The sequence below is a fragment of the Panthera onca genome, chromosome C1 (assembly GCF_046562875.1).
Source record: "Panthera onca isolate mPanOnc1 chromosome C1, mPanOnc1 haplotype 2, whole genome shotgun sequence".
Taxonomy (NCBI): Eukaryota; Metazoa; Chordata; class Mammalia; order Carnivora; family Felidae; genus Panthera; species Panthera onca.
The window spans coordinates 53687481-53759569 of NC_138346.1; the positions used below are offsets into that span (position 1 = coordinate 53687481).

The 72089-nt window shown below is 37.0% G+C and overlaps 1 long non-coding RNA gene across 1 annotated transcript; it reads right to left on the minus strand.

The window, feature by feature from the left end:
- Nucleotides 1-10281: 10281 nt before the first annotated feature.
- Nucleotides 10282-54581, minus strand: LOC144617052 (uncharacterized). Its single transcript, XR_013557048.1, has 3 exons — nucleotides 54473-54581; nucleotides 44739-44799; nucleotides 10282-10425 (listed from the first exon to the last, which is right to left on the minus strand). It is a non-coding gene; the product is annotated as an uncharacterized LOC144617052 (long non-coding RNA).
- Nucleotides 54582-72089: the final 17508 nt, after the last annotated feature.

Below are 72089 nucleotides of genomic sequence, written 5' to 3' on the forward strand. Positions count from 1 at the left end.
TATCCTACACAAAGATGACTTTTCTCTTATAAAGCCTTTTTATTGGGAAGAAAAAGTCTCCCCCAAACTCTCTGATGGAAATCTTCCCCTTGGGCCTCATTGGCCACATCTTGGTCACATGTATGTGTGTAATGTGATCACTGGAAAGATGAATGGGATTAAATGGTTTGTGAGACCAATGATGATTTATGCCTTGAGATTTATGCATTAAGAGTTGCATCTTTCCTGAGCAGAGCAGAAGGTGGATGCTAGAGTAAAACTGGAAATCTCCTTGAAGAGTAGAAAAAGAGAAAGACAAGAAAGGGCAGGAAAAGGTGTAGAGAATGAATAATTCTGAAATTAGAGGGCCTGTTTAAAGAACTGAGAGCAGTACTTTAAGAAAACCAATGGCAGTGTGCTCTACATTGTTGGCCTGAAGGGGCAGAGCGGTTACCCAGACCCAGAAGGAGAAGGTTATGTTTTAAAGGCTTCTATAAAGCCAGCCAGAGGCAAACTCACAATGAAGAAGCCCAGGAGACCATCTGGACTCTCCTCATCTCTTGTTGAGGTTCCCCATTGGCCAATCTTGCCTGGAAGCCAGAAGGCAAGTAGTTCATCTAGCACCGTCTCTTGTGGCAGGATGAGGGGAAGAGTGGAGAGCTGATATGCAGGTGCAAATATATAGCACAATCGAAGTAGCCATTCATTAACTCCATCCTCACTGTCATTGCAAATAGAAACCATACTGCACAAGCCTTTTCAAACAAAAATTAAGTTACTTTTAATTAAGTAACATAAAGAGTTGTTCTCTTTTCCTTCCTTATCCTATTCCTTTCAAAGTATGCCTACAACATTGTTTCCTTTAGTTAGTAACAGATTTTTTTTCCTTTAGCCTGATCATTTAGCAACATGTTAACAATCACTCAAAATGATTATACATACAGGCGCAGTCTAAGGAAAGGGAAATCAATACCTCCATTGTACCTGTTGGACAGAAGACCCCCAAGGAGTAGAGTCTTGGGAGACAAGGCAGGCAAGGAGTAGTTTAAGTTGTTTTAGCATTTACATTTTCAAATGTTTTTTCAAAGCTCTTTTAAAAATTCAAATAATCCCTGGGGAGCCTAGGTGGTTTAGTCGGTTAAGCATCGACTTCAGCTCAGGTCATGATCTCACGGTTTGTGAGTTTGAGCCCCACGTCAGGCTCTGTGCTGTCAGCTCAGAGCCTGGAGACTGCTTCAGATTCTGTGTCTCCCTCTCTCTCTGCCTTTCCCCTGCTCGCACACTGTCTCTCTCGCTCTCAAAAATAAATAAAAAACATTAAAAAAAAAAAACCCTTTTTTTAATCAAATAACTCAAACCTACACAGAACAATGTTATCTTATTTTGCCTCCCTAGATTTCTTCCCAAAATTCCTTACAAGAACCTCTAATATGGGGTGCCTGGGGGGCTCAGTCAGTTGAGCCTCCAACTTCGGCTCAGGTCATGATCTCACAGTTTGTGGGTTCGAGCCCCGCATCAGGCTCTGTTCTGACCGCTTGCTCAGAGCCTGGAGCCTGCTTTGGATTCTGTCTCCTTCTCTCTCTGCCCCTCCCCCGCTCACACTTTATCTCACTCTGTTTCTCAAAAATAAATAAATGTAAAAAAAAAAAAAGGAACCCCTAATATTTTTCAGAGTGATTCAAATTTTTCCTATCCTCCAAGTCATGCAGCACCGGGAGAAAGAAAAAGACAGAAGGGCATAAAGAAACCACAGGAAGAACAAGTAAAACTTGAAGGTGTTAACCCTCAAATTCTGTCTCTTACTCTAATCTCTACCCATCCACTTCTTCCTTCTGCCCTCTGCTGCTCTGATAATAGGACAATAAACTCCAAACGCATGACATGCCACCTCCATCTGGGGTCTATCAGCTACTGCGCTTGGCTTTCAAGACTCTCATTTTGTCTTGCTCCTGGCTGAACCACGAGATCACATTCCAGTGTGCTGCTAATATTAAGGTGCATGTACCATGCTTAATCAATTGACTCCATATTTTAAAACATGATGGTTTCAGGTGAAAGAGCCAGAGAATGAATAAAATAGTTATGCAGTCCCCATTATATGGTACTAATTGATTTTAGTACCTCTTCTAAGTCAAAGAAATTTAAATGGGTTAATTTGGGATAGCTGTTAGCAACACTTAATCTTTTCATGCCTGAAATTTATACTTATCTATGGATAAAATTATGAAATCTCTTTGAAATACTTAATATCAAATAGAATAGAAAAGATAAGCCGGACTTTGTTTTAAATAGCTAACACTCTAATAGTTCCTTGCGTCTTTTTGCTAACAGAAAGGCAAGGTAATTAGTCCACAGATGTAAGATCCACAAGAACAGATACTTTTATCTCCTGTGTTCACTAATGTATTCTCAAGGGCAAAAACAGTGTCTGGCACGTCATAGATACTCAATTAATATATGTTGAATAATGAATGAATAGCTAAAGCCCCAAAGTAAGACTATCAAACAATTTAAGTTTCAAAAATACAGTTAGCTTATTTTAGGTGCTAAATACTAAAAACTATCAATAATAATAACAACATTATTACCGTTTTTAATATATATTCTTTGCCAGCTTGAGTGTTTCATTTATAATACCTCGCTGAATCCTTACGAAAGATTCAATTTTACCATAAAACAAGTAGGAAGAACCCCATTCTTTAGATGAAAACACTGAGAGGCTATTGTTTAGTGAACCCAGGATTCACATCCTTATCTATATCTGTCTCCAAAGATCAATCTCTTAAGTACAAAACTATACCGACAGTTTGTATCACCAAAGTGTAACATCTCAAACTTGGAATCCAAGATTTAGTTCTTGAATCAAAAAACCTTTAACTTGGGCTCAGGCAGCTCTAGATTTGAATATCTATATGGCCTCTTTCCTCAGAGTGACAGCACACAAGTTCTTTAATTTCCCAGGGCCTCAGTTACTTTATCTGTAGGCTGTGTTTAGTTATCCTACCTCAGGAGGATTTTACTAGAATTCAGTGACACATTCTCATGAAGCTTGCCTAGCATATAATAAATGCTTATTTTTATGATTTTGTGACTAGCCACAAAAAACACAATGAATTGGTGGGTTAAATTATTCTATTTGAAACAAAAATGCATAGAAATATGATCTAAATAATTCCAATACTGAAAATGCCTATTGTCACTTCATATTTTTTTTTCCTCTTTGTTAGTTGGGGGTGGAAGAGACATTTCTCTCCCAGGATCCTATAATAAACTTGCTGTTTCACTTTGGCAATAGAGAGAGCTTTATCTATTAAGTCTTCAGGACCCATTCTCAGGAAATACTAGTCACTGTTAATGACTGATGAAGGAAACATGAGAGGTCAGACTGACATTTAAGTCATTCTTGTTTCATATAGCTTTGTTTTCAGAGCTCAAGGAGAGCACAGAGAAGTAGAGAATATTGCCTGCTAATTACTTTTTACTAAGTCCTAATTGCTAGCTTTTTTTTTGTTTGTTTATTAAACTTTCTGTTTTCTTCATAAGATCACAGACATTTTCCTTTATTGCTTAATTTTTCCAAATTACTGGTAGGCACAAAGCATCCTCTGAGACCTATCTTTTCAGCTCTACTTGTACCAAAGGGCATTTTTAATTACTTAAGCTTTTCAATTTTTTTGAGAACTATTACATACCACAGTAGAACATCATCTTAAAATGAATGTAATATCTATGCCAATGTTTGTCTGAGTTCCTCATTTCCTTAAGAGCTTCCCTCTAAATGAGGGCAAGACATGACAGGCGGGGGGCAGGGGGAAGAAAGAAAAGAAAAAGAATTTCAAGAGAAAAGGGGGAAATTAGCATACCCTTTTATTTTGTTGATTTTAAGAATTATTAACTTCTAAATCTCTGGCACACAGTAGACATAAATGAAGCTATGTCTTGATATGATGGTAAGAAAGTGAAGTACAATGGGGATGAGAAGGCATAAGGTAGCAATGTTTAAAAAGTGTTTGGGCATAGGGGCGCCTGGGTGGCTCGGTCGGTTAAGCGTCCGACTTCGGCTCAGGTCACGATCTCACGGTCCGTGAGTTCAAGCCCCACGTCGGGCTCTGTGCTGACAGCTCAGAGCCTGGAGCCTGTTTCAGATTCTGTGTCTCCCTCTCTCTCTGCTCCTCCCCTGTTCATGCTCTGTCTCTCTCTGTCTCAAAAATAAATAAACATTAGAAAAAATTTTTAAAAAAAGTGTTTGGGCATAAACCACACAGGTGTAAAGCAAGAGTTCAGGTGAGACAAAGGAAGATGCATTGGATTTGACTGAGAAGACAACAGAAGGGTAGTTCTGAAAACAATTTCAGAGAACAGGCTAGACTAATGCACTTTCTCAACTTAGGCTGGTCATGACTATCAGCTGAGAATGTAATGTCCTGATGCCTAAGCAGCCATTGGGGAACTGAAATCACAATCTCTGAGAGTGGGATCTGGGCACCACGTGGTTTTAAGCTCCTGGTGATTCCATGAACAGCCAAGGCTGGCTGAGAGCCACTGGGCTAAGCAGGAAGATTCTAGTGCATGATTCTCCCCCATAGCTTTGAATAACACAGACATCTTAGCAGGCAAAATCATTATTTTTAAGGAGACAGTAAGCAACCTAACACATTTTCCTGTATGAATTCACTGCCTGAGTTTCCTGACAACTTCTGTCCATCCTTGGTAGAACTGGAGACAATGCTCTGAGTAAGAATCAAGTTGCAGCTCTGACTGAGTCTTCAGAGTGGCAGAATTATAAACAAGGGGCTGTTGGATCTCTACACTCCCCTACAGCTGCTGAAAAATCTTGATCTCTGGAGCAGCTGCAGGTAAAGCCTGTCTTCTCTCCAGCTGCCCAAGGAAACACTTGCCACCCCAAGCAGCTGTCCCAAAGCATAAATGAATTAACCTCCACCAGGAGTCACAAACAGCTGCTGAAATCAGCTGCTGGGACTGAAGTGAAGTGAAGGGAAGGGCGGGGAAGTCATTGTCAGTTCCGAGGGGAACCCCACGATACTCCCAGTATTGCCATGGGTGGAGAGTACACAAAAGGGTGAAAGCTTGTGCAACAATTGCAAATAAATATCTGCCAATGAAGTTACTAATTAAGAAGGACACACTTTGACAAGAAGCTATTAATCACTTTCCATTTTCTTGGAAACTTAAATATCCAGCATGTTAAAAAAAAACACACATCTTGAAATGCTAAAATAGTTTTCAAATTGACAGAACTGGTTTATTGTTTTCTCATCCATTGTTCCTTTTTTAAAATCTAGGCATTAACAAGTTTTCTTCTTTGTACTTGTCAGGTTTTAGAAACATGAGCTAAGGCTTTTTTTAAAAAGCTACTTTAAATGAATGAATTTTTCCTTCATTTCAAATGGTGGCACTTTACATATTTTTTAAATGCATTTTTAGTGAGTTAGAGAGTACATTTAAAGGTGTTAACAAATTCTGGAGCTTAAGACATATATTCCAATTTTTCTGGCACCTGGTGCATGTTGCTAAGCAGTGGCAGTAAGCTTCACAATCCAGAAGGCACCAAGGTCCTATGCCATTTTAACACTTAATTTTTATCTCTTACCCCCATGATAATATTCTTACCTTCCTGTCTTGCTCTCTTATATTCTTATGCCTTTAATATCTTACTGCCTGAGTTTATCACATTTTTAGCTTATTATCTTTTTAGTTCAAGATATGGTAGGTTAACCAACAGAGCTGTAGTAAAAAGTATTTTAAAAAGGATAGTTTTGAAGTAATCCCATAATGATTTCATGTACTTTTATGGTTCAAGGTCTATAGATTTAAAATGACACCAATTGAATCTTTTCTATCGTAAAGCCTCAAATATATCAGTAAGGTTGCAAATATAGTATTTTAACTCCATCACCAATGTCTTTTTGATATCATTTTTTTTCCCTCAGGGTAAAACATATTTTTAATATATTTTTATAAGAATGTCCAAAAGAGAATATATACATAACCTTTTGAAGCAGAGAAAGACAGACTTAGAAAAATCTAGAGAATTAGAGAAAGTTCAAGGAAGCATTACATAGATAGCCATAAGGTGGAACTTAGAATACACATGCAACAAGGGAGGAGTAAGGAATATGTCAGTCGGAACAATTTCTGTTACAAATTGCAGAACTCAACTCAAAATGATCTGAGCAAATAAATATTTAAACTCAGAAGTAGCCACTTTCAGTTAAAACTATGTTTTTGATAGATACCATTAGGACTCTGTTTCTCTTCCTTTTACCTCTCCACTTTCCTTTGTAAGCCTTCATTCCTGTTCAGGTTCTCTCCCAGTGGTGATAAAGAACACAGGAAAACCCACGCTTACATAATACTACCTTAGCAATCACAGAGGAAAGACAGCACCTCTTTCAAATATATCTAGCCTAAGGGCTAAATTTTACTGAACCAAATTAGAGCAAGTGCCCTTCCCTGAGCTGAACTGTGGCCAGGGAACATACCAACATATGCAGGCCACTTGCCAACTTCTAGATCTGGAGAAGGGTAGACTCATGCCTACCTGAATTACATGGACTGAAAGTGGAGGAAGAGTTGTGACGCAAAAGAAAGTCTGTGAGATATGGAGAGGAAGCCACATATGCACATGCATGAAAGCATGTGCCCACACACACACACACACACACACACACACACACACACTACACACCTATACCTTTCAGCATCCCAGATAATGTGCTCAAAATAGGATAATTTAAGGAAGGTTTGATAAAGAACTATTTACTTAATAAAGATATGGGCAGGGTAAAACAGAACAAGAAAAAGAGGAGACGGCAGTTAACAGAATCTGAAAGAAGGCAATCTTACAGAGATTTCTCTCCCTTGGAGAGAAATAACAGCCTTTTGTCAAGAGACAGAGTCAGCACAAGACAACCTGGCAAGGAAGAAGCCAGGGGAACAAATACGCTAGCCTCACTCACCTCCTTCCCTCAGATCTCTGACAGAGGAGCCCCATTGGCTAAACCCAGCAGGAAGTCAGATGACAAGGGAGCTCCCAGGACACGGTTAAAAATAGAATGGACATGGCAGATCAAACAGAAGATATCTAGCACATGCAGCCACTACAAAAAGATAGTTCATAACAGTGTCTGGTAGCAAATGTATGATGGAACAAATCCCATTACAATAAAGAACATAGAGATAAGATATCTGTAGAACTTAAAGGAAATCCATCCTCAGTTCCATCTAATCTCCCAACATTTATTTGTCTCCCTGCTTTTTTTCATAGCCAAGTTCACTGAAAGAATATTTCGTGTACCCTACTTCTACTTTCATCCCCAACAGTCGACAGCAGTGATTTTCCAAATGCGGTCCCCTGACCAGCAGCATCAATATCACCTGGAAACTTGTTGGAGCTACAAACTCATCTGACCTCATCCTAGACCTGCTGAATTAAAAACTCTTGAGAAGTTGGGGCTCACCAATCTGTGTTTTAACAAGCCTTCCAGATGACCCTGAAACACATTAAAGTTTGAGAATCACTGCACTGCAAAATGCCTATTTCTAAGATTACCAATGAATTCTACCATGGTAGTGTCTATGAACACTTTTCTGTCCTCATCTTTCTTGACCTTGACTTTGACCTTTTTGTGCAATATGTGATACTGTGATCTCTTCTGCATGGGGGATTATCCTCTCTGTCATTTCATGCTCCTATCTCAGGTCATAAGGCAGGAATATCCATCCTCTTAAAACATTAGGAAGAAAACTAATGCTCATGTCGTTACCCATCATATCCAAAACTCCCTAATACCAGTAAGCACCACCACTGATGATAAGCAGAGCTAATGAAGTGAAAATAACTGCTCTCATGAAAAATGCCCCTTAGGTATGTATGTTTGTTTGTTTGCTTGTTTGTTTGTTTGTTTGTTTGTTTCTTAGGTTGCCTCCTTGAAAGCTTTATTGTGTGTTCTTTGATCCTGCATCGGCCATACATAAAACTCAGTTACAGCAGTGTGGGAAGGTGGAACCTATAGTTTTCCAGCCATTGTTTCTTCTAGTAGAAAGGGTAGTATCATTCAAGGAGTATATAAGAAGGCAACCCAGTCTGGCCTAAGGCAAATTTTCCAAGCCAATAAATAATTGCTGGATATCAACAATTGTTTGTCAACAAATAATACTGATATCTTTATCTGGCTCTTATGTATCATTTTTCAATTCAGAATCCACTAAACTAGTGGAGAAGTGTGGTTAATTATTACTCTAAACCCCCAACATAAGATGTATTGTCTGGAAAACTGTGAGAATAGATTCACGACTTAACCATTTTAGATCAAACTATGACATGGCCAGACTGAACATTCTAATGTGTCTGAAATGGCTACCTTTAACAAGTGGTGGTTATTGAGTTTTTTGAACTTTGAAATCAGGAAGCTTATATTGTGGCAAGAGTCTACATGAGTCTCTACAAGAGTGTTGACAGGTTTCGGCTATGTAGGTAGGCTTTAGCCTAAGTGAACAAGGGGCCGGTTGGATCTCTAAGCAACACTTTAACTGGTGGGCTTGAGCTTAGAACCACAGTTGGTTTTAAGCAGGAAAGGGAGTCATAATAGCACTCATGATGAACATTTCAGAGGCTTCAAACATAACAGGCAGAAATCTGGTTGTAGGTGCAAATAATGTGTCCTTTCCCAAGGTCAGGAGAGACTCCTTTCGGGATTTTAAATTAGGAAGACAATTTCACTTCTTCTGGGACTTGGTCCCACATAGAGTAAGATATTTGTTAGAGCCAAGAAAGGGCCCTATCACAATATTCAGACTTTTTGTGCATACACTTTTGGGAAGCATCTCAGCCTGGAATATGAAGTACAGGGCTGGAGTTAGTGTCTCCTGAGCCATAGAAGTTGAGATTTTTGGAGTCCTGAGAATCAGTAGAAGAAATCTAACAGATTGTTTGTTCCCACCCCTATCCTATTTCTTAGCTGTTGCTAAATGATCCATTATGGGGAGACAGGAGTCAAGTCCTCCTAAAAGAGGAATATAAGTGGTAGAGGTGGTGCCACTAGAGTCCTAAAGATGGACTGATGACAAAGGAATTTAAAAAAAAAAAATACTAGAAGTTTATTGTAAAGAAGCACATGGCATTGGTCGATGTTTTTCGTTGGACTTCTGCTCTTGCAGCAATGAAAACACAGGTTTTGCATAAATGGGATCTAATAATAGCCAACTTAACAATTTCATGGAGAAACTAAAACCAAAAATATTTCTATCATTTTTTAAATCTATCTATCCTCCAAATGCCAGTAAATACATGATCCTTAGCTGACATCAGTAGTGAGTCTAGATAGTGGTATATTTTAAGCCCTGATTATGTTATTTTGGTAAAATTGATGTTATGGAGCCTATGGATTTTTGTGCTTTCTCAATCATGTGGGGAAGCACGTAGCACTGCTGTGATCCAGTGTGTCCTATTGATTCTCAGGCTCCTTTAAAGGACCCACTAGAAGATACTGGAGGAATTCTCACTGACTTAAAATGCTGAAGGAATTCTCACTGACTTAAAACCCCTACTTAACTGAAAACCAGAAAAATAAAGCATGATGGAGAGCTAAATTTTAGATTTTAATTCTTTGAAAATTTAATTTAGAAGCAAATTTATTCTGGGCATTAATTTCTCCTCAGCAATTTAATAATTAGAGGGTGTTCTGATTGTGAAAATTTGGGTCATGTTTCTAGTGCTGCTGGCATTGTGTTATCTGGAACATTTTCTATTGTAATTTGACTGAATATGTAACTCAGTGAATTATATAAATGAGTATAATTTGAGATAGTGAATAGAACAGAGAATACATATAATGCATCTTAGTAGACAAATTATTGAATGTAGTCTTCTTTTCACTATTATAGATCATTCTGGGGCAATATCTGAATTGCCCACCATGGTTCAAAGAGCATAACAGGAGTGGTAGATGGTGACAGTGTGTGATATCACAAAGATGGGAACAAGACTGGCCTTCCAAACTACAGCTCCCTCCTGCACACCAAGTTTTCCATAAGCTTAACAGTCAAGCCAAAGTGTCAAGAAAATGGTAAGCTGTGGTGTATAAGAGAATCATTTCCTGATACTGATTACATTTCAGCTTCAAACCCTAACATGGGACCTCCCACCCTCTCTAATCTCCTCACTGCTCCCAAAGGAAGAGGGAATGACAGATATGGGTGAGAGTCTACCCTTTCTTGGGGACGTTAATGTGATAGTCTTTTTGTGCACTTCCTCCTTTATAAAACTCCATCTTCTTTTGGCTACTGTAACTCCATTTTCCTTAAATGTTTTTCCTACCTCTCTGTCCAATTCTTCACAGTATCTTTGACCAGCTCCACTCTCTCCACACATTCCTTCAGCAGGTTATCCAGGATACTGTCTTTGGTGCTTTCAGAATAACTGTGCTAAAATGCAAATAGAGACATGTCACTCTTTGACTTAACATTTTTCAATGGATTCCTTTAGCTTTTGGAACAAAATCTAAACTCTTTAGCTTAGTCTATGAAGCTCTTCATAATCTGGTCCCTGATGGCCTGTTATAAATAAATGAATAGGGACATGATAAAATTTACAGATCTGAAATACCACTGCAATAACAATGTAGATGAACATAATAGGTGTCCAGTAAATATCTGTGAATAAAGGAATGAAGGAATAAGGATATGAGATCCTGACTGAGGATGTATTAAAAAAAGTGAGAGGAAAGAAGGACTCAGAGATAATAAGTTAGTAAGTCTTCAGCAAGGGAAAATAATTAATTAGAGGTAGGAGATTGTAGGGGAAGTGATAATATAGACTTTTTGTGCAGTTGATGGTGTCATTTTTCAAGACAGAATCACAAAGAAGACAATTTTAAGGTAAAATTTGTAAGTTCAGTATTAGAAATATTGGTCTCAAGCTTCCAACCACAACCCAATTAATTCTTTGCTCCATCTGTTTGAAATAATTTATCTGAACACAACATTATATTTTCTCTGTATTTCAAACCTATTCTGACTTTCTTGAGTGCATTTCCCTCTTTTGTTCCTGACATCTTTCCATTCTTTGAGACTCATTTTAAACATCCTTTCCTTTAGGAAGCTTGCAGTGCTCCTTCTATCAATCCATAAATTATAAATTATATCCATAAAATGCATGCACCTATCCATCCATTAATTTACTTGATATTTAAGTATCTAGTTAACAATGTATTAAATATTTATGAAGTACCTACTATGTGTCATGTACTGTCCCTGTTGTGTACCCCCTACTTCTAAAATAATATTTAACATATTACACTGTAGTGCTTGATTTAGAATATATCTTTTCCACACAGTATATGCTCTTTGAATGTAGATATGCTCTATTAATTGGATTTAGTTTTCCTAGCACCAGGCTATAAAGGCATATGGAGGCTGCTTGGAAAATGATTGTGAGGGAATGAATCCAAGAAACCTATTGATAAGTTAGGTGTTAAACTCTGGCCAATGGTGCCTTTGAAAATCTGATCCCTGTAGATTCTACTCTGAGAAAGACAAGAAACACACATAACGTAACACCAAATGTCAGGAATCAAATTTTGCACCAAGGTGAATGAAGTAGGCACCAGTGGGACTGAGCAGCTGGCAAGCCTTGAAAGAACCAGAGGAGAAGCTGTTGCAACAAGGCATCTCACAAGTCAAATTCATAAATGCTAAACAATTACCTGGAGGACCCTTTATGTATCATTAAGAATGAATTTCTCTGAACCAGGACTGGATTCATAAAGGAGTAGAACTCAATGAAATACTGTTAGTATTATTATTATTAGGTCTTTATTGAATTGTGAATGAATCTTCCCTTACCTTAAAATATATCGCAACTTTATTACAACTGCGATTCTACAATTTTCTCTGGCTATTAAATGTTACTGTGTCTTAAAAATTCTTAAAGGACTACTGCTTCAAAATCGAGTTACGATTTTCCCCATATTTTCCAGATATAAACAAGTAATACAAAATTTTCCATTTGACTTGATTGCTACACTTAATAAGTTGTCCAAGTGTGTCCAACAGAGATCAAGATCTTTTTGTTATAATGATTTCTAAATTTGTTTAAACTGACTATAAATTTTATCTTTTAATAGATATGCACTCATTTGTTAGCATTTCTTTCTAACAAATGTTCTTAAAGTCTGTTGTGTTTGTTTTTACATATAGTTATTGGAGAAGAAATTTAGCATACTATGCTTGAGGGCAAAATGTCAAACACACACAGTATTATAACACAAAAGTAGTGAAATTTACCTTTAAATATAAGTTTAAATTAGATGTGTAAGTCAATAAAAATCTACAAATGTGTTTAAAGGCCATAGGATTTTCACTAACCTAGCTCTCACTTACTGATCACTTAAGGAATTTGAAGGGCTAAAGAAGTGAGGGAAAGTTTATAGAATATGACTGATTGGTTATGAGAGGTCAAGAAAGGTTTCTGGCCTAGTTAACTAGATAAATAGAATAACTATTAACAAACAGGAAAATAAAAATGAGGAGCAAACAAATTTATTAAAAATGAACAAGTGTGGCTTTTTAAAGATACTGAATTGGATGGTATAGTGGGATATCAGAATGACAAAAAGCATTTATACATTACTTAGAGATATGAGAGTAGAATTCAAGAAGGAGATAATGACTGAAATAAAAAGCATGTGTGAGAGTCCTTTATAAAAAATAAGGATGTATGACATGGTAAAGAATTCAGAGAGTAGAAATTTAGAACAAGAAGGGATGCCTGGGTGGCTCAGTCGGTTAAGTGTCTGACTTTGGCTCAGGTCACGATCTCACGGTTTGTGAGTCTGAGCCCTGCATCGAGCTCTGTGCTGACAGCTCAGAGCCTGAAGCCTGCTTCAGATTCTGTGTCTCTCTCTCCTTGTCTCTCTATGCCCCTCTCCCACTAGCACTCTGTCTCTCTCTGTCAAAAATGAATAAGCTTTTTAAAAATTTCTTAAAAAAGAAATTTAGAACAAGAAGAAGACAGAAACCATCAATAGAACAAGAAGTAACAGCACTAAGAAACTGAAGAATCCTCCAAACAAGAACCATCTTGCATAATTTTTCTCCCTTTAAGGGAGACGGAGGGGTGTGTTAATCAGAATAGTCTAGGCTGCTTTAACAACTCCCAGACCTAAGTAGATTAACAAAATGAAAGTTTATTTATCTTTCTCTCAGGAAGTCTTTTGTACTTTGGGTGACTCTCCAGGACAAGTGTCTTCTCTGAAGCCACTCAACATTCCAAGAAACTTTGATCTTATGACTCCACTGTTTCAATATGTGGTCTGTATGCTCACTACTGGAAAAATAAAAAGAAGCAAGCAGGCTGCACAAGGAGTGTGGCAGTTGTATCTTGCATCAACTTGTCCCATCTGAAACTATTTCCCAGAATCCTTTTCTGCTTTAAGTTTCCCAGTTAAAGGTGGCCAATGCAAGAATAGCCCAAGATTAGAAAGGTAAAAATGAAATGGTAGTGGGGCACCTGGATGGCTCAGTCAGTTAAGCATCCGACTCTGGATTTCAGTTCAGGTCACGATCTCACGGTTGTGAGATCGAGCTCTGTGTTGGACTAGGCATGGACCCTGCTTAAGATTCTCTCTCCCTCTCTGTCTGCCCCTCCCCACCCTTTCTCTCTCTAAAAAAAAAAAAAAAATGAGGGGTGCCTGGGTGGCTCAGTTGGTTAAGCGTCCGACTTCAGCTCAGGTCACGATCTCTCGGTCCGTGAGTTCGAGCCCCGCGTTGGGCTCTGGGCCGATGGCTCGGAGCGTGGAGCCTGCCTCCGATTCTGTGTCTCCCTCTCTCTCTGCCCCTCCCCTGTTCATGCTCTGTCTCTCTCTGTCTCAAAAATAAATAAACGTTAAAAAAAATGAAATGGTAATGGTACACTCTAAAAATCTTCATGACTGGAGATAGTGAGAGACAGATGCAAAGCTATCAGCAGATTCTGCCTTGTCTTTGCTCTCCCCACACTAACAAATAAATGGGGAGGCACAGAAGATCTAAGCTTCTTACTCACCCTCACTCCATGTCCTGACTACCAGCCTTTCTAATCAACAGTAATACCCAGCCCACTAACAGTTGCAAAGGCAACAACCTACCATATACTTCTGCAGCTCTCTTCTTTCACAGTCCCACACTGGCAGGTGGACATATCCGGCTTATGCAATCCCTGACAAACACTAATTTATCCACCCGTGCCAGTGCTTCAGAAGTACTGCTTTGTGACTTTTTTATTGATCTCCAAATCACCCTTTTATACTTCTATTTCTCCGTCCACTACAATTGTGTAAATTCTTATCCAATAATAAGTCCCTTGTTCCGTAATACTTTTAGTGGTTCTACTTTCCTGACTGACACTTATTGCTAAAAATTTTGGGACCAAGTGTGGTTCCAGGGGAATAGAAGTTTAAGAATGGGAACAAAGAGGGGCGCCTGGGTGGCTCAGTCGGTTAAGCAGCTGACTTCGGCTCAGGTCATGATCTTGCGGTCCGTGAGTTCGAGCCCCACGTCGGGCTCTGTGCTGCCAGCTCAGAGCCTGGAGCCTGTTTCAGATTCTGTGTCTCCCTCTCTCTGACCCTCCCCTGTTCATGCTCTGTCTCTCCCTGTCTCAAAAATAAATAAAACATTTAAAAAAATTTATAAAAAAAATTTAAAAAAAAATTAAAAAAAAAGAATGGGAACAAAGAGTTAGTTTTCTTAGTAAATAGTAATGAAAGCATTAATGACCCTATTGACAGTGACAAAGAAAACTGTTATTCTGCAACATGCAGTGGCAGAAATATCACTTAAATTATCACCTGTACTCAAAGGCCTATAGAAGGGAAAGAATTGAGTGATTTGCTCTTTTAGAACATTTTAATACAAATAAAAGTATAATGAGTTGTCTGTTCTAAGTGCACTAGAAAACTTGGAGAAAAAATGATGGACTCAGGATGTTAAATTTATATCTCAAAGATTGGTAAAAACAACAACAACAACAACAACAACACACCAAAAATAGTTTCTCCGTCTGCTCCCAAAAGGCATCCGTATTTCTTTAATTGTATATCAAGATTTCTGAAGGCAAAACCCAAAGTCTAATCCACTGTGTGGCTGCATTACAACCTCAGTTGGATTCCCAACCTCATGGTAAAGACATTAATTGAGAAAGAGTGAGACGCTAAAAAATATGATGGGCACATTCCAATGAAGTATAGGACCGTGACTCCCTAGATTGTACTGATCTTCCTTTGCCAGTAAAAGCAGCCCTGCTCACCCTGTCCAAGTATGGAGATGGACTTCCCTGAGGCAGTTATCATGCAGGGATTTACCCAATCAAGACCGACTCTCCTTCCATCTAGGCCTACAAACCAGACCTAATTCCTGCCAGGCTCCAAATGGTCAGGTTCAAGATAACTACTATACCCACTCAAAGACTTCTAATATGTTTGTCATTTTTGTTTAATCAACAAACCCGAGTAAATATGTACGGCAATGGCTTATTAGAGTGTTGAGTTGTGGTAGAAGGAATATCTTGTTTGATGGGACAGAATTTGTTGATATGGCAAGAATCAAATGGAACTCTCTTAATTTCCAGAGAGAAGATGAGCAAGACTACTGCAACAGGCCGCAGAGCCATAGCAGTAATTAAAATGGTTTCAACAGGGATCTTTGGCATTTGACAATTTATCATGGCATACCTAAAATGGAAAAACTACTGATGTCTTAATTTATATAAACAGAAATTACCTAGGAATGGAGAACAGATGTCTGACTTGAATCATAATAATAGTCACAGCTCCTTAACAATTCTAAGTTTTGAGCCAGTTCACAAACCCTGAGGCATTTGAGTGAAAGGAAGAATCCCTTGAGGAAGGACCCTGTCACATTGCCAAATAATATATCCTAAATCTTTTTCTTAGTCCTTCCTAAGGGACATGTGGCCTTTTACACATTATCTCTGAGCCGAAATAACTTCTTTTTGTCCATTTGCTTGTTAGTTTTTAAAGTTTATTTATTTATTTTGAGAGACAGAGAGAGAGAGGAAAAGAAAACACATGAGTGGGAAGGGGCAGAGAGAGAAGGAGAGAGCAACCCAAGCAGGCTCTGCACTGTCAGCTTCAAGACAGGGCTTGAACTCACGAACCATGAGATCGTGACCCAAGCTGAAATCAAGAGTCAGACACTTAACCGACTGAACCACCCAGGCACCCCTGAGCTGAAATAATTTTTGAAGAACCAAAACACCACAAGGGACCACCAGCCAGTCACAGTACAGGCTTGAGGAAATCAGGCAATTAATTAAGTTTTGTCTTGAGTCTAACTCATAGTAAGCTCAGCGTATGCCTAAAATCAACCCAATCTTCTTTTCCCACTTCTGGAATGCATTATTGGAATAGACATGATAAACAGGCAGAATCTCCACATTAGTTTCCTGGCTCATGGAGGAAAGAGCTATTAAGGTAAGAAAAACCAACTGGAAACCTCTACAACCACTCTACTCACAAAAATAATAAAGGCGGCATTTCATTCCTGGAGGGATTGTAGGTACAAGTGCCAATAACAAGGACTTGAAAGATAAAGAAACAGTGATTCCTACCATATTTCTATTCAACTTGCCTATTTTTCCTGTGCAAAGGACAGATGAATCTTGAAGAGTGACAGGAGATTATTGCAAACTTAAACTGGTGGTGACTTCTATTACAGCTGCAGTTCCAGACATGATTTTTTTACTGAAATAAACCAAACATGTTCCCTGGTTCCTTGTATGAAACTAGTGATTCTGTGAATGCGTTCACCTAGCAGAGATAGCAATACATTATTATGAATCTGCTTCAGGACTTTATCCACTATATAGTCCATGTCATAATCTATTCCACAAGGAACTTCCTTGATCACCTCGCCATTCCACAAGATATCATGATGGTTCACACTGATGATATCATGCTTAGATTTGTTGAGCAAGAAGTAGGAACTACACTAGACACCTTGATATGTATATGCAGAAAAAAAAAATCAGAAAAATTTCTAGGATTCTAACAGTCAGGAGCTCTTCCAAAGTAAAGGTTAAGCTTTTGAATTTGACTCTTCTTAACACAGAAAGGGATTATGCCTAGTGGGTCTCTTTGGATTTGAAGGCAACATTTATGTCATTTGGGCATGCTATTAGGACTAAGTAGTTTATTTTTAATTGAGATAAACTTGGTATATAAAATTATATGTGTAAGGTGTAAAACATTATACTTTGATATTTATATATACTACAAAGTGATCACCACCACGTTGTTTTGCTATTGGGTTGTATGGGTTCTTCACATATTTTGGATATTAACCCCTTATAAGATGTATGCTTTGCAAATATCCTCTCCCATTCAGTAGGTTGTTTGTTTGTTTTCATTTTGTTGATGGTTTCCTTCACTGTGCAGAAGCTTTTTACTTTGATAGATTCGTTTATTTTTACTTTTGTTTCCTGTGCCTTTGGAATCAAATTTAAAAACAACAACAACAAACAAACAAAACATTGCTAGAACCAATGTCAAGGAACTTACCACCTCTGTTTTCTTCTAGGATGTTATGATTTCAGATCTTACATTTAAGTCTATAATACACTTGAGTTAACTTTTGTGTACAGTGTAAGATTCTTTTGCATGTGACTATCCCTGTCCAGTTTTCCCAACATTTATTAGAGACTGTCCTTTCCCCATTGTTCATTCTTGGCTCCTTTACTGTAAATTAATTTGCTATATATGTTTGGGTTTCTTTCTGGGCTCTCTCTCTCTTCCACTGAACTCTGTGTCTGTTTTTATGCCAGCACCATACTCTTTTGATTACTGAAGTTTTAAGCTTTGTTGTATAGTTTGAAATCAGGGAGTGTAGTGCCTCCAGCTTTGTTCTTCTTTCTCTAGATTGTTTTGGCTATCTGGGGTCTTTTGCGATTCCATACAGATTTCAGGATTATTTGTTCTAGGTTTCTGAAGAATGCCATTGGTATTCTTGATAAGGATTGTGCTGAATCTACAGATTGCTTTGGGTAGCATGGACATTTTAAAAAAATGTTAATTCTTCCAATTCATGCGGATGGAATATCCTTTCATTTATTTGTATCTTCTACAGTTTCTTTCATCAGAGTCATATAGTTGTCAGTGTACAGGTCTTTCACTCCCTTGGTTAAATATATTTCTCGATATTTTATTCTTTCTGATGCAATTATAAATGGGACTGTTTTCTTCATTTCTCTTTCTATAGTCTGTTATTGTATATAAACGTAGCATATTTTTGTATTATTTTTGTATACTGCAATATTAATGAATTCATTTATTAGTTCTAATAATTTTTTGGTGGAGTCTATAGGGTTTTCTATATATCATGTCAGCTGCAAATAGTGACACAGTTGTACCTTATCTTTTCCAATTTTGATGTCTTTTCTTTCTTTTTACTTGTTTAACTTCTGTGGCTAGGACTTCTAATATTATGTTGAATAAAAGTGGTGAGAGTGGGTATCCATGTCTTTTTCCGGAACTTAGAGGTAAATCTTTTAGCTTTTCACTACTGAGCATGATGTTACCTGTGGGTTTCTCCTATATGGTCTTTATTATATTGAGGTATGTTCCTTCTGTACCCATTTTGAGAGTTTTTATCATAAATGGATGTTGGATTTTGTTAAATGCTTTTTCTGCATCCATATGATTTTTGTCATTCGTTAATGTGGTATGTCATGTTGACTGATTCGTGAATGTTAAACCATCCTTACATCTCCAGTATAATCCCACTTCATCATGGGGTATGATCCTTTTAATGCATTGTTGAACTCACTTTGCTAATACTTTGTTTAGGACGTTAATTCGAATTAATATTCATCAGGGATATTGGCCTATAATTTTTTGTTTTGTGTTGTCTCTTGTCTGATTTTGGTATTAGGGTAATGCTAACCTCATTAAATGAGCTTGAAAATGCTCCCCCCTCTTCAATCTTTTGGAAGAATTTAATAAGGATAGTTATTAAATATTCATTGAATGCTTGGAAGAATTCTGCAATGAAACCATCTAGTCCTGGGCTTTTGTTTGCTGAGCAGTTTTTGATTACTGATATAATCTCCTTGCTAATAATCAGTCAGTTCAGATTTTCTATTTCTTCATGATTCATTTTCTAAAATAGGTACACCAGCTTTCTTTTCATTTCCATTTGCATGGAGCATCTTTTTTTGTCCCTTCACTTTTAGCCTGCATGTGTCCTTAGATCTGAAGCATCTCATAGGTAGTATGTATATGGGTCTTGTTTTTTGTTTTTTTTGTTTTTTTTTTTTTAATCCTTTCAGTCACCTTATGCTTTTTGATTGGGAAATTTAATCCATTTACAAGTAAAATAATTACTGATAGGTATGTACTTAATTCCATTTTGTTTATTGTTTTCTGGCTGTTTTTGTAGTTCCTGTCTCTTTTCTTTTTCTCTCGATCTTTTTTTTTTTTTTCCCTGTGCTTTGGTAATTTTCTTTAGTGTAATGTTTAGATTCCTTTTTTATTGCCTTTTGTGTATCTACTATGTATTTTTGTTTTGTGGTTACCGTGATATTCACATATAACACCCTCTATATATAATAATCTCTTTTAAGTTGATAGCATCTTAAGTTTAAACATATTCTAAAAAGTCTATATTTTTACTCCCCACATATGTTCTGTTTTTATGTCATATTTTACATCTTTCTATTTTCTGTATCCCTTAACTAAGTATAGTAAACTTTACTACTCTTGACTTTTAACTTTCATATTAGCTTTGTAAGTGGTTAATCCCCTACCTTTATTGTAATTTGCATTAACCAGCGAGGTTTTTACTTTCATATGTTTTCTTGTTACTATTAGTGCCCTTTTTTTCAGTTTAAAAAAGTCTCTTTAACATTTCTTATAAGGCTATTTAGTGGTGATAAACTCCTTTACTTTTTGTTTGTCTAGAAAATGCTTTATCTCCCTTGAATTCTGAATGATAACTTTGCCAGGTAGAGTATTCTTGGTTGGAAATTTTTCCTCTCAGCACTTTGAATATATTATGACATCCTTTCTGCCCTGCAAAGTTTCTAGTGAAAAATCATCTTATAGTCTTATGGGGGCTCCCTTGTATTTAACAAGTTATTTTTCCCTTGCTGCTTTTAAGATTCTTTTTTTTTTAACTTTTGACATTTTAATTATAATGTGTCTTGGTTTGTATATTGTTGGGTTCATCTTATTTTGAACTCTCTGGGGCTCTTGAACCTGGATGTTTATTTCCTTCCCCAGATTAGGAAAGTCTTCATTCATTATTTCTTCAAACAAGTTTTCTACCCTTTTCCTTCTCTTCTCCTCCTGGGACCCATGTTTGATGTGTCACAGGTCCCTCAAGCTATTTTCACATTTAAAATTCTTTTTTTTTTCTTTTTGTTGCTCTGTTTGAGTGAATTCAACTGCCCTGCCTTCTAAGTCACTGATTCATTTTCTACTTTGTCTAGTCTGCTGTTGAACCCCTCTAGTATTCCGTTTGTGACTTCTGTTTGGTACTTTCTTATATTTTCCACCTCTTTGCTGAAGTTCTCCCTATGGTCATCCAACCTTCTACTGAGGTCAGTGTGCATCTTGGTGTCTATCACTTTGAATTCTTTATCTTTATCAGGGAGATTATCTCCCTCCATTAATTGAAGTCTTTTATTGAGGTTTTGTCTTGTTCTTTCATCTAGAACATACTTCTCTGTCTCCTCATTTTGCTTGACTCTCTGTGTTTGTTTCTACATATTAGATGACCTCTAATACATAGATGACTATGTATTAGCTACCTCTACCAGTCTTGAAAGAGTGGCCTTGTATAAAAAAAAAATGAACCTTATCTCCAACCTTACCCTAGCTTTTTATTGTTTTTCAGACCATTGAGATTGTCTGAGTAGCCTGATTTATTCTTCACAGGCCCCAGTTGTTGGGGATTTGCCAAGATTTGTCAGTATTCCTAAGGGAGGGCTCTCTGACAATGCTACGTTTCAGGCTAATTATAAGCCAGATCTTCAGGCAACAGCTTTTAAGGCATATAAGTATATAGTCTTGTGGGTCCATAATTGTAAACCCTGCTGACTTCTAGACCAGGGATCTAGAGGCATCCACTGGGTTAGGGTTGTCAAAATTGTGGCTTGAAGAGTGTGTATAAGTTCCTTTCAAAAGGGTATCAGTAAGCTGTGGGAGCCTAAGGGAGGGCACTAATATGGTGTCCCCCTGCCCATATTCCCTTGGGGCCTCTGTAGCTTGGAAACTTGAAGCATGCTCCATAGGATGAAGTTCCAGGAAAAGACAAAAAATACTTTTTTTTTAATGAAGACTGGAGGTGTGTTTCAGTCTGAAGTTTGTGGAGTGCCCTGGGAGTGGTGGCCTGCCAAGAACTGTCTCTCAGATTGTTTCAGATCTATGGGGCCCAGAAATACAATCCCCACTGGCACTAGAGCCAGGCACTCAAAGGATATCTTCCATCTGTGCATGCTTGCCACTGTGGCAGACTAGGCTGTACCTGAAACATATGTGGGCAAGGTGCTTGGTCAGCCCAACTGGGGTGGGGCAAGCTGCGGCATACGGGGATGGGGGAACTTGGTCAGTCTGGTTGCGGCAGGGTGAATGACACAATTACTGAGTAATCCAAAAGGCTGCCAGCTTTGAGTAGGGTTCAAACAAAGAAAGGATGTAGAAAAAAATCCAAGCTTCCGTATAAGTTATTCTTCTGCTTAGACCATATAACATAGCAGACCCAACAGTGCTTGAAGTGTTTGTGGCAGTAGGGATGCTGAATGAAGCCACTGTAAAGCCAATAAAGGTTTAAAAAAGTGCACAACTTTAATATTTTGGAGCTAAGTTACGTCATCCTTTGAAGATAATACAAAGGATATATTTTTCTTTTTGAGAAATAGCTTCTGGCGTTTAGAGAATAGGTGCTCTATAAAGAATAGATATTTAACAGTAGGCCACCAGATAATCCTGAAAACTAAACTATCAAGAACTGATTGTTAACTTACCACCAAGTTATAAAACTGGGGTGTGCGGGAGGCAGGAGCACTCCATCGTTAACTGGAAGAGGTATACACAAGATTAGGCTTGAACAATTCCTGAAAACACAAGCAAGATGTATGACCAAATAATCCAGATTCCTGTGCTTCCTACTTCTGCTACCTTGCCTTCACTTTATCAGCCCACACATATGGAAGTTCCTTTCACCAGTTGACCAATGAGAAAAAAAAATGGTGATGGACTTACAGATGGCTCTACACAGTATACTGACACTACCTCAAAGTGAAGGGCTATTCCATTAAAGTCCCACTGTGGGGTGGCCCTGAGGACAGTCATGAAGGAAAAGCCCTAGCAGGTACAATTCTGAGCAATGCACCTATTTTTTTTTCTTTTGCCTAGAATGAGAGATGTCTACAAGTATGGATCTATGCTGATTCTTAGGCAAGGGCTATAGTTTGTTTGCTAGTCAGGGACTTGGAAGACACATGACTGGATTTGTTAAAAAGTTCTGGGTAAGAAGCCTGTAGATGGACCTCAGAAAATGAGCACCGAGTATGAAGATACTTGCGTATCATGTCAATGGCCACTGAAGAGGGACTCTAGCAGAAGAAACTTTAGAAATCAGGTGTACAAGAGTAATCATTCTATAGATGCTTTTCAGCGTCTTTCCTTAGCCATTCCTGACTTTGCTCCACTGGTTCATGAATAAAGTGGTCATGGTGGTAAAGATGAAAGTTGCTCATGAATTTAGCAATATGTACTTCCACTTACAAAGGCCACTCTGTCAAAAGCCACTGCTCAGTACTCAACCTAAAAATAGCAGAAATTAACACTGAGTACATGGTGTGCTATTCCCCAGGGGAACCAGACACCTCATGGTAGGTTGATTATTTTGAACCATTTCTTTCATGGAAAAGGCAGAAATCTTTTCTCACTTAAGACAATCATTTTGGATACAAATTTGCCATCCTCAACCACAAGGCTTCAGCCAAAACCACCATCTGTGAACTTTTAGAATGTCTTATCTATCAGCATGGTATTCTACACAGCATTGCTTCCATCCAAGAAACATATTTTACAGTAAGTAAAAAGCACCAATGGGTTTTTGCTCACTGAATTCATTCATCTTACCATGTTTCCTGGAATCAATGGAAAGATTCTGATACAGTGTCAATTGGATGGTCACACACTGTAGGGTTGGAGTAATGTCCTTCCGCATGTAGCATATGCTCTGAATCAATGACCAACATATGATGCTGGGGTTTTGTTCCCCATACCCAAGATTCATTGGTTGCAGAAACAAGGAATGGAAGATGATTTACTGTTACTGAGTAACATTTGGCAAAAGTTTTGCTTCCTGCCCCCACAAACCTGAGATCTGCTAGTTTAGAGATATTCATTCCAAAGGAAGGAATGTTCCTAATGGGGGATGCAACAATAAATCAAAGAAACTTAAGGTGAAACTGCCACCTGGCCACTCCACATGATGGTGAATCAGCAGTCAAAGAAGGAACTGTAGAGAGTATAATGATTTATTCTGACTACCAAGATAAAATTGTGTGGTTGTGGCAGAATTCTTAGATAGCTCCCCAAACTCCCACTCACTAGGGCACGCACTATTATAACTCCCTCCCCTTGAATGTGGGCAAAACCTACAAATATGATTGGATAGGCACTCCCTTGATTAGGTTACATTATATAAGACTCAGCTGCAGCAGACTGGAGTAAGATTCTCCTGCTGGACCTGGAAAAATAGCTTTCATGTTGTTAGATAAGACAGCCTCAGGTCTAGAACCCATGAGCACCTTCTAGGAGCTGAAAGCAACCCTCTCTCCCCCTCAGTCAATGCACAGAAAATAAGTGGGACCTTGGTCCTAGAACTACAAGGAACTGAATTCAGCCAATAGTCTGAATGATCATAGAAGAGAATCTTGAGTATCAGATGAGATCACAGCCCTGGCAACAACTTGGTTTCAGCCTGGTGAGACTATGGGCAGAGCACCTGGCTGATTTGCACCTAAACTCCTAACCCACAAAAACTGGGAGATAATAAATGAGTATTGTTTTAAATGGCTAGTTTATGGTAACTTGGTATGCACTAATAAAAAAACTAATACAATTGTATTGTTTCTACACAACATGGTAGGGAGGCAGATGTTTATAACACAGAACACTTCTCAGGACTCATATTCCTACAATGAAAACTTCATGGAACACTAAAATACTTCAAAATAACAGAACTACTAATGTCATAGACCCTTCAGGAATTCAGATTTGGGACACCCCACCTGTCAAGAAACCATGATCAGCTCAGTTGCTTGCTGAAGGCAAAAGGAATAAGGAACAGGTATTAAAAGAAGCAAGATCTAAACACCAGCTACAACCATGTGACTATTCCCAAAAATGAACACTATAATAGTTATGACTGTTTCCTCCTTTCTTTGATATAGTTGTGTGCATACATTTTTGTGTATATGTCCATATATCTATATAGATGGATGGATGGATAGATAGATATGTCTTTTTCTTTATCACTTTGCTTTCTCCTGCTGTCCTACTAGTAAACGTAATATGTGTTAATAACAATTAGCTAATATGTCAGTATTTAAGTTAGAAGATTTCAAAAACAGAGTGTGACTCAGCTAGTAAAGATACGAACAATACCCAAAGACAGATGAAATGACTGTAGAATTTTGTGTCCTCTTTTGGGGGAGGATACAAATTAGCATGTTTTCAGTTTTGTGTAGATGCATCACATTAAGTGGAATCATGATTTAGCTATTAGACATAAATGTGGTTCAAAGCACTATGAACAGATGTCACACTGACAAGAGGTGGTCACCATTGTTCTCTACTTTACCAAGTTGGCTAATCTAGAGCTATGTTTCCCAGAGTCCTCTTCCTCTATATGGTTCTCATTTAAAAGGGGTCCAAAGAAGAAATCAATGTGTGAGAAATAAAGCAGCCACCATTACTTTCTGAAGGTCATCCGAGTTTAAAGGCAATAAGAAGCACAAAGATCTTCCAAAAGATTTCAGCTTGTCTGTAATCTTCTTCATGTTGAGAGCAAACCCAAACGTACTCCTAGATTCAGCTTATTCTCACTCTTCCCCATTCTGCATTCAGTTCCACCTCCAAATTGCTAACTCAGCTAATGAACAGGAACCCCTACTCATCACCAAACATAGAAACAGTAACCTTCCACAGATTTTTCTACCAGTTCTCCTTTATGGTCCTACGCTAGCAGCTGCACATGTAATTAAATCATTAATACAAAATGAAATTTTAAAAAGGAGCATCTTGCTTATATAGAGAGGCATGTCCTAGCTGAATCTAAATAGCTTCAGAAATCCCCTGACCTTGTTGAGCCACACCAGTGCATCAGAGGGGCTGGTTAGCAGCTCTGTTCTCTAGCTTCCCCTACAATTTTTACAAGGCCTTATTCCTATCACAAATCCTTACTCCACAGTATTCAGTGGTCTGCTTCCCTGAGTGAAGCCTGACTGATACTGGAGCTTCTCACTTCTGCAGCCACAAAGGGATAGTTCATGGGCCAGAGTCCATAGTGCACTTACTTGCAAGAAGGCTGGAAAAGACTGGGGACGTGACAAGCAAGCAACAGTGATGTCCACCATTTCTTTTTCGTTTTTTAAATGCTAATTTTGTATTTTAAAGAAAGAAAAATAATAGCCATGTGCTAATTATTTGTAGAGCTACCAGGAATATAAAAGCTATATCTTATAAATATCAAGATGCTCACTTTATCAACCTCCCAATAATACCACTTTAAAGGAGCCCTTTCTTTTGTACACAAGGTGTAGGATGAAAGGTTTGGAATGAAGTTACATTACACACCTCTACAGAGTTCATTTACTTTCTACGCCTCTAACTGGTCAAAGACTTTTCACATACTGAAAAGGTGAGTAAGAGGCCATAAAGTGCCTTTGAAAAGAACAAGTTCAGCATCTTTGTTAACAACGAAAGAACAATAGTAAAGACCAGAACTAGAGCACTGGGTGTTGTATGTAAGCAATGAATCACGGGAATCTACCCCCAAACACTAAGAGCACCCTGTATACACTGCATGTTAGCCAACTTGACAATGAATTATATTAAATAAATAAACAAACAAACATTACAAAATAAACAAATAAAATAAAAACCATAGAACTAGATCGTAAGGAAATAGCAAAGAGCATCCTGTCAAGAAGGTAAACGGTGGATGGAGGAGGAGATGGGACAGCAAGCTGAGACAGCAATTAAATCCTTAGAAGAATCCTGAGAGCAGCACCTGAGTGGCTCAGTTGATTAAGCAGCCCACTTCGGCTCAGGTCATGATCTTCTGGTTTGTGAGTTCAAGTCCCACATCGGGCTCTGGTACTGGCAGCTCAGAGTCTGGAGCCTGCTTCGGATTCCGTGTCTCCCTCCCTCTCTCTCTCTGCTTCTCCCCCATGCATGCTCTTTCTGTCTCTCTCTCAAAACTACATAAACATGAAAAAAAGAGATAATCCTGAGATAGAGGATCTGAAAACACTCATAGAACACAAGAATGATGTTAGGGAGCCCAAACTAACAAAGGAAAAAAAAAACAGCTGAAGTTTCATTGACCAGAAAAAGACGAAGACCAGAATAAAGAGCATTAGAAGAGGGAGTACCTTAAAAATTATGGACCCCATGGCCCCTGCTAACAGGGAGAGAAACAAGAGCAGGAGCACAGATGCCAAAACGTCCCAATAGAAAAAGGAGTCCAACTCTTTTCTCTATCTTTTTCTTTCTCTCTCTCCCCATCCCAACCACACCCGCCCACAATGAAAAGATTTTTTTCTATGACACGGTAATTAAATAATTAACACAAATTCAAATTTTAAAAAGTAACATTTTACTTATATAGAGGCATGTCCTGGCTGAATCTAAATTAAGATCAGAAGTGTGAAACCAACAAAGATATTCCTGCCCCCTTGCCACCACCATTATATTATAATATATATATATATATATATATAGAGAGAGAGAGAGAGAGAGAGAGAGAGAGAGAGACAGAGGGAGAGAGAGGGAGTGTGAGCACATGAGCGAGCCCAGAGAATACTTGAGTAATATGCATGAAACAGAAAGTGACCTGTACAGAGAGATTTGGTAGATAGAGAAAAAAAGTTATAAATAGTATAGTATCTCCATACATCAGTTGGGAAATTATTACATAAACCCATCATAAATTTGATTTAATTGTCACCATCAAACTGGTGATTTCCAAAACAAAACAAAAAGGTATAATTAGGAAAAACATTAAAATATAATCTAGTTTTTAGTAGTCACTCTCAAATATCACAGATGAATAGTCTATTGACAAGCTTTGAAGAAAATAATGAAACTTGGCTTATATCTGAAGCTGTGTTACAAAAAAATTGAAGCATAGTTGTTGCAAGAAATATGATGTGATACAGTACATCAATTTAGCTTTTGGTCCTTAAAATCTCCATAAGATCAATCACACTACTTCCTAGTAATAATAATAATAATAATAATAATAATAATAATAATAGTAATAATAAATAAATAATAATCTGATACTAATAATAATAATAATCTGATACTACTAAGAGCTTACTCTGTGTTAGACACTTTCTTAAGTGCTATACTTATCTCACTTAACCCTTGGAACCCTAGAAGGGGAGCACTATTATTGCCTCCATTTCACAGATAAGAAAAATGTATTTGAGATACTAAGTGATTTATTCAAGATCACACAGTAAGAAAAGAAACTCAGTACTTAAACCTACAGCTCTTTGACATGCAATTTCAGGCTGTTGTCCAATCAATGCTACCCTCTTCTATCCACAGACTTCCAAAACTGTTAATCCAACTATAAACATTATGCATCCCCCAGCAAAAAAATTTTCCTATAGATTTTATTAAAAATGTAAATCTTTTATGAAATTATACATTTAAAAAAAACAATTACTTTGGTTATTTTCTTGGATTTACAATCTTTCAAGAAGACAGTGTCTGCAAATTCTAGTTTAATTTAAATTCAACCCAAGTTGAAAAGGTTTGCCACTCTCCAGAGTACCACCATTTCTGGTGTGGAACTGCTGACCTCGTTCTAAGTAAGGGATAAACTCACATAGCTTGAATGTAATCCTTAGGGAAAGAGTTGAGTTATTGTTCATGTCCCATTTATATAAAATGCTGACCTTTCAAAATAATCCATTTCTTATTGTGTTTAAAGAATAAAAATAGTTGTGCTTATACTTTAACATCAATGATCTATGTTACTTTGACCTTGGTTTTTATATCTTATTTTCTGAATACCCAACTTAGGTTTAGTCTTTGGAAATATGACAGTATTTTATGTTGTGTAAAGTAAAATATCACATACTTAACCCTATACACTTTTAATCTGGGAGGTAAAATGGGTATGTAGAAAATAGCTGTCTCGGGGTGCCTGGGTGGCTCAGTCGGTTAAGTGTCCGACTTCAGCTCAGGTCATGATCTCGCGGTTCGTGAGTTTGAGTCCCATGTCGGGCTCTGTACTGACAGCTCAGAGCCTGGAGCTGCTTCAGATTCTGTGTCTCCCTCTCTCTCTGCCCCTCCCACTCATGTTCTGCCTGTCTCTCTCAAAAATAAGTAATAAAACATTAAAAAAAAAAATAGCTGTCTCTACTTCACTAAATCTGATAAAGAGGAGGGGAAAGCCCATTAATTATCTAACTATATGATATTAAATAGTTATTACCAATTATTGCATTGGTGGCATATAGACATTGATTTTGGTTCATATCACAAAGTGTCAGCAACACTAAAAAGCCTACTGATTAGAGATAACAAAATTATAACATGTGACACTAACAAGCTTCAGAATGAGAAAATGCCTCCAAGCTTCTTCTTGTTTTATCGTATTTACAAAGAACATTTATTTAAAGGAACATTACAAAGCCATACAGAGAAAGACAGATACCATATGGTTTCATTCTTATGTGGATCCTGAGAAACTTAACAGAAACCCGTGGGGGAGGGGAAGGAAAAAAAAAAAAGAGGTTAGAGTGGGAGAGAGCCAAAGCATAAGAGACTGTTAAAAACTGAGAACAAACTGAGGGTTGATGGGGGGGTGGGAGGGAGGGGAGGGTGGGGGATGGGTATTGAGGAGGGCACCTTTTGGGATGAGCACTGGGTGTTGTATGGAAACCAATTTGACAATAAATTTCATATATTAAAAATAAATAAATAAATAAATAAATAAATAAATAAAATTAAAAAAAATAAAGGAACATTACAGAATTTAGAAGTCATTACAAAATATGGTAAAAAAAAAAAAACCAAAAAGATAAATATTAGATAGCAAAGAAAACAGAGTTGTAGTTATAATAATCTTAATGTGGTATAAATTTAAAACAAGGACATTCAATGGGATTAATTAAGAGCCATAGGTTAAATAAAATAGATACATCAAGAAAAATATTCAGGGAAGAATGTAAAAACCTATGTTTTAGTAATGATATATTTAGTTGCAAGGAACAGAAATCTTTTAAAACTAGTTTAATGAAAACAAGGCTTAATATAAAAGTAAACATGCAAATTCCATGGGCATTCAAAGAAAGGGAAATGAAGCACTTACTAGACCATGAGGATCTCAGAAATGGAATTGGAAGGCAGGAACTAATACACGCCTCCGTGTCTTTCAAAGATCACCCATGTCTCTGTTCTCCCCCTCACCAGTTTCCTAGACTTCTACACATACAGCATGGCAACATCATCCCCAGCTCCCAACTCTACTGTTACTTTAAGTACCTCCTACTATCAGATGAGCACAATTCCCAGATGCCTCAGCTGTGGGTTAATAGTCCCTGGGTTGGGTCCTCATCCCAAAACACAGACTGAAATGAAAGACAATTTTAATAAAGAAAAACTTTGATACTGGGGCACCTAGCTGGCTCAATCAGTAGAATGTGCCACTCTTGATCCCAAGGTCATGAGTTCAAGCCCCACATTGGGCATAGAGTCTACGTAAAATTTAAAATTTTTTTAATTAAAAAAAAAAACTTTGACGGGAAAAAAACCAACAAGTTGCATACCTACCTCCACCTACAAGAAAAACAACAGAAAGAAACAGTAAAATGTAAGCATTAGCCTATATATTTGAATTTCAAATGAGAAAAAGAGAAAAAGAAACCCATATGGTGGCATTGGCCCTGCCCAAATACAAAAAAAAAAAAAAAAAGGGATTCTCAAAACAATTTATTTGGTCAAGATTTCCTCCCATTTTTAACACAAGTAAAACAACTTTATTTTTAGATTACCTAAATTGGAAACAAATGCTTAACAATACTTTTGATTGTGGTTTTTGATCTCAACGAAAGCTGTTTGAATAACATAAGTCAACAGCTTCAACATGCACATTTTCAAATAGGTCTCTGGATAACATATAGAAATGATGAACATAGAATTCAGGCCACTATTTTTAAAAATGCTTAAATGGTACCCTTCAATGGGATTTCTATTATGGTTCAAGAAGAAAAGAAAAATCTCAGAGGTTAATGCAATTTATTTTAAATTGAGTTTTGTTAGGTGGACTCATAAGATAAGTTATTAATTAAAAATCAGATTTTTGTAATGTCTTCTAAGTATGCCTTCTAGGTATATATCTAATATCCAACTATCAAAACATGTGCATATAATATTATATAAAGTATCTCACAAAGCAATAAGAAAATGTCAGACACTGCTGTTTTTCATTCATTACAGAAACACTTTTTAATCTTTTTTTAAGAATCTATACATTATTTTCTGTTTTCTATAGAATTCTTAGTAATATGCTTTCCACAAAAGAGGCATTTTAAATTCACTGGCTGATTTTAATTTGCAGTGGTCTATCTTTCTTTTATCTACAATTCCATAAGTTTTATTAAGTGCCCACTTTGTGAAAAGCACCATACTTAGTGATGCAATTAGGTTTTAGACTGGCTTTAATCAGTGATTAAACTTCCACTTTACTCTCCTTTTCTATGATTCCCTAACAAATGAAGAAATACATACTCGAACTGGTAAGTCCTTAGATAATTGAAGATTGATTACATTTCCTAATAATTTACCCACTTTAATTGGTTCTCCTTTGCTTCTATATTCTCTTTATTGCAGGATTCCTCCCTTAGCAATTTTTCTCTGTGCATCTTGAAATGACAAATTAATGTCAAGGAAAAAACCCTAACATTTTTGTACATAATTAATCACTGGAGTCATCTTCAACGGATCTTTCTTTAAATGGGATTAACTAGAAATTTGGACTTCTTTTATTTTCAAATTTTGTGAAGCTGAATTACACTATTTTAGTTAAGAAATGTTTCTGGGGATAGAAACACCACCAATTAATATTTAGCCAATAATGCAGAGAAGTTGGTGGCTTTCAAATTGTGTGCGGCATTCCTCTAGGTATAGTATATAAAGATTTACAAATTTTTCATCTATCTGGAATTTATGTTCAGCTTTCTTCCAAGTAGTTATCAGTGAAAGCCTCACACTTCCAAATTCCTTCTTGTAATATTAAACATATATATATATATATATATATATATATATATATATATATATATACATATATATGTGTGTGTGTGTGTGTGTGTGTATATATATATATATATGTATATAGTGTTGACTTAGTATTAAACACATTTTGAAAACTTTTCCCACAATAATGGCTAAAAATGAAGCTCAGTTATAGTACAATAATAAAACACTGCTGTCTCCAATCTCACATATTGAGAGGTACAAGCAAAACTACAAAGACTGGTAAATTAAGGACAGATTATATCAATACAGTACAAGAAAGCCATGAACTAAAATTTTAAAGTAAACTGACTCAGAGAGTTGGGAGGAGAAGACAAACCAGTTGCTAAGGCCAAATCAGGAGCCAAGTATCCTAACTCAGGTGTGAGCAGGTTGAGTCCATTATGTACTAAGTAATAAAGCCAAAGGTCAAAACCCAATGGAGAAGTCAGAGGTCAGATCTTTGGCAAGTGTTGACAACAACCCTTAGTTTCTTCAAAACTAAGGTTGGTGGCAAAATCAGAGGCAGGCAGGAAGGGGGAATGGGACAGGTCTTCAGGATAAAACAGGGAAGCAGTAAAATAAATAGTATATCCAAAAAGTTAAAGGCCTAAAGGTAACAAGAGAGCAAGAAGTAACAATACTCTATAGCAGTAATCTTCAATAGAACTTTCTACAGGAGTGGAGTGTTCCAACTCTCAGCATCCAGTACAGTGGCCTACCCACGGGTGACTTGAGAGCATCTGAAGTATGAAAAGTGCAACTAAAGAAATAAATTTTAATTTTTAATTTAAATTTAATTAGTTTAAATTTAAATAACCATTTGTATTTACTATTCTGGACAGTGTACTTCTATGGGGTAGAAATATGACTGACTCCAAATCACATGGACTGTGTTTTATTACTACATGATCTCCTTCAAGGGCCCTGTTATATTATCATCCTTCTGCTAGTTAAAAAAAAAAAAAATGCAGCTCCTTTCGCCCATGATCTGATACTACCCATTCTTCCCTGTTTCCCATCACAGTGATATCCAACCAGGGCAAGATTATTATTTCTTGAGGGTGTGTTATATCAGAATATTGGGTTGGTGGGCATATAGTTCCTAGGCCCCCAGGTATGTCTGCTGTGCACCTCCCAATGTGCATTTCCCAGTTAATCTACTGCCAGGAGATACCACTTTCCTTGGTCACATCCTGGAGATAAGCATGGAGGTAGTGCTTGCTGGCTTGGCCCTGAAAAGGAGAAATGAGAAGAGAATTGGGAATACAAAGAGTAATGGTGGTGATGGAAAGTGGAAAGAAACAGGACATATTTATAAGAAATCATTCAGGAACATTTTCCTAGACTTCCAAAAGATCCTTCTTTTTTCCCTTCTGAATACTGTGGTAAGATTATAGATCTGATGATCCTGCTCTCTGGAGGTCTCAGACGGCTTGAATTTCAAGTTGAGCTTAAGAGCAGATATCTGAACTATATGAAAGAAAGAGATAGTACCTCTGCAATTTCTAGATTAGGTATAGAGGGAACTATAGGAAGCTAGCCCACCTTATACACTCATAGTGAAAATAATATTAATTCCAAATAATTGGGGAACAGCAGGAGGACATCATCTGTGATAACTAGTCCCTGTTGTATTCTTCTAGAACAGTGACTGCCACATAGCTGGCACTCAGTAATTATGAGTTGAATGCCAAACCATGGTTGTCTCAGCATCGACTATACATTTTTCCAAAAATGATACTGGATGTAAATGTCACCATCCCTGTGGTCTGTCTGCTGTGGATTTCTGAGTCTAAGGCACGGTGGTAATGCATCACATTTTAACCATCAAAAGTAGAGCAGACTTCTGCTTCCAAGAATATAAAGTAGACATATTCTTGCCTATTCCTCCTTGCCAACTACAACTAACCTCCCTGGACATCATATATAAAATGCATAAAATTTCTCAAATTTGGAGAAAAGAAGACTGATCAGATAGGAGCCAAGGAGTGACATAAATTTTCTTTTTGCCTCATATATCTCTGACTTGGAGCTAAGGAAGTTGGCAACCTGAAAATGCCAATGGGCACAGAAAAAAAGTCCCAACAAAAGCCTCCTGTCTCTAGCCACATAAACAAGAAAAGGCCAGTCTAGCAACACAGAAAACTTTTAGACAATAATTGCTCTACTCTGGACAAACAACATAGAAAAAACTATGGTCTCACTCCCACATCCACAACAGCAAAAGCTAATAGAGAGTTTAGACTTCCACCTTTATGAGGCTGTAAACAAGTATCCCCAAACCCATACCAAGCGATATCAGAGAAGGTCAAATAAAGCACTATGACTTTCATCTCCACCAGCAGTGTAGGTGGAGATTGTATGGGGAGGCAAAATTTCTATCTCCACCTGGAAATAATAACATACTTTTCCAAGCCCCTGCTGCGGTGGTGTAGGTGGAGGCCTTAGTGGAGAGTTAGGCTGTTCACCATTGCCCGGTGGTATCAAAACAATGCCTCACTGCATGACACTGAAGACAACCTGGAGAACTAGAACTCCCATCTCCACCCAAAAGTAATAATGAACCCTCACCTCAGGTGTCGGTGCAGGCAAAATGGAGAACTTGAACTTCGACCTCCACCTGGCAGTAATGAAGCAGTGTCCTCTCCTCCCTTCTTATGCCAGAGCATCATCAGACAAAGTCAACTAAAACTGGTTTAAATAAGATCCAGAGTAGCATAATATAAAAATAGCCAAAACCCTAGACAAGAGTGACAAAGGAAAAACAAGAGACAAGACACAAATTACCAATATCAGAAATGAAACAATGGATGTCGCTTCAGGCTCTGCAGACATCAAAATGATAATAAGGGTTTACTACAACCAACTCAACAAACAAATTTGACAACTTAGATGAAATGGACCAATACCTTGAAAACCACAAACTCTTACAACTCATCCATATATAAAAGAGATCACTGAAATGGTCCTGCAATATTAAGGAAATCTAATGTGTAATTTTAAAACTCACAAAAAAGAAATTCTCAGGCCCACATAGTTTCACAGATTTCTGCCAAATGTTTAAAGAAAATTTAAAACCATTTGTACAATATCTTTTCTAGAAAATAGAAGAGGAATAAGCACTTCCCAACTCATTTTAGGAAGCTGATATAACAGCCAGAGAAAAACAGTACAAAGAAAGGAGAGAGAAGAAAGGAAAGAAAGAGAAGAAAGGGAAGAAAGGAGGGAGGGAGGGAGGAGGAAGGAAGGAAGGAAGGAAGGAAGGAAGGAAGGAAGGAATAGAGAAAGGGAGAGAGAGAAAGAAAAAGAGAAGAGAGAAAGAAAGAAAGAAAGAAAGAAAGAAAGAAAGAAAGAAAGAAAGAAGGAGGCAGGCAAGAAATGAACCTTGGCCTAAGTCTCATGCCTTATACAAGAAACTAACTCAAAAAATATCATGAATTTAAATGCAAAATATAAAACTATAAAACTTGTAAAAAACCTTGGAGAATATCTTTATGATCTAGGGCGATGCAAAAGAGTTTTTTAGACTTGACACCAAAAGCATGATCCATCAAAGGAAAATTTATAAATTAAACTTCATCAAATTTTAAAACTTCTGCTCTGCAAAAGACCCTGATAAAAGGATGAAAAGCAAGCTATAGAGGAGAAAAAGATTTGCAAATTCATATCTCACAAAGGACTAGAATCTAGAATACGTTTTTTAAAATTCAAAATTCAACATTAAGAAAGCAAACAATCCAATTGGAAAACATGCAAAAGACGTTTCAGACACACACACACACAAACACACACTATATAGATACACACACACGTACACACACACATATACACACACAGATGTCAACAAACACATAAAAATATGTTCACCACCAATTGCCTTTAAAGGAATGCCTTTAACACCAAAGGTGCCTCATTTAAAACCACAATGAGGCACCACTACATACATATCAAATGATTAAAATAAACAATACTGGCAACATCAAATACCACCTGGATCATTGATACATTGCTGGTGGCAATGTAAAATGCTAGAGCTACTCTAGTAAAGAGTTTGGTAGTTTCTTTAAAAAACTAAATATTCTACAATGAGACTACCCAGCAATTGCAATTCTAGGCATTTATCCCAGAGAAATCAAGAGTTGTATTTACAAACCTGTACACAAATATTTATAAATGCTTTGTTTATAATGGTCGAAAAATGGAAACAACCCACATGTCCTTCAGTGACGAATGCTTAAAGAGACTGTACAGCCATGCCATAAAATACCACTCAGCAATACAAGAAGGAATTTTTTTTTCCAAATTTTTATTTAAATTCTAGTTAGTTACCATATAGAGTAATACTGGTTTCAGGAGTAGCATTCAGGAGTAGCCAGTGTTCATCCCAAGTGACCTCCTTAACACATACCACCCATTTAGCCCATCCACCTCCCACCCCCTCTCCATCAACCCTCAGTTTGTTCTTTATAGTTCTTCATAGTCTTTTATGATTTGCTTCCCTCTTTTCTCCCTCTTTCTCCATTTTCATCTGTTTTGTTTCTTAAACTCCACAAATGAGTGAAATCAAATGGCATTTGTTTTTCTCTGCCTGACTTATTTTGCTTAGCATAATACACTCTACCTCCATCCATGTTGCAAATGGCAAGATTTTATTCTTTTTGATGGCTGAGTAATATTCCTTTATATATTTTACATATATGTGTGTGTGTGTGTGTGTGTGTATATATATATATATGTATTACATATATATGTGGGTATATATATGTGTATATATATATGTATATATATATAGGTGTATGTGTATATATATATCATATATACATTCATATATATCACTTTGTCTTTAACCATTCATCGATCAATAGATTTGGGCTCTTTCCATAATTTGGCTATTGATAATGCTGCTGTAAACATCGGGGTGCATGTGCCCCTTCAAGTACTTTTGTATCCTGTGGGTAAATACTTAGTGTGCAATTGCTGGGTCATAGGGTAGTTCTATTTTTAACTTTTTGAAGGACCTCCATACTGTTTTCCACAGTGGCTGCATCAGTTTGCATTCCTACCAACAGTGTAAGAGGGTTTTCCTTTCTCCATATCCTTGACAACATCTGTTGTTTCCTGAGTTGTTAATTTTAGCTATTCTGACCAGTATGAGATGGTATCTCATCATGGTTTTGACTTGTATTCTCTGATAATCAATGATGTTGAGCATCTTTTCATGTGTCTGTTGGCCATCTGGATGTCTATAAGAATGAACTATTAACACACAACTTAGATGAATCTCCAGAGAATCATGCTGAGCAAAAAAAAAATCAATCCTAAAATATTATATATGATTTCTTATATATCACTCTTGAATCACAAAATTATACAAATAGAAAACATATATTGACACAGAGGGAGTAGACGTGGGTGTAGGTGCAATTATAAAAGGACAACACGAGGGATCCTTGTGGTTATAGAAAGATTCTGTGTCTTGACAATATCAATGTTAACATACTGGTTTTGAAATTGTATTATTATTTTACCAGGTATTAACTACTGTTGGGAGAAACTGAGTAATGGATACACTTGGTCATTCTGTATTGTTTCTTACAATTCCATTTGAGTCTACAATCAACTCAAAATTTAAAAATCCATAAAACTAAAAAAAAAAAAAAAAACCTTAAAAACAAAACCAGAGCACAAGGAATGTTCAGGGTCAGGGTGAAAAATAAGTAACATTATTAAATGGGGTTTCTTGGCATTATTTGATACCTATATGCATTTTGCATATACACATGAAGGAGGAAGAAAAGACATTTTTGCTTTAAAGGATAAAATTAGAAAAAGAAATTATAAGAATACAGGCTCAATGCAGGGAAGGACGTTTGCAATAGTGTGTCCAACACTGTAATGGGTTGCCTAGAGAAGTGAATTTCAATGTAATGCATTCAAGTAGAAAGAATGTTGCAAAAGGCATGAGTGTATTTGGTGGAGGGTAAGCCTCATCAGGGAATCACAAATTCACATGCCAAGAGGGAGCTGGCTAGGTATTGAACAGGAACTGCTAAAGCATGCTGGGGGGAAGAAAAAAGAAAGAGCAATAAGGAACAGTGGAGTCATGGAAAACTGGAGAAGCCACCTGCAACTCAGCTCTGAGATGCTATTGCCTTGTGAGATTGCAGACCAAAAGGAGATCTTCTGATGTTTCAAGAGAAGCTGGAAATCTGGCCTTTTACATGTAAACTCCCAATAACTAAAATGCCTTTACTAATTTGTTTATTATATTCAAATACTATGAGGTGTAAAACAGTATAATCCAAATAAAACTTATCCTATTGTTTGAATTTCAACACTTCAAATGAATCATAAATAATGGTTCCTATCATGGCATCCTGCATTTCAATGTCCAAAATGTCTTACACTGACATCTATCATAGATTGCTATTTCCATGAAAACATTTTAAGAGTAAATATCTCATTAGCTGCAATTTGTATTAAGACATTAAGGGAACAGTTAAGGCAACAACTTTCTGTTAAGCCCTGCATAGGATGGCCAACTTTTTTTGAAAGTCATTTATGAAAGCTCTAATTTTCTTGCAGAATATATTTTCTTTACCACATATTCAGACATATAATTAACTGTTTCATTGTTCAAATTTACTTCACAAAGGTATGTTTTTCTCTCCTGACATGACTGAAACTTTCTTGAGAGGAATTGTCAAGTCCTATATTTCCTTTTTCTATCCTTAGTATTACTTACTACAGTTTGGATCATACAATAAGTGCTCAAAAATGGTTAGATCATAATGATTTACTTACTACCAGGCCTTGTGTCAAGTGATGTAACTGAAGATAATCCTGGTCAAAAAGGTAAAAGTTTGGATAAGTGGGCCATAAGATTTACACACACACACACACACACACACACACACACACACACACACACAAGAATATTACTCAGTGATCAAAAAGAATGAAATCTTGCCATTTGCAACCACATGGTTGGAACTAGAGGGTATCATGCTAAGCAAAATAAGTCAGGCAGAGAAAGACAAATATCATATGATTTCACTCATATGTGGAATTTAAGAAACAAAACAGAAGAACATAGGGGTAGGGAAGCAAAAATAAGATAAAAACTGAGAGGGGCAAACCATAAGACACTCTTAAATACAGAAAACAGACTGAGGATTGCTGGCGGGTGCTGGGTGGGGAGATGGGTTAAATTGGCGATGGACATTAAGGAGGGCACTTGCTGGGATGAGCACTGGGTGTTATATATAAGTGATGAATTGCTGAATTCTACTCCTGAAACTAATACTACACTGTATATTAACTAACTTGAATTTAGATAAATATTTTTAAAAGAAAAAAAATAAAGAAGCTTCATCAAAAACTACTTTTATGAACACTTGGTTCCACACACAAAGTCAGTTTCAGAAATGCCCATATGCCAAGAGTGGAGCTGTTCAGCTGTTGTTGATGGGCATCATGCCCCAGGCAAAGGTCCTACTTTTCAAGACAATGCAGTTTTCACATCACTGTCTCCTGAATGGGTTGAGTCATTCTGCTTTCCACCCCAGAAGCTTTATCTCCTTTAACATATTTCTTTGCCTCCATCAAATTTCTCCACACGTTGTGCATTCCTTTTCCCCGATGGCTGCTCTAAATATGACACATCCCATTCTTTTTTATCCACTAATGTGGTAACTGTTATTTGGGCTTCATGAACACATTTTTTTATAGAAAGAAAAAAGGACACAAAAAAATCCACGTCCTACTGGGAATTTCAGCTTCAAAACTCAGTTCTGAGGACGCAAGCTGCATTGGGAATGGTTGAGCAGAATTGTGGGCATGACAGTATGTAAACTTCAATACTAGAACAGTCTTCTCAGATCCTGAAATGCCACAGAGCAGTACAAAGGAGAGAGATGTGCTCTCTGCTATTTCATATCACCTTTTAGTCCTAAAAAAATAAAGGTACCAAACAACAGACAATGTCTCTCAAAGTGCAGTTCCTTTGCTGACTTTGAGTGTCAGATCTTACTCTAGTGAAAACAGTAACAACAGTGTGACTTGAGCTTTTTATTTTTTTTTTTTCAATCTATAGCAAAAAGGAAGGCAATTTCTTATTTACCTGGTTAATGGACCAGCCTGTTAACTGGTGACTGACTTCTGCCCTTGCTTCCCCCACCCCTGTAGTTTATTCTCCAAGAGCAGCTAGTGAGCCTTTAAAAGACTTCAGATGGTGAAACTCATCCACTCCAAACTGCAATGGCTCTGCCTTTCAATTGGGATTAAAGCCCAAGTTGTACACCATCTCCTCACATACTCATCTCCCTCACTGAGCTGACCTTGTCTATACCCTCTCCCGCCCTTCACTCTACTCCAGCCACAACAGTCTCTTTGCTGTCCTTTGAATACACTCAGCAGGCTGTGGCATTAGGGTGTCTGCACGAGCTGTTCCCTCTGCCAGGACCACTTTCCCATAGACATCACTGCCTTCAAGATTGTGCTCATATATCAACATCTCAACAAAACCTGCCTCCACCATGCTATAAATGATCAAAATCCTTTCTCTCCTGTACTTCCAACTCCTTTCCTCCTGATCTTTCATTTGTCCATATTATTATTTATAATGACAGTCATATTATTTGCTTGAATTTTGTGTACTGCTTATAATGGAATTTACAAAGGCAGAAATACTTGTTTTATTTTCCTATTTAACCCAGCTACCTAAAACAGTGCCTGGCATATATGCACAGTAGACACTCAATAAAATTTGTTGAATAAATAATTAATGGTAAATTGGTTTATTTTGTTCTTTGAAGATAATAAAGGTATTATCCTGGACAGAAAAAAAAAACATATTTTTAACAAAGTAATTGTAATTCATCATCACTGAATAATCAAAAACTTTATTTTCTGAATTCAAACTCATGCACTTTTGTTTGTTTTTTTTTTTTTCCCAAAGAGCCACAGAAAGCCTTCAATACCCATATAGCATAAAGGTAAGCTGGAAACTTCCAGTTGAATTTGGGTTAGCAAATGAATTGAAAATTTAGAAAGCATTTTTTAATTATCTTCATTTGGAAAACAGGAAGGCCCATCTTTTGCCTCAGATGTAAAACACAGGAACTAGAATATTGCCTCAAGCATCAAAATTCTCTTTTGGTATTTGGTGCATATGTCAGTTAGTCAAACTCCTCCCCGGATCTTGAGCTTTTCCTGGCAATTTGCTCTGGTCTGGGACCTGGGCCCATGTCCCTGACTCACACTTTCTAGGACCCTGTTAGCCCTCGCCTCTTAATCTCCCTGTTCTCTGGGTCTTTTGATTATGCACACTCATGTCCTCAACTTGGTCCCTGAGCCTTGGCTGATTTTCCAAATACTGACCTATGTGATAGAAACAGAGATGTGTCACCCACATCTCCCTTCTCAGAAATACTTGTTGACCAGCTGTGGTGAATATGGTCAGCAGACCACCTAACTAGCAGCCCCATCAGGCACTGCCCCAGCTTCAAATGGCCATCTGCCCATAGTCACACCCTTCCTTGAAGCAGCATACACCCCATTATGGCCCAATGCTGGACATTCCCAGGGGCCATTCTTGTTCCAGAGCTCCCTTCACGTTGGCCAAGGTACTGCCAGGCATGCCTCACAATTCAGCTTCTCCCTGTGCCCAATCCTGCTTCCACCACTTTCCTTCACAAGAATAGATCTCCAATAAACATCTTGTATCCCCAAACACCATCACACTATCTACTTCTGGAGAACTCAACTGGCAACAACAACATCCAATACTTCTAACTAAGGGAAAAGTCAAAACTGACAAACTTGAAGAGGTAGAAAGTGAAGCAGAATGTGTGTAAGCAACACTCAGGGAGCAACAGATATGACATAAGAGCCTTATCTACTACTGAAGCAATGTTAATAATGCTAATGAGTCCTCATTGTACTATGTGTTTTTAACATCAGCTAATAATACAAGAAAGCTACTTTGCTTTCTTAAAACTCTGAGCCAAAACTCTCTTCTAACTCACTCTCTGGAAAATTCTTCATTTTAAGTTGATAATTCTTTTATGAGACAAATAAATAAGCAAAACATATCAACTGTGAGATAATCAGAACATAGCTTAGGTTCTGAAGGAGGAGGTAGGAAAGCTAAGCTTACTAGATCATAGAATTCATAAGAATTTCATCTTGAAATTACATATTAAAAACATTCACTTGTCAGAAATTCACTTTCAACTACATATCTTTCAGTTTTAAAATAATTCTAGGATAGAGCGGGTCTTTTTTATCTCTAAGATACAGTGAATGTATTGTAACTATTTCTGCTGCTGGTTGGCATAATCTTGTATTGGCCAAGATCATTCACCCCTTACTTTATTGTGATATTTCCCTATATTATTTGAGGTAAAACTACCTTTGATCCAATGCACCTAATATCCAGGAAAGACCTTAGCCAGATTCAAAATCACGCAAAGCAACTGTCTTGTCTTTGCCTGAGGGTGAATATAGTTAGTATTTTCCAAACTCCCTCTAGTCACCATGCGATCCTTTTGAGTAGCTGATTTCTGTGCCAAGCCCATTCGGCTTGGCCTCTTATGAGTGGTTCTGAATTCCAAAGGCTGCTTGTTTGAAAATTCATGAGCTTCTCAATGATGCGGTTCCTTTTTTGGCTGCCCCACTGCTCAGTTAGTTCAGACAACAAGCTGCTTAGGGATGGATAATTTTTCCATTTAGCTGCCAAAACCTACAGGGGGGTTGGTATTTTACTGCTATTGTGGAATTTTCAGAAGTTTGGAAAACAGAGGATTTTATTTTTTGTTTTGTTTTGATATAGGACATTTTGACAATGGCTTTGGCAGTGATACAAAAATCTCCATGCTTGTAAACCAGAATAACATTTTCAGCCATCTGGCTTGCATGTAGCACCCTCTGAGTGGGATAGATATAAAAACAGTTAGCAATTAAGAGGTTTAAAATGGCTTTCCCATTAGTTTCTGAACTGAACTATCCCATGATAAAGATACAACAGGCAATGAAGGGGGTGCTGATTCCTTGTCAGCACACTTCTCTTTGTGATAAAAATTGTCTGACACCTCCATAAATTCTTAATCTCTCAATCTTCCTTCACTATCACCACAACCATTCACCCGGATTTCTGGACTCAGATTTTTCTTTTGTCTTAAATATAACATCCCCAATCATAATGAATCACGGATTCCATTAAAAGATCCACCAAATGCCCAGTTATGTTGATTATTCTTCCTTTTGAATATGACTGAGACTTCATACCAAACAACAGAGGAAAATTCTCAGGCCAGCATAATGTGAATCTCTACCTTTTAATTTTACATTTCAAGGCTTAATCTTTATACGATAAACATTAGATACTTTATCAGGATCGTTTTAAACAATAAAACACAGAAGAAAGTTCTGATTCTTGAAACTGAAAAGACATAGCCCTTTTAAATCAGAAATCATGCCTTTTGACCTCTTTAAAACTATTCAAAGATATTTATTATAATAATCTATACATATATAAATAGCACTACCAACTTGGAGTCTTGTCGATTTCTGGTACAATAATAGGAAACCAAAGTTATCTGATGCTCTAAAAGCTAATTGTGACAAGTGATGCTGAAATAAAAGAGTAAAATAAAGTACAGTTTGGGAAGAGGTGTTTATCTTCCATCCAGCTTGCTCCCCAGAATCCTCTCCTGCCTGTCCAAGAAACATGATCTGCTAGTAACCTGCAGAAGAGGCTTTGTGCTGTCACTTATTTTGCACATTTTACACAGAGCAACATATTTTTATCCAAGGCTTTCAGAGATTTCTCACTTAGTTGTCAAGTTCAAAAAACCCAGAGCTGGAAGAGATCAGACAGGAATTTTCCCAAACAAATTAGCATGTTGAAGGAGGATGATGTAAATGGCAGCATGAGTTTCCCCATGCTTGAGCACGTTTTTCAGCACAGCTAAGACATTAACAAGTGATGGTCTCATGCACTTGGGCTAGTGATTTACGAAGTTGCTTCCTGATTTAATAGAGTGCTAGAAAGGATTGTTGTTATACCAACTAAAAGAATCATAAAATGGTAATGAATGTTATGAAACTTCATGAATATTTCATCTGAAGATAGGCTGTCAGATTTATCTTGAGGTTAAAGAGCACACAGGGCATAAATCAGGCCCAAGATGGAGTTGCTTGAGGTTCATAGTTGATGAGAACTGTTTACATGTTAGGCAAGGCTATCTGTGGATGTTTATTACTTTAGTCACATGTTAGACCCTAGTTAAGATAAAGAAAAAAATTTAGTTTTAAAATAAATCACTTTAAAAGGGATCAGCAAAGATTTCTAGGAAGGATTAGAGGTATTTTTTTGAGCCCAAATTGGTTTTACGGTAATTTTCTCATTGACTGTATTAAGTATTCAAAACTGTAATCAATATTCAATAAAAAGGGATCACAAGGCTATTGAATTGGCACGATAAAATGGAATAATGAGCATAAACTCATTCTTTAGCTATGAACGACACACGTAACCATCATTTATACTAAATCTTTAATATATCATCAGTTTCAAGGCAATTTCTCAGTTGAAATATTTATAGTTAGTTTAAAATTCACTACTTATTTTGTTAGGTATATTTTATTTCTTCCAACAAAATCCCCCAAAATTATGCTTCCCCAGCCTCCACTAAAAACACAGAAGTGAAATTTAGTTCAGTGATTATGAAATTTAGTTCTAGCTCTATAGCTAGCTGACAGAAATCCCCTTAATTCCTTTAAATTAGGTTTTCTTCCTTTCCTATGTCTTTCAAAGTGTAACACGTGTTATTTAAATATAAAGATGAACTTTCTGACTTTTCAAAATTTACCTGGCAGTGGAAATGGAAAGATAACAGCTCATTTATTCATTCGATCAGCCATTCAGCACAATTTTGAATGCTTACTATGTGCCACGTACCTTGCTAGGTGAGTGGGATGAAATGGTCGTTGGATGAATAAAGGTCCCTACCAGCAGAATGTTTTGCTTTAAGAGGGTACCCATAAGTAAATAACCAATTATAAAAAGTGTGATGGCTGACATACGGGGCTGTTATGAGAGCATACAGAAGGAGTGTACCTTCCCCAGAGTTTAGGGGTCTAATGTAGCACTTTGAGAAAAAAATTGTGTAAGGTCAGACTTACCTGGAGGAATGAAGTCATGATGAAGGAAGGTGTAGACCAGGAGAAAACAAAAACACACGACCTATTAGAGGAACGAAGGAAAAGTTTTAAAGGCTGAAGTGTATTGAAAGTATACTTTTGGGGATGAGGACGAGAAGATGGTAAGGGATGTTATTGAGGGCATAGACCAAGCCTATGAACCCTGCAAGAGGTTTGAACTCAACCTCAGGGCAATGGATTTCACTGGAGTTTCAGCAGTGGAATGATATTAATAGACTCTCATTTCATATTGTCTAACATTACATTTCTTGTTTAATAGAGATAATATTTTATACTTCTACTCTTCATATAAAATGAAAATGAAGAATTTGATCAGGTGTCTTAAGTCAGTGACTGATGGGTTTTTAAAGTAATTTTATAAAGAAAGTAGAGGAGAAAATAAAATTATTTATGTAAAAAATGTTGAGTGGTAGACAGGAGGGTTAACAAATAAATATACCTCTCTAAAAATAAAGTCAGATTGGGTTGGTTACCCTGAAGAATTTCCTGAGAAGAAAGGAATAGTTTCAAAGTTAGATCGTGAAATCTCTTTATGAAGATATTAAACAAAAACATTTTAAAGAGGAAAAAATAGCTTATATTCTGAAGAAATCACTCCCCTAAGGAGGTTTATTTCTGCATTTCCACATCCTCATCCTGCTCAATACCCAGAAAATGTAGTACCAAAATAATAACTAATACTCATTAAAGAAATGCAATGTACTTATCTTTAGGTGTTTTACAAGTAGTAGTTTATCAAAACTCCGAAGTGTTTTCCATGTATGAGCTTATTTCATCCTCACTGAAAAATATGTGCAGTAAATCTATTATTATCCCTATTATTATGGGAGAGTTAGGAACAGAGAGTCAACTAATTTGCCCAAGTCACATGTCAGTAAGTTGCAGAGCTGGGATTTGAAACTAGGCAGCCAGGTTCTTAACCACAATCGGTGTCCCAGAGTACTCAGTCATGACATGCTACATAGCAACATAGTTTACACAGTTTTGATAGCAATCAGGAGGAATATAAATAAAAATTAACTGGGGCACCCAGGTGGCTCAGTCGGTTGAGCGTCCGACTTCGGCTCATGATCTCCCGGTTTGTGAGTTCGAGCCCCGTGTCGGGCTCTGTGCTGACAGCTTGGAGCCTGGAGCCTGCTTCAGATTCTGTGTCTCCTCCTCTCTCTGCCCCCTCCCCTGCTCATGCTCTGCCTCTCTGTCTCTCAATAATAAATAAATGTTCAAAAAAATTTAAACAAATAAAAATTAACCATCACAAGAGAAAAAATAAGGTTTCTGTCTATCCTTGAATAGTGTTTTCTCTCTGTGTATTATGGAGTCCATATTTAGGGGAAGAAGAAAATCCCATTTCATTTTCTGTGAGACAAGCTTACTTTTGGAGATTTGACACTCACAGCAGTGTGTTTGCACATTGATTATTGATGAATGAACTTTGATTGCATTGTTACCTTGGTACTCATGTACAGTAAATGCATCGAATACATGATATCACTTATAAGGGAATAAATAATTTAAAAAAACTTTCCTTTACAGAATATATCATACTGAACTGTCATGCACATTGCCCTCAGCTGAGTTATAATGTTATTACCTAATAGATGTCACATCCTTCATTCAAAATGAAAATCGTGTTTTTAATTTCCAGAAAAAAACCACCCTACATGTTTAAGCTGATGTACAGGGCATAATATCAAAGTGTCCTCAACACAAAGAGTCATTTGTTCAATTTTCTGACCTGCTCCAGCCTAAAGAATAAGGAGACCACAGGATGACAAAAGGTTTCCAGCAGAAACGGATTTACAGTCAGAATCGGTTTCCTATGTTTTCATTCATTTTGAATGAATACAAAGAATAATCTCTTGCTGCTAATACAAATGCAGCAAACTGAGCCATTAAATTGACAGTGTGATCTATCCCACTTCACACTGCTTTATAAGCAAAATGTATCATTCTCGGGAGCTTTCTCCTGGTTAAATAATTGTAAGAAATATATCTCTTGCCATTGCTTTTATTGATAAAACACAGCATGTCATCTTAATTCATTCTTCCACTGCTCTGTTTCATCATCTTCTACCAAGTGATTGGGATTCTGATCACCCTGCGTTCGCTTTCAGATTGAAAGCCTCTATCTACTCATCTGTTCTTCTTCACGAAGAAAAGCTCTGGGGAAACATCTGTTTTCTAACTGAATCTTCGCTGGAAACTCAGATGCCAGCAAGCAATAACCTTGGGGTTCCTTTAGAAATCCTCACGGGTCCCTGCTACATCAGGGCTTGAAGCTAACAGAATTAACGGACAAAGTGCTGTTACTTGATTTTCATTTCTGAATTTGATTTGGGGTACATGAGCTTCACGGAGTAATGATAATGTGTTACTGATCTCTGAAGTTAGTCATCACTTGATGAAAGGTTTAGAAGTCTGGAAGCTTTAGCTGCGGATCTTAAACTTTATTCTTTCCCTTTTCCTCCACTGACATTCAACTAAGTTTGCAGCTTATTTTAATTTCAGAATGTGAAGAACAATTGCGTTGTCTCAATCAGGTATTGTTATGAAATTTCCCACTTCTAATAGCAAACGGAGATTTACAATTTTAGTCTGAAATTGGCATCAGTTGGAATTTTTTTTATTTCCTCATGGAATTTGCTGAAAATTCATCTACCCATTTAATTCAAATGACTGAGAAAAGTAATAAACTTAAATCAGAAGCAGACTTTAGTCATCACACAAGTCAAAAGAAATACACAACCTAGAAAATGTGTAGATATTGATCATCTTTATCATTAGTCTTAACTTTTGCTAAAAACCAAACCATAAACTTTAAACTGATGTGTGTGTATGCACACACACACACACACACCTACATATAAACACTTACATGTATTCATATGCATACACCGTGTTAATAGAATTATTTATATTTTCTTTTGTGTCAGCTTTACTGAGGGATAATTGACAAATCAAATTGTAAGATATTTAAAGTGTATATCATGATGACTTCATATACATATACACTGTGAAAAGATCTCTCCCCTCTAGCTAATTAACACATCCATCACCGCACATATTTATTTTTATTTATGTATTTTTTGTAAGAACGTTTAAGTTGTATTCATTTAGCAAATTTCAATTATACAAAATAGAATATTGGAAGCAATGTGTCACCCACTGTTTCATTATCCATTACTATAAAACAATCCACTTCAACTGAAAAATTTAGAGGAACAAATTATTTTTTATAAGTCTCTCAGTTGACTGAACTCAGCTGGGAAATTCTTCTCCTTCATATGGCGGAGGCTGGGGTCATTCACTCAACTGCATTCAGCTGGAGACTGAGCTTGACTGGAAGGTCCCAGAAAGTTTTGCTCATATGTTTGGCCCTCCGGTGCTCTTTTACATAGCCACTCCGCATAGCTAACTTGAACTTCCTCACAGCATGGTGACCTCAGGATAGATTCTTTTTTCTTTTAATTTGATACACAATATTACGTTAGTTTCAAGTGCACAACATAGTGATTACCACATAAGTGTAGTTACCATCTGCCACCCTACAAACTGATTACAATATTACTGACTATATTCCCTGTGCTGTAATTTTCATTCCTGTGACTTACTTATTTGACAACTGGAATTTTGTACCTCTTAATCCCCTTCACCTATTTTGCTCATCCTCCTAGCCCCCTCTTCTGGCAACCACGGTTCTCTGTATTTATGGATCTGTTTCTGCTTTTTTTGTTTGTTGTTCATTTGCTTTGTCCTTTTTTTTTTTTTTTTTTTTGATTCCACATATAAGTGAAATCATATAGTATTTGTCTTTCTCTGATTGACTTATTTCACTTAGCTTAATATCCTGTAGTTCTATCCATGTAGTCATGAATGGCAATATCTCATTCTCTTTTTGTGGCTGAGTAATATTCATTGTATTTTCTTTCATCAGAGTCTTACACTTTTCAGAGTACAAGTCCTTCACATGCTTCATATTCCAAGATATTCTTTTTGATGCAATTGTAAATGGGATTATTTTCTTAATTCCTCTTTCTGCTACTCTGTTATTAGTATATAAAGATGTAAGATTTCTGTATATTAATTTAGCATTCTACAACTTTACTGAATTCATTTATTAGCTCTAACAGTTTTGGGTAGTCTTCAGGGGTTTCTATATACAGTATCATGTCATCTACAAATAGTGACAGTTTTACTTCTTCCTTACTAATTCAGATGTATTTTGTTTCTTTTTCTTCTCTGATGGCTGTGGTTAGGATTTTTAATACTATGTTGAATAAAAGTGGCAAGAGTGGACACTCTTATCTTGTTCTTGATCTTAGAGGAAAAGCTTTTAACTATTCACCATTGACTATGATGTTAGCTGTGGGTTCTTCACATATGGCCTTTATTATGTTGAAGAACGTTCCCTCTGAACTGACTTTGTTGAGTTTTTATCATGAATGGGTGTTGAATTTTGTCAAATGCTTTTCCTGCATCTACTGAGATGAACATACGGTTTTTTTATCCTTCATTTTACTAATTTGGTGTATTAATTTCATTTGCAGATCTTAAACCCTCTTTGCATCCCTGGAATAAATCTCACTTGATTGTGGTGAATGATTCTTTTAATGCATGTTGAATTCAGTTTGCTAACATTTGGTTGAGGATTTTTGCACCTATGTTCATCAGGGATATCGACCTGTCATTACCTACCTTCCTCCTTCCTCCTTCCTTCCTCCCTTCCTCCCTTCCTTTCTCTCTCTCTCTCTCTCTCTCTCTCTCTCCCTCTCTCTTGCTGGTTCTGGCATCAGGATAATGCTGGCCTCACATAATGAATCTGGGAAACTTCCTTCCTCTTCTATGTTTGTTTGTTTTTTTTTTTTTATTAATTTAAGAAGGATAGGTATTAACTCTTCTTTAAGTGTTTTATAGAATTCACCTGTGAAGTCATCTGGTCCTAGACTATTGTTTATTGGGAGGCTTTTTAATTACTAATTCAATTTCTTTGCTAATAATTGGTCTGTTCAATTTTCTATTTCTTCCTGATCAGTTTTGGGAGGCTTGTGTTTCTAGGAATTTATCTATTTCTCCTAGGTTTTCCAATTTCTGGCATATAATTTTTCTTAGTAGTTTCTTATAATCCTTTGTGTCTCTATAGTGTCAGTTGTTACTATTCCTCTTCCTTTTCTCATTTTATGATTCCTTTCTCATGTTTTCATGATAAGTCTGGCTAAAGGTTTATCAATTTTATGTTTTCTTTCTTTTTCAGCACAGCCTCCTCCATCTGCTGCCCCCTCCCACCTCCACCTCCAGCATCTCCCAGCGACAGTTCATCCTGCAACTATTACCCCACACCAGGATGGGGGGAAAGAATAAAAATGGGGAAGGTTCACACCACCCAGGGGTCACCAGGCTAGAGTGCAGGTCAGTCAGGCTTAGATCATGCCCTTCCTCCTTCTCACACCCAGGTACACCCATGCAAGTATACTCCAACTTCTGGGCAGGCAACTGAGTATAGGAGAGGGACTGCACCCCAGGGACCAGGGGAGGAGCTGACTCTTCAGAGGTCTCCAGGGTGTGCTCTGCACCAAGCCTGGCAGGTTCAGGTCAAGGTGCACCTCGCTCCTGCCAGCTGGTGAAGGGGCCACACTTACATGGAAGAAGGCAGATGACTGGAAGAGCCCCATACTCTCCCCCAACCCCCATCCAGGACCCACAGACCAGGAAGCCACCCTCACCACAGGTGCCAGACCCAATTTTATTTTTTTCAAAGATCCAGCTGTTGGTTTCTTTGATCTTTTCTATTATATTCTGTCTCTATTTCATTTATTTCCACTCTGATCTTTATTATTCCCCTCCTTCTACTAACTTTGGGCTTTGTTTTGTTCTTCTTTTCCCTAGTTCCTTTAGGTGTAAAGTTAGATCATTTATTTGAGATTTTTCTTTTTTTTTCTTGGGTTGCCCTGTATAGGATAGTCAGATTCTTACACAGCAGCTGGCTTCTATAATAATAAAGTAAAAGCTGCCAGTCCCCTTCAGGACTAGGCTTGGAATTGGCACAACATCACTTGAACTGCATTCTATTGGGCAAAACAAGTCATAAAGCCAGGTCAAATTCAAGCGGAAGGGACTGACTCTACCGCTTTATTGTGAGAACCATATAAATGAGGGGAAAGGAAGAAACTGGCGGCCACCTTTGAAGACTATCTGGCATACCTAACTAAATTTCAAAGGCCTCTCTCTTTAAATTAGAACGGACTACTCTCAGATTTCTTCATCATACTAGACATTAATTAGTTTTTCCAAAATATCAGTCTGTCTAACTCACACAAAACCCCACATGTTTAAAATTGCATGGATTAATTTGCTCGTGATGCTATCCTACATATTCACTAATTTTAACACTGAAATCAAACTTCACACTTCAACTTTATAGTCCTTTCCTCACTGTGCTTTCAGTTCTCACTAGCCCTGTCTTCATCTGTTTACATTTCCCCCTGGGATATCATTTGAAATCAAGCAGAAAATAAAAACTGAAAACAAACTTACAATGTGTTTACATGTATGACCCAGGCAATCTAGACAAATCCAACCATCTATCCAGAAGGTCAAGAGGAATCGTGAAACCCGAGAGAAGTCACCAAGTAGTATGTCTCACCATCCATCTCGCTCAAAGTAACTCCCGTTTTCAATTATCCACACCAATGGTTCCTTGCATTGACAGGAGTAACCAAGAGGTGACTTCACATTTAACAAGCATTTAATAAATATTAGTCACAAAATATTTTTTTACACATGTATCAAAAAAGTCATCCTAATTCTTTTGTGTGAAAACATCCATTGAGATCCCTATATATGCTAGATGTTGGGAACATAAAGGTAAATTATCTCCTTCACAAAGTCTCAGAAAGCTAAACATGTAAAATACTTCCTGAGGTTTCTAGCCATTTCTTTTTTTTTATCTTTAATTTAATCACATAAAACAAAATGACCTCTCATCAAAGTTTCCATTCATAGTGCTTTCCATAACCTCAAGTAAGATTAAACCAAATAAAACTGCTGTATTGACATAAGTATATCTAACAATAAAAGATTTCTAAAAAAAAAAAAAAAAAAAGACAATAATTTCAGTAAGTTTTCTCATCTCCAGATCAGAGATTTGAGAGACATAAACCTCAAACAGAAAAATTCTCTGTAAGTTATTACTAAGTGGGAAAATCAGCTCCCATTACATATGAGGGGTACATGAAGGTTTAATTTATTTATTAATTCAATACATATTTGTTGAGCACCTGCTATGTGCCAGCTTGGTGATGGGTGCACCATGGAAGGCAAAAACAAAACAAAACAAAACAAAAATTCAGTCTCCTCTCTCACAGAGCCTCCTCTCCCCTGGTAAATACAGACATGCCACTATAATCTAGTGAGGTACACTTTCCAAGTGAGTAATATGCAATCCCATGGGATACACAATAGGGTTCTTTAATCTAGGGCAAGAGGTCAGGGATAGCTCCCATAGAAAAGAATGAGTATAAATTAGTTAAATGTAAGTGTGGGGGTGGGAAAGAAGAATGTTCCAGGCAGAGGGAATAGAATGCGCATAGGCTCAAAGTTAAGAGAACATATTCCCTTCTGGGAAGTGAACATCCTTTAGCCTGGCTGGAGTACCACTGTGACAGGAAATTGTGGAATGAGTATGTAGCTCACACTTCTGGAATGCTACTGCTTCCTGGTGAGCAGGAAAGCAGGAGGTTAGTCATGTAAGTCCACAAACATCCCTATTCTAAAGACTTATAGAACATACCATGCACATTATTAGTTTTGAACAGCATATGTGTACATATTTGATCATATCACACAAACACACAAAAGAATGGCAAAGAAAGTACATCAACATGTTAACCATGACAGGATTACAGATTATTTTATTCTAAATTTGCAACTTTGTAAAATTTTTGCATTTTCAAAATTTTATACAAGGCTACACATAAAAATTATATTCTGTTATTATATTTAACACAAAAACATAGTTTTAAATGTAACATAACTTCTGAATATAACTACAAATGATATTCCTGAACATTTTTATAAATCCTCTATTTCTCAGGACACTTTCCATTCTACTGTTCTTTCTGTTTTTTAAAAATAAATGTTTTACAGGGATGCCTGGATGGCTCAGCCGGTTAAGTGTCCGACTTCAGCTCAGGTCATGCTCTCACGGCTCGTGGGTTCAAGCCCCACATTGGGCTCTGTGCTGACAGCTTAGGGTCTGGAGCCTGCTTGGGATTCTGTGTCTCCTTCTTTCTCTGCCCCTCCCCCACTCACACTCTGTATCTCTGTCTCTCTCTCAAAAATAAGCATTAAAAAAACATTTTTTTAAAAAAAGACACAAAAAAGTATGCATTTTAATCATGTTTCTAACTCCCAGAGCATAACCCTTAAATTTGGTAAATATTATATATATATATATATATTTATCTTATATAATCATATTATACAAATATATGATTTTATACACTGGTATGATTTGAATCCAACATATTACATATTATTTTGACAACTCTACAAATACCCTGAATGTTGCTAAAATTTCTCTCTTACACAAACCACCTCTAAACCTTGGTGGACTAAATGGAAGTTAGCATTTTTTTCTGATTCTAGCAGGCTCTTCCCAGTTTTCTTTCATTAGTCACCCCACATAATGTTTCCTCACTATTTGCAAATTCTGCCTGTCAAACCCAAATCCACAAGCCCATCACGGTTCAGAATTTAAACTTAAAGTAGACAGGAAAACAAACTTGTTTTTAACCTTATGTGTGTGGCTGAGACCACAAAGATGCACACAGAATAAATGCATCTGGTGACAACTGAAATGAAGAAGGCAAGAGTCATGCACATCCTCGAAAATCAATACAAATAAAAAGTGCTTTCTGTTCCTCTAGTTCCATTTCTCAGAGCTGAGTTTATGCTGTTTTCTGTAATTCCAGGCATGACTGCCAACATAGAAAGAGAATAATAATCTAAGTCTTAGCTCACACACAGGCCTTCAGAGGCCACTGGCATATTCTGAACATCAAAATTCATAACTTAATTTGTTTACTTAAGGAATCTCTCAGTTGGTTATCAAATGTGAAGTGTCTTAGAGCTAAGATTAAAAAAAAAAAAAACCTAACACGCCTGAATTATTAATTATCAGTTTACGGTTTAAGTCTTTACTTGGCAAAAATAATTCACTTTTCAAAGATTGTTATAACAGGTCTTGGGCACAGCTAGAGCAAACATTTGTGTTTGTATTAAATCTGGCTATTTCCACATATGCTCACTGTGACTTTAGGAACAGAGCCACAGGGAGAAAGTAAGGCCGGCAGTCATTCACATTGTGCTGATAACAGCAATTTGGGTTGGTAGGCTAGCTGTGTCAAAAGGAACAATATTAATATTAATATTTATAACTTGCCTTTCTCCTGCCTTAAATCTACTGAAGACATTGTCATATTTATCTTTAGGCTATTCTTGTGGGGAGCACAGGTACCAATTTTAAAAAAAATGTAAGAAGATTTCTATAATCCTCTTGGTGATGTCTAGTTCCAAATTAGAAAAAAAATTATAGGTATTTGAAGTTCCCCAAACTGATATTCCCTGATTGAATGAAAAAGGCATTCCAGTTATGTGTTTACTGTATAGCTGTCTACCAAATCAAAAGTGTGACTTACAGATTGATGACAGGAAGAAGCCGGACCAAATCTAAAGGAGATTGATAGGATTGGCAACAATGTTCCTCGGTCATTTTCTCCCACAATAGAACACTGTGTTCCAATCCTAAAGTCTAGATGGAAAAAAAATAGAGCTGTAGTTCTAGGACCACATGGTAACAGAGAGGCTAAAGAGATCTGGGGGTTATGTGCACTATTTCCCACCCTCTAAGCCGACTATCACCCAAACTATGTTGCAAACAAGTACAAGCCATAAATGGTGGGACACACTGATGAATTAGATTTAGTGATGAATCCAATGAATTCAAACCATGTATTCAGTAAATGTGTATTAATGCTTAAAATTCTAATTTTGGAATATAATTTTTGTACTTTACTCTTAGAAACTTAAAAAAGAATGCATCTAAGATTTCTTTCTCTCCTCCCTCCTTCTCTTTCTTCCTTTTTGATTGATTGATTTGATATGATTTGATTTGATTTGATTTGATTTGATTTGATTTGATTTTCAAGAGCAAGAGTGCAAGCAGGGGATGGGACAAAGGGAGACAGAGAGAGAATATTTTTTAAAGTATTTATTTTGAGAGAGAGCACAAGTTGTGGAGGGTCAGGGAGAGATGAAGACAGAATCCCAAGCAGGCCCGATGCTATCAGTGCAGAGCCTGATGTGGGACCCAATTCCACAACTGTGGGATCATGATCTGAGCCGAAATCAAGAGTTGGACGTTCGACCAATTGAGCCACCCAGGTGTCTCCTTTTTGTGATTTTTCTGAACTAAGTAAATTTTGTTGCTTGTAGAATCTTTGGGACAATTTCCCAGTCATAGTTTATGTTCAACAATCTGGCTTACCCAATAAGATCTACAAGTAGCAGAACAGGCACGAGGTCCATTAGAAATGAACTCAAGATAGTTTCAGATTGAATGATGCAAACTTCATCTGTTCACAACAGCCACTAATAATTGATAGTCATATTAATGAGGGACACCTAGGTGGTGCAATCGGTTAAGTGTCTGACTTTGGCTCAGGTCATGATCTCCCAATTTGTGAGTTCAAGCCCCACCTCAGGCCCAGTGCTGACAGTGCAAAGTCTGCTTGGGATTCTCTCTCTACCTCTCTCTCTCTCTCTCTCTCTCTCTCTCTCTCAACCTCTCTCAAAAATAATAGTAATAATAATAAAGTCATATTAATGATACCAAGTAACAAATCAAAGAGAGAGGTATAATATACACATGAAGCATGAATTATACAAGTCACTCTCAAATTTTTGTGTATCTCAGAATAACCCAACGCACCTGGAAAAAGACCCATTTCCTTAGAGATGGATCCCATGAATCTGCATTTTTAATTAGCATCAAAGTAGCCTGGTCTATGGACCATACTTCAAGAAATATGGATTATGAGTAAATATTCTTAGGGCACCTGGGTGGCTCAGTTGAGTATCTGACTCTTGATTTTGGCTCAGGTCATGATCTCATGGTTCATGAGTTTGAGCCCCACATCAGGCTCTGCTGACAGTGTGGAGCCTGCTTGGGATTCTCTCTCCCACTCTCTCTCTACCCCTCACTCACTCTCTCAGTCTCTCTCAAAATAAATAAGTAAACTTGAAAAAAAAAGTATATATTCTACTCCTAAGAAAAGTCAGTAATAAATCAGTCATTTAAAAATATCACTCCATAACACCCAATGCCCGTAACTCAGCAGAAAATAGGTCAGAAAACAAAGTAGACATTGTCCTGTCATGGAACTCTTAGCTATTGGATACAAACAACAAGAAGAAAAAATATGGCTATATAACTATTAACATAGTTAATTTTTTATTACATCCTTCATTCCTGATTTTGCCTCTCAATATCCTTTACACAGTATAAACTTTGAACAATGAAAACTAGTTTAGAAACAAAACATACTTCATCTATTTTTAAATTCATATACAATGATAAATCTCCAGTGATGAAAGAAAATATAATAAAGTGTTTCATTAGGGCTTGATTAAATATTATGATAATTTAGAGCTTGAGTTCTACCTAAAAGTATTAGACTAGGAAAGCCCACTATCCTGAATCAGGTTGAACTGAGCTGCTTCACTTGGTTTTCATTTTGGGACCAAATTGCTAGGTGTGCAATCATGTGGTTATGGTAAGGGCTTTCATGAGCTTAGGTCAGGTCTGGTTGGGGCCCCAACGGAGTGACACCTAGGGAAAGAATATTGACAACTCAAGATCTGGGGGTTAGCTAATCAATCTTGACCACTAGAAGCTTTCAGTTGAACTGGGAGCACTAAATTTTAAAAACTAGGCAAAAATAATACTGAGCAATGTAACAGAGCAAAAAGAAAGAAAAGTCCACTAGGATTTCCACAAAAGGAGATTAGCATAGTCTGGAAAAGGAGGAAGTTTCTTGTGAATAAAAGGTATAAAATGGGCACTAAAAGATAGAATTTAATAGATGGAAGAATATCTAATAGGAACATAGTACGAGTACCAGCTGAGAGATGAAAATAGTCTGAATAGCACTAATAATTTCGGAATATCAGGAAACATTATATAGAAAGAATCAACCCAGATGAAAGCAGGGCCTTGAAATCCAGATCAATTGCAGCAATTACAAATTGATTTAAAGTTAAAATGAAGATTTAAATAGATGTTACCAGGTTTCTTTTCAAAATCTATAGCTACTTCTACAGTTTCATTAATGAGTAATGGTACCCCATCCCTAAAAACTCCTCTTCCTTGAATCTACCTTTGCAGCGAATGTTAATTGGGGTTTGCATTTTTGCATTTTTTCATCAGTTTGAAGGGTATACAATTATATTTAATTGTTACTGTAATGTACATATTACTAAGTCCAAGTACTATTTTATTCGTTTCATCTTTTTTTTTAATGTTTGTTTATTTTTGAGAGAGAAAGAGACAGCACAAGCAGGAGAGGGCAGAGAGGGAGAGAGACACAGAATCTAAAGCAGGCTCCAGGCTCGAACTCATGAACCATGAGATCATGACCTGAGCCGAAGTCCGACACTCAACCGACTAAGCCACCCCAGAGCCCCTATTTGTTTTATCTTGCTTTGTTTAGCCATTTAGACCTGTTCTCTCATGATTAGCCTCTTCCTATCTTTCTCACATTTTTCCATTGGCTTGTTAATTTTTAAGATCGCTCTCTGTCCTCTGCATTGCAAGTAGTTCTTCCAAATCTATGAATTACCAGTTGACTTTCTTGCCGATTTCTTTAACCATACATTTATCTAGTCAAGTAATTCTCTTTCCTTTTTTGAAGGCTTTGTTTCCAATCTTAGCTAAAAAGTCCTATCCTGACCATTCAAAACAGTAATCACACATCTAGGAATCTTTTTCAAAGAAATAACAACATATAAGGTACAGGATATTTAACACAGCATTATATTAACAAAACAAGGGAATGTCTTCCAGAAGAAAAACAGTTGGGCAGATTATGGCAAATACAGCCCTTGGACTGAATTTGAGCCCAGTCAGTTGAATCAGAGGGAATTCTACAAGGTGTTATTGAGAAAAGTAAATGCAAAAATGTGTATAATTAGATCCCAGTTTTGAAAATCAATGATAAAACAGTTGTATATTTATTTATACATGCTTATGTGTGTTTCTAAGTCTTTAAATTATATAAATATATATCCTATATAATCATATAAACCTGCAGGATTCACACTAGACTGTAGCTATGGACGAGGACTGGGATCCCTAAGAAAACTGGGGAAAGGAAATAACATTTTATATACGACATATAACACATACGTGATATTATACCACATATTACATATAATATTATGTGTATATATGTATTTGTATACATATATTGGGAGGTGGGGAGAGAGAAACATTTTCTTAAATGTAATGCCATTTTCCTTCCCAGTGAAGGAAATAAATAAGACAACTCCCAACAAGTTTTATTTTCAAAATGCAAATTACTTCATTCCAGCATTAGATGCCATCTGATAATTACCACATTATACCAATTGTTTAAACACTGACCATCACTGATATCACTAGAAGCTTCTCCATGTGACTTTGAGAGGGTTAACTGCTCTGTGTCTCACCTTTGAAAGAAAATTAGGAGAATACCAGGATTCATCGTAAAGGATTGATGTGAGCATTAAAGTAGATAATCTATGTAGGATTTAGGACACAGTCTGGCTAAATAAACACTAGTGGACTTAGCAGCAGTGCAAGTGGAAATGGTAGTAAATAGTTACCTTACGACTGCTTTCAAAACTCTTATCAACTCTTACCAAAACAGTGCTTGGTTTGTACTGATCTCCTTCGCAGTTTCCAGGTAATTTGTAATTCATTTATCAGCAGGAGACAGGGCATCACCCACTGCTGTGCTAACACTCTCCTCCTCATTTTCCCCGTAAAGTGTGGTTCCTTAACTTCTGCTTGCTTATTTAAACTATTTTCTGTGTCCCCATCATGCCTTTAGACTTGTGACGTATCTTTACATGAGCAACAGTAATAACCTGCATTTCTGCAGTTCCTTATGGTTCACAAAATCTTTACATCCCTTCTCTCATTTAATCCTCACAATTCTTCTGATAAAATGACTGAGGTCTAAAGTAGTTGCAGTTTTCCCTAGATCATGGCCAATAGGCGAAGAGCCAAGAGTCAAACCCAGGACTTATGCCTATAAAGCTCTTGCTCTTTTCAATTTTGATAGCTACTGTCAGATTGATTTTCCAAATACAAAAAGGATGGGCAAAGACCTAGTGTCTTTTTTTCAAGGCAATCCTTCAAGTTGTGATTATGATATATTTTATGTAATTCTAGCACTGGATTTGTAATTCCCGTCATTTTTCTGACACCACATAAGTCCTGGGAATTTAAGCTCATGATCACGGAGGAAAAAAACTATTACGATGACAGGCAAACTTATGGCAAGTTGTCCCACATATCTATTTGGCTAATACAACATTCATTCTCTTATATATGGCCCAGAGCCGGGAAGGAAATTTTCCTGTTCAAGGTAAGCTAATAAAGTTTTCCATATATTAGAGAGTGCATTTGTCCCTAAAGTACATCTACTTATACATGAGAGAATGTGAAAAGCCAGTAAGCAGATCCAATCATCTCTGACAGAAAAAAATTATATAACTATGACATCTTGCGTACAAATTCACATGTTTAATGCCAAGGCACTTGTATTTGAATTTCCTGTGTTTGAAGAGATGAGTACCGTGTGTCCACAGATTCCTTTTATGTGTTTAGAGAATAAAATGGCTCACAAATCTATCCACATTCCTTAATTCTTATAAAAGGAATTCCTTTAAATAAAAGAGGCCTTTATTTTGTCTCAGAAGTTACCCAGCAAAGTCTTTAATTTGACTATAAACTATCATCACATGTTTTGAGGTGCTTTATAAATATATGGCCCTAAGAGAGAAGTGACAAGGGGATAGAAAGGAAGATGCATAAATAATTATACATGGACCTATCCTAAAAGAATCTATAGCCTGCAAACAAAGGAAACAAGACACACACACACACACACACACACACACACACACACACTCATGCACACTATAAAGTAAAAGGTGATAAATATAAAGGGATGAAGCAAGATGTTGTACGAAAAAAGGCATGGGTTCTAAAATCAACCAACAGTGGATGTGATTTTCAGCTCTGCCAACATGACTCTGAACAAGCTACTTAAACAATTTAGCTTAGTTTCATTTTTTGCTATAGAATGGGCATAATATTGTATACTTTACATAACTACTATGGTAACTGACCAAAGTAATGTGTGTAAATCACATAACTTGGTGCCTGGGCCAAAGATCTGCCCTGTAATGGTGACTGTGATCACTATAAAAAAGAATTAATGAGGTACCATCAAATTTCAGAGGATGGAAACAATTTGAAGAAGCATTATCGAGATAACATTTATAAAAGTTGTTAGAGGTGAAAACTTATTAGAGGCAAAGAGAAGGGAAGCAGGGTCGATGGAAGTTTTGAAGACAGATGAGTTAAAGGCGCCGTTAATAAAAATATAGCTCAGGAACAGGAGGACAAGATTAACCAGGGAGAAGAACTGCTGTTTACAGAAAATGACACCATTATACTTTAACGAGCTTGCATTTAACCAGGTATTTTCCTGATGTTTAGAAATAGGAAAAGCATGAAAGTCCTTTTCCCATGGGTGTATTTTAAGCAATCTAAATTACATGTTCAGCAAAAGCACTTGATACTACATGAGATGTACTTTTATACAACTTCACCTGCACAGGCCTCCTTGGACTCCACAGCTGGTTCAGAATTACCTGACTGTGCAAGAAAATGACTTTGACAGATTTGAAAAATCTGGCTGTGGCAGAACAAATGTTATTGAACCCACCAAACGAAAAATGAAGCCCAAACTTCAAAATCCTCTATGTCAAAGGAAAAAGGCAAGTCTTCAAATACAAGATGATGTAAGCTTAAGTTGGGAGATGCTTTGAATGATGAAATCCTCTATTAACGTGAAGAAACCTACAATAAACAAAAAACCCTGGGGTAGTTTCACAGAGTGCAACTGACTTTCAACTTGGTAAGCTACAAGAAAGCTGATCACAGTAAGTTAGGTGGATAAAGGCACCTTCCCATTCCCAGTGGCTCAGCTCTTGGTATACATCCAAATGTTTCAGGTAGGCCGCATTTTTTAGTTTTTCTTCAGAAATGATTAGCATCATATCGTAAAGTTATTTGGTATATAAGCTACTTTAAAACACTTTTTTCCACTGCGATAATAGAGAAAACACTCCGTGTGTCTGAACTAACCTTACTGACACATCCAGGAAACAAATGAATTTACTACGAACGAATGTAGGAATAGTTTTTCCCACAGGAAGGGTCTAACTGGGTTGAGGGGTCTAACTGGGTTGACTCTGCTAGGCACAGCAAGTAAAGGCAGATCCTATAGCAGACTATTGAACCCCAGAAAAAGAGAGCATCTTTTTAAAAAGATTGCATTTCTTCAGTCTTTGGATTTCATCCTAAAATAAATATCTTGGTTCTCTTGTTTTTCGGCTTTCATAAAAGCAATATGTGTAGCTCTTTCTAATGGTAGTTTTCCCAGTTAGAGTTCTGAAGCTATCCAGAACCCTATCTCTACTTAGCTCTTCCATACCTAAAAATGAAGGAACATCACAGTCACAGAGTATGCATTCATAAAACCACAGGATACAGTCCTTCCGCAAGTGTTAAACATTCTTTGGGAATACAACTCTATAGGAAAGTTCTACTCAACAAAAAAATAAATCTCTTCTCTCATGCAATATGATGAGAAGAGTCCTTTTATATTTTTAATATTCATTGGTTTCTTTTTAATACAGAAAATATTTAAAAAAACCAGTTCACCATCCACAGCACATATAAATTCTGATGATACTAAAAACAGAAAAAAAACCAAGATGAATAATACATGCAAATGGTAAGAAATTTAAAGTACTACTGAAAGGTACAAAATTAAAAGTCTCCTCCTCATCCCTAGTTCCAAGCCCTTTCCACAAAGGTGAACACTGCTAACAGTTTCTTGTACATCCTTCAGGAAAATAATTGGCAAATTCATTATACTAATCCTTTAAAATGTTAAGACCAAAGAATCATACAAAGCAATTATCCTGCACTTTGCATTTTTTAGTTAATATATCCTAATGAGTATACACAGACCTATTCAATTTCTTGAAAAGAGCTAGGTGGTGTTCCAGTGTGCATGAGTCATAATTAGGTAACAGTGTCCTTAGTTGGTAGACATTTAGGCTGTGTCCAATTTTGTTTTGTTTTTCTCTTACCAATAATGCTACAGTAAACACACTGCACGCGTAACTTGGAGAATGTCTGCGAGCATACAAAACTTTCTAGGAGTTTTACTGCCTGTACAAACAGTATGTTCATTTGAGGTTTGTATAGATGTTACTAAATTGCTTTCTGAAAGATAAGACCAATTTGCTTTCCTAACATCTGTATGAGAACGCCTGCATTCTTCTACCTCACCAAACTTTCCTGAAAGATACTGAAGTTCTAACCTCCACTACCTGTGAATGTGCATTATTTGGAAATAGGGTCTTTGCAGATGATCAAATTCAGATTAAGTCATTTGTGTGTGAGCTAATCCAATACGACCATGTCCTTAGAAAAGGGAGAAATCTGATACAGAGCCAGGCCCACAGGGAGAGTACCATATGAAGATGAAGGAAGAGATTGAAGTGATGCATCTACGAGCCAAGGAATGCCAAAGATTGCCTGAAGACCACCAGAAGCCAGGGGAGAGGCATGGAACAGACTCTCCCTCACAGCCCTCAGACTGCACAAACCAGAGACTGCTAAACTTAGAACTGTGAGACAATACATTTCCAATGTTTTAAGTCATCCAGTTTATGGTACGTGAAAATATATTTCATTGTTCCATTTGCTCTTAATTCATCCTTTCTCTTATCTTCACCTACCCTCAAAATTTTCATTTGTATGTCTCTACAGCACCCTAGTACAGTGTTTTAAATATAAACCCTAATAAGGGGTGCCTGGGTGGCTCAGTCAGTTAAGTGTCTGACTCTTGATTTCGGCTCAGGTCATGATCTCATCATCTGTGAGATGAAGCCCCACGGGGGGCTCTGCTGTAATAGTGTGGAGCCTTCATGGGATTCTCTCTTTCCCTCTTTCTCTGCCCCTCCCCTGCTTGCATGTGCCCTCTCTCTCCCTCTCTCTCTCTCTCTCTCTCTCTCAAAATAAGTAAATAAACACTATAGACAAATACTGTAATAAGTAGGCTAGTAAGAAAAAAATTATAGGAGAAAGTGATAGGTTATTATTGTTTTGATTGGCATTTCTTTGTAAGTGAAGTGGGGCATCTGTATATTATTTTTGGACTTTTGCAAATTTTTTTTGCCTGAAAGTACTTCTTCATATTCTATGCTTATTTTTCTATTGAATTTTAGATTTTTATTCACTTGTACAAGTCCCTTGGAAACCAAAGAGATTATCAGTTTATCATATGTGCTGCAAGTATATTTCCAGGCTCTAATTTGTTTTTAATTTAATGAAAGCACGTTATACTATTCTTTTATATTTTTATATTACTATGCTGTTATATAATCAAATTAGTCAAAGTTTTCTAGTAAGGCTTTCGAGTGTGTGTCTCATTTGAAAACACCGTTATACTTTCAAATCATAAACAAACTTGTTTTATGGTTGTATTTTTTACATTTAAACTCTGATTCATATATGAGGATGAACTACACATCAGGTCAAAAATGTCAAATATCACCAGTTTCATAAGATTCTACTTATTTCTCAGTGCAAGTGAGGTAGTTGATTAGCTCACTTTTTTCTTAATGGCTATCCAGGTCCCAATACTCTTTGATGTATAAACTGGTTTTTCTCTAATGACTTAAATAAAACCAAATATGATCAATATTTAGGTCAATTTTCTATATTTCTGATCGATCTATTCTTATTTCTAATATATTCTATTCTTATAATTGTGAGGACCTTAGAATCAGTCAATTTCCTCTCCCTTTTCCGTCACCATTAAAAAAACAAAAATAAAAACAAAAATAAATAAATAAATAAACAAAAACAAGATTTGAATTGTGATGGAGTTTGCACTAAATTTATGTAGATTATTATTGGGAGACTGATAGCCTGACAAAACTGACTAGACTTTTTAAAAAATGTCCCTCTGAATATTTAACTGTTTTCTTAATGTAGTACTTGTTTATGTCTTCTTATATTTACCCGGAATATTCTGGTTGTTTTTTAATTGGCATTATGAATAAAATCTTTTCTTTCTCAACATGTTCTTTCTTATTAATGTTAGTTGACTAAAATTTATTGACTAAGTTACACTAATTTTGAATGTGACCATTTTAAGAATAGTCTAATTTATACTAATTTTTATGGTAATTCTCTTTGATGGTTCACATTACAATCACATCATCTACAAACAATAATGTCTGCCTCTTTCTTTTTAGTATTATGTTAGTTTTCTTATTCAATGGCATTACTTAGCACTTCCATAAAACACTAAATAATAGTGCTCATGGGTGTTCTCCTTTTCTTCTGATCCTAAAAAGATCCTTTTATCATTTTGCCATTAAGCTTTAACTCTAGGCAGGAAAACAGAATGGATAAATTCTAACATTTGAAGCTCAGATTCTATAAAGTTAAAATTAATTATAAAACACCTGCCTTATATGGTTGTTAGGAGAATAAAATTATGATACATTTAACAGATCTGGGGCATGGTAAGCATTTAATAAATGTTATATGAGCTTTCTCCTGGAAAATTTTTGATGATTTAATAATTTTAGATATTTTTTAAAGGAGAATACTATTTTGGGGGCACCTGGGTGGCTCAGTCGGTTAAGCATCCGACTTTGGCTCAGGTCATGATCTCACGGTTTGTGGGTTCGAGCCTCGCATCAGGCTCTGTGCTGACAGCTCAGAGCCTGAAGCCTGCTTCGGATTCTGTCTCCCTCTCTCTGTCCCTCCCCCACGTGTGTGTGTGTGTGTGTGTGTGTGTGTGTGTGTGTGTGTGTGTGCGCGCGCGCTCTGTCTCTCTCAAAAAAAAATTAAAAAGGAGAATACTATTTTTACTTAAGCAAAAATTATTTGGATTAAGAATATTTAGGAATATTTGAATTATCACATACATATTATGTCGCTCCTGAAGGGGTTCAGAGCAAGTCTCCCCCGAATGTGTCATTTTATCATGTGGACTATTTTGAGCTGAAGACAACTGAGACCCTTGGGCTCAACAGAAACTTTGACTCTGCCTTAGCTACCTAGAAGAATCTAAATTGGGGGTCTTTCTCAGAGTAAGAGTTGTTACCAGAGAAAAACTTTATCTGAATGACCTATCTGTATTGCAGGGCAAACATCTAATTACCAAATACTGCTCTTCTTACTTCACAATAGTGAATTGTCCTCCCCCTTGGAGTCCCCAGGATCCTATTCCATTCCTTAGTTCAGAATGCACGCCTTTACTGTGATAGTCTCATTAGTCTTCCTGACCCCACCTCTCCTTTTATCTGACACTCCTCTGTCAGTTTAATGTGTTGGAAATAGAGTTCTGGTGCAAATATCTTAATTTGGCATTTATAATGTCTGTAAATCAGATTCCAATCTACCAAGCCCCTTTAAAAATATTTCTATGAATATTTTATGTTTTTGTCCAAGCTGAATCTTTCATTATTTCTTGAGAATATCTGACATTTTCCAAACTTTCATTTGTTTTCTATACTATTTCCCCTACAAAGAGTAGTCTCTCCTTACCTCTTTAGAAATTCTAAGCCATTTTTCAAGGACTCTTTCAAGTGTTAACTACCCGAAGGAAATCTTTCTCAAGCTCCCGCTGAAAATGGTTTCTCCCTCTTCTTCCAGTAGCGATTTGAACTATATTTGTGGCATGAATCACATTCTATTCTACACATAGTTATTTGTGTACACATGGTCACAGCTTGGGCTGGTGTGCTAGTAAAATATTTACAGAGGAGACTGTATTAAAGTATATTGGAGGGGGGGGGGTTAAGATCAGGTTGAATTTGGATAAAAAGGGGGATGAGGAGACTGTTACAGAAGGAGCTAAAAAGTGGAGGAATAAGGAGGTGAGAAAACTAGAAGCGACATTTTGTGTATGAGAGCAGTTGGAAACAAAGCTGAAAAGGTAAAATGGGGCCAGACTATTCAAACACATGTAATTACTTGTTAAATAATTTAGATTTGATATTGAATGTGATGGAAGACATCTAAAGGTTTTACCTTTGGGAGTGAGTGCCTGCAAGTGGTGTCCTGGGAAGGTTAATCTGGTGCCCAGTGTGGGATGGATTCGCAGATGGGAAGACTGGAGGCAAAGGCATAGCCAACAGTCGAACCAGGATGAAAATTCAATTATCCTTGTGATTAACCTTGAATCAGTTCTTAGATATGACTGGCCAGAGTATACTACTCTCCCCGAGAAACTGTCCCAAAGCAGCTACTCAACAGCAAAATCTTTCAGGTCAAAAGGACAATATTGCTCTTGGCAACCTACTTTATAATCAAGTTTTCTCTCACAGCAAGGAGAATTTCCAGGCTTGTATCTATTGTTAATAAAGGCCTGCACTTCCATTGTTTTCTAACTTTTCATTCTAATCCCTGGAAACACATTTCTGCAACTCCTTAATGGGGAAAGGGAACCAATGTTTGTAGACGGATTACCAGGTTTCATATCTAATCTCTACAACAAGGCTACAACTTTGATATTATTTTCCTCATTTTACAAGTGTGGAAGAGGAGTCTCAAAAAGAAATTAGGCAACTTACCCAAGATCATATGTCTGGTATGTAGTAAGAACAAGAATTTGAATACAAGTCTGGCTGCTAAAAAGTCTCACCCCCTTTAAGTTTATTACAAGACCTCCTCAAAAATTTGGGCTTGTTTTTAGACTTACTGGATAGTGTATTTGATAGAACTTTCATAAGAAGTTCTATAAGACACTAATTGTAGAGAAATGGGCCCATCATTAACAATTTAGCAAGAGTACTTACTCATTACTTAGTACATTCATTGACAGTGCTGAGCCTGCTTAGGATTCTCTCCCTTTCCCTCTCTCTCTGCCCCTCTCCCACTCACATGCATGCTCTCTCTCCGTCTCTCTCTCTCTCTCTTTCTCTCTCTCTCTTTCTCTCTCTCTCTCTCAAAATAAGTAAGCTTAAAATAAAGAATATTGTTCTGGTTACTATTGCAGCATAAAAAATTATCCCTAAATTTTATTTTGCTCACATTTTATAGGAGCTCAGCTAGGCAGTTTGCACTTACAGTCTCTTACGCAGCTGTAGTCAGGTTTTGGCTAGGACTGTAGTAATCTGAAGACTCAACTGGGTTAATCAACTCAAGACTGTCCATTGATGCTGGCTTTTGTCTAGGAATGGACTGCCAACCACAGCAGCCACTCATGGGCCCTCAGCATAGCAGTCTCATAGTAACTAGACTTCTTATATGGCAAGCCTTCTCCCCTGAATGACTATCCCAAGAAAACCAAACAAAACCCACATGGTAATCTTGGAAATTACATGGCATAAGTTTTGTTGTATTCTCTTGATTATGAATGACTGACTAAATAGGTCAAGAGGAGAGGACATAAACCCCACATCCCAGTGAGAAAAGTATCAAAGGATTTGTGGATAGGTTTAACCCACCACAGAAATTAGTTGGATTGTTACTAGGCTTCATTGAACCAGTTCGAAATCTGCCTCTATTAAATAGCTGCTTAAATCTAATGAAACTTAAAATAGCCTGGATCACTGAATGCAAATACATATGAGATTTCATAATTAATTGTTGTGGATAACATTTGATGAAAGAGGAAATTAACTAATAGTACTTGTTGATTTTATTAATTGATTAAGGCAGTCTAATTTATAAGCATGCATGTTTTACAATCAATATTTAAATCTAAAATAATAGTATAACTTGCATTAATAAAGATATTGTGACAATTACTATATTTATTCATCATTTATTTTTCTAATAAGAGGGATGTATTTGTGTTTTATATTACATTTGTACGTATTGTGTATTTTTTATGTTGTATTTCTATTTTTGAGGGGAAATGAACATCTTGATGAGTTGCCATTTGTGATTCTGCACCCAATTTCAATGTGGGGGATTTTTTCCTACACACAACCAAACAATCCTGCAACACCAGCTGGGTGTCGTACAATTCAACTCAGTTCTGACACGAATTACCTGGAGATAATGTCAGATTCCACAGGTTAAGGGCTCAGTCCTAGCCCTACAAGACTGTGTGCACTCCAATCCCCCACTTCAGGTGCCACCTGGGCTTCTGATATAATGGCTACAGAGCAGAGGTTGCAATGACCATATTCTCAGGTTTGATTAATTTGCTAGAACAGTTCACAGAACTCAAGGAAACATTTCACTTACTAGATTACCAGTTTATTATAAAAGGATGTAACTCAGGAAAAACCATATGGAAGAGATGCATAGGGCAAGGCATGTGGAAAAGGCAGAGGTCCCAGGCTTTCTCTTTGTGAGCCACTCCCCCCAAATCTCCACGTGTTCACCAACGCAGAAGGTCTCTGACTCCTGACCTTTTGGATTTTTATGGAGGCTTCATTACATAGACATAATTGGTTAAATCATTGGCTGTTGGTGATTGACTCAAACTCCAGACCCTCTCCTGTGCCAGAAGGTCAGTGGTGAGACTGAAAATTCTAACACTCTAATCCTAAAATCAGTTCCCCTGGCAACCCCATCCCTGGGGTTCCCAACCCCAGGCAACCCCAACCCACATCCTTAGGCTACCTGGGGGCTTTCCAAAAGCCACTTCACTAGCAGAACAAAAGACAATGTGATTGTCTCAACATTTTGGAAATTCCAGGGGTTTTAGGAACTGTGTGCCATGAGCCAGAAAAAGACCAATCATACATATTTCTTATTACAAATCACAATATCACACAATTATTCTTTAAAACTGTGAAAAACTAAATTATCATTCAATATGTATACATGTGTGAAAGGAAGAAGAAGGGAGAGAGAAAAAGGTAGAGAGAGAAATAGTTAAGGATTGAAAACAAAAGATTTGGACTAGGGGTTGCTAAGCTACACAGGCTAAATTGTACAGACCAAATCCAGCCTGCCCCATTTTTATATCTTTTTTTTTTTTTCTGTATGGCCTGTGAGCTAAGAATGTTTGTTTACATTTTAAAATCCCTTTCAAAAATCAAAAGAAAGATAATATTTAATGACCCATGAAAATTAAAGAAATCAAGGTTTTGATGTCTATAAAGAAAGTTTTATTGGAGCACAGCCAAGCTCCTTTACATATTGTCTCTGGCTGCTTTAGTGCTATAACAACAGCAAAGTCAAGAAGTTGTGACAGAGACCATGTGGCCTACACCACCTAAAATATTTACCATCCGGCTCTTAACAGAAACAAACAAACAAAAAAATCAACCCTGATTCAGACAAAATGAGAATTGAAGAAGTAGAATGATAGATGAAGTTATTCTTCTTAGCATAAAACACAAAGGGTCACATAGAGCAAATTAATAATGCTGATAGAAATAAGTCTGTGAACTTTTTAGTAAATTATTGGGCGTATAAAGTTTTCTTTCCTGATTTTACACCTATGATACTGACATATCTGCCCTGCACATCTATGCCAATGCAAAGCTGGCAAATACAAACATAAATCTTCATATCCATAATTTGATTTTCCATAGTTACAAATCAGAGGCTATAATAAGCAGATTTTTCATAAATGTGCATGCTACAGATGGGAAAGTTCAGAGAGAATAAAGCTGGGGATGGTTTTTTTCCATTTCATTCTCTAATTTATTATCATACTGTAAATTATTAAAGAGACAGGTGCCCTTGCAACATAGTTTCTATTGTTCTTTGAGCTATCACTAGCAGAGGATCAATGTGCTGACAGGTAGTTCAGCCACAAACTAAAATTTCAACCAGGGACTCATGAAGCTGGAACATTAGAGTCGGACTGTATATATTTTTCTTTAGTCTAGCTGTAGAAACAGATGCCAGCAATAACAAAAAGCACTAATGACTTTAGTCTGCACCCCCCATCTAATGGACATATCCAATCACAAGTTAAATGACACAAGAACAGCAGCTCAGATACAATAAATACAGAGTGCTTCATCTCTAAGCTACACTGAATTTAATCTACCCTGAATGACATTCTGATTTTATCTCCCATAGAAAATCAATCATTCAACGGTCTTTTCAGGGGTAGTTGTTAAACCCGTAAGAGTGGATGGGATTACCCAAGGAAGAGTGACAAGCTAGCGACAGAATGTGTGTCTCATGGGATCACACGTGGGCCAGAGCTCCTGGAGCTGGGACATGGACAGAGATAGCCATAAGTGCTCTCAAGCTTCAGAGCATGGAGCCAAGAGATTTCTAGAAAAACAATGCCCGGCAGGATAACTAGACATCAAGTGACTCCTGATGTCAGCAGCCAAAAATGTCTAGGCGAACTCTATTAAAAATTTTAACATTTAACTTTCAGTTATGAAGAAATACAGGGAATAGAGAATAATGAATATAAGGAAGGAAAGTCTGAAAAAAATCAGAATATGAGGTTTTCTCTAAGAAAACTGGCCTCTCTTGGAAAAGTCAATATTAAGGCAGGGTGGAGGGAAGAAGGATAGAACTATCCTAGATTAAAAGAAATTTAAGGGATAAAATTTAAGAGATTTGCATGTAATGCATAATTCTTGATTATACCTTGATTTTAAAAATACAGTTAAATATTCTGGAAGAAATCTAGAGAATGTGAATATCAACAGAGAATTAAATTATGTGAGGGATTTGTGGTTAAATTTGTTCAATGAGATTCTGATATTGCAGTTATATAGGAATACGTACTTTTTTTAAATTTAAAAATGTATACTACAACATTTAGGTAAATTCTTCTAGAGTTCTAACTTACTTTAAACTAATTTATCCTTTGCTGTATATAAAGATGAAACAATATCAACATGTAAGTTGTAGTTACATGTATGTTAATTCTACTTTTTGCGTGATTGAAGAATGTATAACAAAACATTCTTTACAAAAATCTTTCTGGGGGCGCCTGGGTGGCTCAGTCGGTTAAGTGTCCGACTTCAGCTCAGGTTCTGATCTCACAATCTGTGGGTTCGAGTCCCGCGTGGGGCTCTGTGCTGACAGCTCAGAGCCTGGAGCCTGCTTCAGATTCTATGTCTCCCTCTCTTTCTGCCCCTCCCCTGCTCATGCTCTGTCTCTCTCTGTCTCAAAAATAAATAAAAATGTTAAAAAAAATTTTTTTTTAATCTTTCTGGGCAAAGAGGGAGATAAACTATTCAGCAGCTTTATCAAAGTCTTGGTCTAAGGGTTTATACTATAATGACAGAATCCAGCTAAGCCAAAGAAAAAGGGGGCAGTTTAAGCAGGTTTGGAAAAGAAAAGCAGAAGGCAGGACTACAGTGATGCCCTGAGAGGCTTGCACCCAACCAAGGGGTTGTAGAGGCTCTCATCCATGGCTTTGGGCTGTCTACACAGAAAACGGAGCCCTTGTGGCCTGTCCCCTAACCCTCTTTCCTCTAAATGCACATTTCAACTTACTCCATCATTGGCCTTCCTGATGATTTTCTTATGGGACCTTATCGATTTTTTTCATTAGTCTTTAGTTATGCATCTCCTTTGCCTTTTGTAAATGTTTAAATCTCATCAAAAGGCTCTGTGAACAGCAGCATTGCTTTCTTCCTATCTCTTTTTACTCCCGTGCATCTCTTTCTTTCATATTTGAATTTTTGTTTCGGATAGCTCTCAAACTTCGGAGATTTTTTTCTTTCTGCATTTTCAGTCTATAAGAATATGATCATTTTATCTCTTCTTTGGAATCTGCCTTCCCAAAACCAAGACACCTGCCTGCCCACTGTTTCCCTTCCAAGACTGCATGAGAACTGGAGGGACAGCAGTCCTTCTACCTCAAGGTCTAGAACTTCTGGCTCATTGATCAATTCTTCTTTATGGCCCAAAACTAGGTTCAGGACAGCAGCTTCCAAGTTTCTAACTCTAATTTCTGAAAAATTAAATAATCAACAAGAGCAGTAAAGAATTTAGCTTTG